Below are 72,089 nucleotides of genomic sequence, written 5' to 3' on the forward strand. Positions count from 1 at the left end.
AGGCCCTTTACTAATTTCCAAGCTAGCCGAAAAGAAAACACATTAAAATTTATCAGTAAATTAAATAGAATAGTAATAGAAATTAAGTTAGAAAGATATTTTTTTTTGAAGATTAAATAGAATTTATTATGGATGTATGTTACCCTAGGCTACGCTACAATGCATGCAAAAGGAGCCACAATGACCAAACCAACAAAATTATCAGGTTTGCGACTGTAAATGAAAACACTAATACATATGTTTAACTGGCTTAAATAAGTTGAAAACCTTAATTTATTTTAAAAGCTTTATAAGAATCCGATATAAATAAAAATATTATTCCTTTAAAATCATGTTTTCAATCAAGCATACACTAATCAAATTATGAAACTGTCATCAATGGAGGCTCAACTTGCTAGATTTCTGAGACTATATTGATGGATATACACACACGACCAACTGCCCCTTTTATTCAAAGCTGCAATTCGTTATTCTCGTTAAGGCACCTCGTTTCTACTTCTTTTCCCTTTGAAGTAATTTGCTCCTGCTGAAGCGGCAACGAACTGCAACAACAACAACAACAAAGTATAGTTTTGATAATCTTAAAGTTTCATGTCCTTTTGCCCTAATTCCTGCTATGTCTAAATTAATTAAAACAAAGGCATATGCATGTTTGCCAAATTTTGCTATCTATCATCATGATTTACGCATGTAAAATGTAATAAGAGTAAGGAAAAATGAAGTACTCACCTTGCTGTTCCACTTTCAAACTGATTAGTAGAATCTTCACAAATCTGAGTGCATTTAGCTATGTCCTGGGCATAAAGTTTTCATAAGAAATATATAAAGCCATATCAGATAACTGATACAATATACAGCATTCCACTGCTATGTTCACATGATTAATTATTTAATGGAAAACCTTTGACTCCAAATGTCTGTTAATCTGCTCCAGGTTGCGCACCTATCAATATGTAGAAAATTGAAATTAATGGCTGATTATGAATATGAAAATAAAATAAATGTCAAATCAAAGAAAAAAAAAGTGCACTTATTTATATCTTTTAACATTTTACTATCGTTTTTTTTTGTTTTTTTATATATATTTTACCAATCATTAAATGTGGCAAAGGATTGATATGCCAATTTTTTATTTAAAGAAAACTAAAGGACATTATTTTATTTATATTTTTTTTTCGTGAAACAAGATCAATTTGATACCGTTGTAATTTTTAAATATTTTTTGTAAGATGTCAACACATTATTAGATATTTAATAAATTGATAAAAGTATGTTAAAAAATATTAATAAAATAGGTGCAAATTTTGATTAATAAAATTTAGAAAATAACAATAGTGGAAAGATAAAATGTACTATTATTTGTGTGTGTGTGTATATATATATATATATATATATATATATATTCAAGATATTAAACAATACAAAATATTTCTCTATAAAATAAAAACATATATAATTAAAAATGAGTTTTATAAAGTTAACATGAAATTTTTTTTATAAATTTTTTTATGATAAATTAACTTTATGATTATGAACAAAAATCTTTTAAATTTTTTCTCGTAAATTATTTTAATAAAATTTTCTCAAATATTACTACTCTATGATTAAACATCTTTCTCCTTTGATTTTCTGTGTAAACATAAATTTTCAAACACCTAACATAACGTAATTTTGCTTCACAGGATGATTCTTTCTATTTTCTTATTCTTTATGACTTTATTTAGATTCATTTTAGGGAAAATATAATTTGATATAATAGTTGCTTTGCTTTCCTGGCCACAGTTTAAAAAGTGGAAACAGTTAAGAAGCATGCATGCAACCTTTTTTGGAACTGGTGAAAGTTAGTCCTAGATTATATGTATGTGTGTTTACAGGCATATATATCAGTGAATTTTCTATAGCATATATATATATATATATATATATATATATATATATATATATATATATATAAAGTAATTTATGCATAAGTTAAAGTTGACTTCATACAAAAAATAAATTATTTTTTATTAGACGATAGTTTTAGTTTTTATTTTGTTTCTATTTTTTAAGTATACTTGCTTGTAAGAAGAAAAAAAAAAAAACTCATCCGAAAAATACTATAATATATAGCAAAAATAAGTGACTATTGGTGATAAGGGAACATGAGAAACTAAGTCAATGAATGGTTCAGATGGAGCAAACTAAATTCAATGGAAGCAACCTTCAATATTTGATGAAATAATATACCTTTCCGTGTAGTTCGTCAATTTTTGACACCAGCTTCTGTGACTGCAATTGAAAGAGAGAGCTTAAGTATTTTTATTTTCAATAGAACAAATTATATCTTTTATTTTGTGTATCATGTTTGAAATCGAAATCTGAAAATCTGCTTTGCAAATTCCTATAAATATCCCCTAATTTTTTTATCCAATATCGATATATAAGATTTTAAGTTGAGCCACCGATATAATTCTTTTCTTGCGAGAATTGAATGCTTAGAAATGAAGAATTCAAACTAAATTGAACACAAGAAAAGAAAACCACAGGTATTGTATTGGTAAATAAAGTAAAAGAGTTAGTGTATAACTTATTTATATCCAAAGCTTATTAGATAATCATTAACTACTGCGTTTATAGTCTTGAACCATTTCTATATAACATGTATGATTTTTTTTTTTCAATTTAAGAGAACTAATAGAATATTCAATTACGAGTTTACTAAGACTACTATCATCATGGATCATGTAACAATTACTTTTTATATCCTCATTTGAATAAAAGTAGTTGAAGGAAAAAATCAATAAGTTGTGATTAATACTAGGTGCTTCCGAGCTTGTGCAAGCGTTTTATCCAGTTGTTTCTCCAAGCTATGCAATTCTTTCATGTTAAGTGGCTCAAGTTCTTCTCCCATAAGATTCCTTTAAACACAAACAGAAACAGAATAAGTTAGTGCATGTCCTCTACAACTCTGACATATGACAAGATCTCTTTTTCTCCATAATTGTGTGTTCGTCAGAATTTTTACCTTTGAGTTCGTTGGAGCGATTCATGCTTGACTCTTAATACCAAAAGCTCCTGATATAAGCACTGTAAGGGGCAACGTTATTGTTGTTTTTTTTTGGAACAGCAATAACAAATATAAAAGGAGCATGTGCACATTATCAATGGCTATCTTGAGAACATGGAAATTAGCTTCAACGATTTTTTAATTATTTTGGAATTACAGGGAGGAGAAAAGAAGAAAAAAACCTGCTGCGATTGAAGTTCAGCTTCGTCGCCGATCTGAGACATGTCGAAGCAGCATTGACGATACTTTTCAATGATTCTGTTAATGCTGATAAGAATGAACATAACATTATTACTCTAAATTCTCTTATATATTTCAAATACTTAAGACACTTGGATTCATTTCTCTTATATTTCAACTATTTTTGAACTTAATCATCAATGTGAAACGTTATTTTTTTCAATACTTTCCTATGAAGTTTAACTAGACTGCTACTACAAGTCAGCTGAAGATTGATTCATGTTCATATTTTAATTTAAAGATATCCAAATAATCTTTTAAACCTAGCAAGATAGAGATCTCTCCAAAGAACATAATCCACATAATTTTAGGCACATACAGCAAAACAAATACAATAGTGGACTCATCTGTTAGAAACTCTGGTCTTCATTAGTCTCGACCACAGTAACAAGTCTATGTGTGAAAGTGGAAGGAAAAAGATATAAAAGAAAGAAAGAAAAAAAGAAAGTTGAAAAACAAATTAAAAGAAAATTTAGTGTTTGGTTATTATTTCTGAGTTTTTAACCACAAAGGAGAGTCAAAACCGTACATCTATTAGAGAGAAAGACGTGGGGATTTAATATTCTCTTTTTGGTGTTTGAATCTTATGGCATGCACACAGCAACTTGACATTGGAGTTTCCCTTCAGTCCCATTTAAAAAAAATATTTGTTTTGCTGATATAGAGATAAAAAACTATTTAAAGCTAAAGAGTAAAAGGTCTATTAGAATTCCTTAAGCCAAATTTTATTGACAATAGTTGTGTGTGAAAGAAAATAAACATCATTCAATTCTTATAAATAGATGTTTGAGTTATGTAAACATCAAATCAACATTTTCACATTTAAATAGCAACTTTGTGAGTCGACTACTGGGGGAGAAAGAATAAAGAAAAAAAAAACTGTTAAAGAGAAAAGAAAAAGAAAAAAATGTGTGAATAAATAAAAATACATTATTTAGATTGATAAAAAAGAAAAGAAAGATAATGATAATTTGATTCACATAATAAAAAATAAATAAGAAAATCAATTATATAATTGATTATGACTCAAGAAAAAAAAGCAAAACATATATACTTCTATATACTATATGTAATGGTTTAAGTTCATTGTATAATCAATAAACGTGGATCCACCTTTTTCATTCATATTTTTCTGCCTTTTCCTTTTGTTTCAAACTTTTTTTTTCTTTTTCTATTAGAATGTCTATTAGAATTAATATAACCTAAAGACTAAAATGACTATTAGAATTCCTAAAGCCAAATATTATAGAGAATTGGTCGTGTGTGAAAGAAAAAAGATAATTTGATTCTTATAAATGAATGTTTAAGAATTATATAAATTCACCATTAAATGTGAGTTAATAGGTGGGCTAAAACAAAGAAAAAGAAACAGTAAATGAGAAAAAAAAAGTGAGAATGAATAGAAAAATTATTTAAAAAGAAAAAAAAAGAAAGATAAGAAATAAAATAATTTGATTCAACATGACAAAAAAAGATGAAAGTGATACTTGTATTTATTTTCTACTATTGTTATTGTTATAATGACTTTAGGGAAAACAAAAAGTAAAACATATATGTTTTACCCAATATAATGGTTTAAGTTCATTGCACAATCAATAAACGTAGATCCACTTTTTTCACTTATTTATATATATATATATATATATATATATATATATTTATATATATATATATATATATATATATATATATATATTCCGCTGTTTCAAACAAGGTTTTTTTTCTCTATTTTTTTCCCTATTTTTCCCTGCCCGCTTTTAGCTGTAACAAACGAAAAGTAATGTTATGTTTGATTAAAAGTTCAAACGCTATTTAAAAAGTTGTTGCCTAATAAATAACTTTCTAATTTCATAAATAGTGAATAAAAAAAAGTACCTCAAATAGGGAAAGCTGGAGGCAAAATCAGAACTATAAATTACAGTTCCTGGGGCAGCATTTTAAGAAAATATGCATGTCTCGGGACAGTATATTATCACAAATCTCTGAAAAATATGTTATGTAATGTATGCATGAGTCATGTCAACTTTAACTTAGTTCAAAAGCTGTTCTGTTTAGAACAACACTGTGACTAACCATTCATTAATAACAATATAGAAATACAAGTTTTGAAGACGGTGCGATCGGTGATTTTTAACAAACTCTTCATAGTAGCCCAAGTTAAGCCCGATAAAGGAAAAAGAATTTAGCGATGAACTTCAATAATATTCTATTTCCCACATCCAAATGCATTAGTTTAGGGCTTTTCAATTTGATAAACAAAATCATTTTCAGATTTCTTTTTTTTTTTAGTTTTCATAATTATTGTCACTTTCCTTTCAATTTATGTCTTATTTTTACATGTTTACTGTAAAATAATAAAAACAATGTTCTATTGTTTTCATAATTGATTATATAAATACTTGTTAATGAAAATAAAATAAAAGTAAAATATGTTTTTTCTTTTGTAATTATTAGTAGAATAAAACTTCTCAATCATTGACGGAGGAGCCTTACTTTTTTGCAGTTTTAAGAGAAATCAACTTTTGGTGTGGCCAGTTGGGTGCAGAATAGCAATTTTCCTAAAGTAATTAAGTGACGAAAATTAGGGGTTTTCAATTGTTTCTGGCTGTCTGGCTATATCTTGAAACAACAACATAAACATAATATGTCCAAATCATTATTACTTTATGATTATGAGCGGGCCAGTCACAAAACAAGCCTTAAGGAAAAGGAAAAAGAAGGGGTAAAAAAATATAGGAGTTGTAACTATAGTAACTCCACTCCAAACAAAAGAGCCTTTACCCTTCATATGTGTGACCTATAGTATCTGTTATCCAAAAGGGTTTTAGGGAAAATTTGTCCACTGAATAAATGGCTTCAGTGCTGCTCTATAAACGAAACAATCCAACCTATCAAAACCAACACAGTTATCTCGAACAGACAATTCTCCCAAGCTAAGAATTAACTATTAATGGTATTAGCTTTTAATTTTTTTTTCACAGATTCATTCATTAACAAACAAACAAATCAGACTGTGGGGAACAATGGCATTTAAATACTAATAATGGGTTTATGAGTAAAATATATGTCTTAAAGAAAGGGAAACACTAGGTCTTAACAATTGCTTTTATGTTAATTGAAAGGAACAAGCAGACCTGCACAGCTACCAAGATTTATATATATGAGTAAAAAGTTTATTTTAATAGGGGAAAAAACTATTTCTAGCTTTCTTTTGCATGATAATTACACATGGGGATCCATCTAAAGTTGATATTTTCTACAAATGACCAATTACATGCTACTCTTGAAATACTAATTAAAGGATGGTTTTGTTCAGCTGAATAAGTATCACTCTGCAATTCTTAATATGGCAAACATGATTCATCAGATATGACAAATACTTCAGCAACATCATGCCTAAGAATTGAGAAGTAAGGATTATTTTGAACTATTTCAAAAGTATTCTTCAAATTATCGTGAATTTAAATCAATAAAAAAATATTATAATTAAGACAACAAATGTTTAATTGTGTAGTACAAAAGATGTTTGTTAAGAACATATTTCAGAGAAATTTGCAGGAACTAATATTCGTTTGATGAGAAAAGAAACTGAATCTTGAACATTTTGAAAAACAATTACCCTTCAACAAATTACCCTACCCCGACCTCTTTAATTCATATAATTAGCGTTCGTATGATTATATAATGAGAGTTTGCTATTTTTTTTTTCTTTCAATGATAAAAAAAAAAGAGAGAAAGGGGGTGGATGGAGAATTGGAAAAACCCTAGCAAGGGTCCCTGCACCCCAATTAATAGAAGAAAACAACCGAACCCTTCACAGGGTTCAGAATTTCAGGGATTCAGTACGTAAGTTTGTAGAATACTAAAAAAAAACCTGGACACAAGTAGCAACATGATGGAAAAGAAAAATCTAGGAATGGAATATGAGAATGAAAAATGGATAATTAATATGAAAGAGAGATGAGAGAGAAAGAGGGAAATTACTCAGTGCTACTGTACTGAAAAAGCTTGCCACGACTGGAGAAGATGATAAGAGCGATTTCAGCATCGCACAGCACAGATAACTCGAAGGCTTTCTTGAGCAAACCGTTTCTGCGCTTGGAGAAGGTTACTTGGCGATTGATCTTGTTCTGTATTCTCTCCAGAACCACCTTCCCTCTTCCCATGCTTCGTTCTTGATCTTTCTCTGCACCTCGCTCTCACCCTTTTCACACCTCTTTCTCTCTCTATGTCGCATACAATAAATTAATTAATAAGGGATGTAAAGAAAGGCACATGCATAACATATAGAGTACTATAATATATGCTCCCTCTATCTAACAACTATTTATATTTTTACCGCACCAAATCCAAAATAGAGTGGTATATGGTTGTTGCGAGGGCAACATCAAGCAATTATAGTGCCTATGAAGATAATATTGGTGAAAAGAAAACAGCGATACACGTGTCGATCAGCATCCATAGAATTTTACCATAAGCTTCATTTTCATGAGGACATAATATCATAGCCATCGAAATTTTTGAGGCCATGCTTCCCATTAACTGAGCTTGTAGAGTGAGTCTACGTTCGTCGTGTGGATTCCCATTTTGCGGACACAGAGTCAATTCAATCAAATCAAGTTTTCAACTTTCTTCTTTATAGATAAATTGTTATTATTATCGTTATTGGGATTATAATATATTAGACACTAGATAGGCGTAGGATATATAGCAGGGTTTTTAAGTTGTAGGTCCAGTCACAGTTAGATGGCCACGTTTCAGAACCCTAGTGGCTATTCCACCTTGTAACTTAATTATCCGTTCGTTTGTGTCGTGTGAAAGAGACCACCACCCTTTCCAGGGTCGACACGTTGCACGCCCATGGTCTAGTGCTGTTGCAGAGATGGAACACCTTCATGCGAGGCCAAAATTTAAAATACTAACATTATTTTTCTCATTTTTGTCCTCCCTAATCCCACAACCATCTTTTACTTTATCAAAATCAAATCATTTTTTTTTTAATTTTAATTAACCACATAATGCTAAAATCATATGCCTTAGTTGCTTCACTCCATCTCCGTCTTAATTCTTCAAAACAAAAAATTGTCTGCCTTAATCATTTGGATTTCGACAACTGTTTTGCACCCGTGGCTCACGACGAAAAAGTTATAATTTAATTTGACAGGCAAGACTTTTATAAAATATTCTCATAAAATGTTATTTTACATTAAATTGATGTTAGCGTAACACGTTATTTATTTTGTTTCAGGTTTTATTGCGACAGTGAGTTGTTGCAATGAGAACTTGCATGAATAATTTTAAAGATTTTATATTGGTTACTTGATATATTTGTAAATGTATAATATATAAAGTAGGGGATTTTAATATTCATAATTAATCGATCAAAACCTTAAATTCTAAAAAGTTATTTTACATCGAAAATTTGGATTCCCTGCTAGATTCTAGATTCGTTGTAGAATATAATTAATATAGAATAAATAGCTCGAAAATTATGATTGAAGTAAAGTACGAAGTTTTAAATTAAGTATAAATAAAGAATGTTGTGTCTTTTTTTTTTAGAAAAATAAGGTTCTGATTTAAGTATTTTTTGTTATAAATAATTTTTTCAGAAACTAGATAATGTGGAATAATCTCATTTGAATTTTCCTAAATTTCCATCAAAACTAATGGTTCATCTCAGTTAAATTAATACTAAAAGTTCAACCACACACATCTTAGCTTAATAAATCTCAAAAGTAAAACATCATAACTAACATTTTCCAATATACAAAATATAAACTCGTAACAAATTTTTTCAGTGTGCCATGTGGTTAATGGCTTATATCGTATGTAAAAAGGTTATATATATATATATATATATATATATATATATATATATATATATATATATATATATATATATATATCAATCTTTTATTGTAGAAAAATTAAAATTGTAATGACATAATTAATTAAGAAAACTTAAAAGTATTTATCTTTTCTTAAGAATCCTTGATACTATATAAGTTATGGTCTACATTTAATGCATGTTATGATATTCAATTTTCTTGTTACTTGCACTTACAGAGATCAATCTTAACTAACTTAACTCTTTTAAAAACTAATAAAAGCTATTGTAATATTTAATGAAAAGATAAATATCATAGGATAAATTCAATGAAACTTAATTATGTGATGATGACATTGATTTATTGGCTAAGATATTGCATATGTTCATGTAATTGATAAAAGTAAAAATAATTGATAATTATTATGAGTGAAAAAAAAAACATTATTTTTTAATTAAACCATTTTTTTACTACAATTTTTAAGTGTTGAACTTTTTATGCAATGGATAAAATCATATATCAATATTATCTTAGACAAAATAACCATTAATTGGTAATGTGACATGAATGAGACATGTTGATCAATGACAACACCAAGTGAGTTGTACTTGCACAGAGTAAAGTAGTTATTAAATATTTTGTTGGGATTCATTAATTGAATTTATGTCTCGTATTTTATTTTATTCTATTTTTTTTACAAATCAAAATTTAAATAATTCATACAAACTAACATTAGTGCGTTGAAGGAATTTGACATCAATTTTTTTTTATCATTATAGTTGGGTTCTATAATTGAAGTATATATAGATGAGGTAAAAAAGGGAAAGTTTAAAATTCGATTCTCAATTGAAACCTCCGGTTCATAAATAGATTTCGATTGGCACACAACTGAAAAATAAAATAATTAATAAATATATAAATAAAAACAATAGGTTTTTGCCAAACAGAAACAAGAACAAGGATGAGAGTAAGAACGAGAGAGACCAAGACCAACCACTCAAACATGAACAACCAATCAGGACAATAATAATGATATGGCAAATCAAAAACATGAACCTACAATGTTACAATCCCCTAATGCTAAAAGATGACAATGATTACCAATACAACGACGACACCAAAACAAGAAGAAAAACAACATCGGGAGAAGGAAGAGAAAAATAAGAACGAAAGAAAAAGATAAACAATAAATGAGAAGGGAGATAAATAATAATAATAATAATAAAGACGAAAATGAACCTCGACAAATATTATAATGCAAAAAAACATGAAATTGCAACGATGATAAGAAGAATGCAGCAACATTGTGCAACAGGACATTTCGCGGCTTGTACAATCTCACAAACTTATCATGTGCCAATGATTATAGGCTTCAATTATTGGTTAAACCAAAACCTATACCTAATTCACAAGTATAGTCTTTCAACACACGTGACAATTTTGAAAATATTTGCACAACTATAAACTTTAATTTTAAAGTAAATGAAGCGTAATTGATATAGTATTCGGTTCTTCAAAGAACTGAAGCATATAATTGTACAAATAAATTAAAAAATGTCACCAAGTTTGAAATGCTTCATTGACAAAAATTGAACCTTATTAAATGAAGTTAAATAATTTTTTGCACTGATATAATATTTCTTATGTCTAGGTTAACTAATTTATATGCCTACATTGTTTACATAAATATCAGTTAGAGTGTATACATCATTCACAGCTGTATAATGAAAATGAACATATAATTATAATATACTTACATAATCTGTAATTGTATTGCAATGTTTAACACATGATTGATTACCTTATTATTTTAAAGGTATCTTATATGTGTATATACCATGATATATAACATTGTCCACACCTCCAAAAGATAGTATAACTGTTTTATTTTTTATTTTTGTCTCCTTGTCACACCTAACACAAATAAACACCGGAATTATGAAGTACTATAAATAAGAAAAAAAAGTCATATATACATGTTTTTTTCTTGAAATATCTTTAGCTATATGCGTAAGACATGCAATAAATATCTAACGTTTATATCTCTAGTTTTTTGTCATTCTTTTCAAATTAGACTACATGATTATAGTATGTATGGCTGACTTTCCCAACTGTACTTTCTCAATAATCACTAAATACGAATAAAATTTTATAAGAAATGACAAACACCATAGGAGATATTTATGTGTCTCTTCCTCTGATACGTCAACAATAACATAACTACTATTTTTAAAATCTCAATTAAATAGAATTTTTGTCTTTTAAGCAATTTGTTTTACTTAATTTAGTAAGATTATTATTTAATATTTTAAAATCTTTCTGAATACTCACACTACCTTTTAATACTTTTTTATATTGTAATTGAATATACTTAATTATTGGTTTCACTTTAAATGATTTAATTTTGCCTTTGAAGTTCTCATAGTTTAAAAACTCATTTATATCCAATTTCTTTGTTTAAAAACTTGTTTATTGTAAGTTAACAAACTATCCAAAATTGTTTTTTTTTTTTAAATTCCGCATATCTATTCACTCTGAAAAAATTATATTCTTTAAATCAACTCCCCTTTAATTATCGGATTTTTTTTTTTTAGATTCTGAGATAAATAATGTATTCCTCGCCCATAACAAACCACCTTAGTTTTCACTATCCATCTTATATGACTAAACTCGACTAGTTTAATTGAACTACATCTTTTAACACATGTATTTTCATGTTGTCATCAAAATTTAAAAACAACACTACTCATTATTTTTTTATTTTAATTTAAAAGTAACATCCTAGGAGTGACAACGGATTGAGTTGGACAGAGATAATGTCCACTCACAACAACAAAAATTCACTTGTTACCCGCCTCGCTATCCGCACGGATACCTGTTTAAAAAATACCCACAGGTATTTTAAAATCTGCAGGTACCTGTGGATACCCGCAAATATTAAAAAAAATATTTTATAAATATTTAAAATTAAATTTAAATAAAATTACAAAAAATGTAAAATTAAATATAAATTTAATTTAGTTTAATAAAATGTAATTTTAATTTTAATTTTAATTAAATTTAACTTAATAAAACATAAATTTAATTGTTTACAGGTAACGGGTACCCGCAGCTATGGATAGTATGATACCCGCATCCGACTTGTTATAAGAGATATTAAAATACCAGCTACCCACGAATACTAACTACACATCACAAATTTTATCCGCTGATACCCACGTGTACATGATATTTTTGCCATCTCCTTCTTTCCTCTCAATAGTAAGATATATTTTCAAATTTTCAAATTAATATTTGATATTTTGGAAATTTGCATCTATCTTTTTATAAGGTCACTTAATTAAAATCACACTTACACTCAATTATAAAATAAATACGCATTTTTATTATATTTTTAGTAAACTAATGTTTATATATATTTTAAATTTAAAATTTATCTTTAGATTTTTTAAATACTAACATTTTTTATATTTTCACTAAAACGAAATTTATCTTCTTTATTTTTTGTAAATAAAAATAGAATGATTTAACTACCAGAAATTATTTTCTTATTCTAGTAATTTTAGAAAGGAACGTCTCACACATTTATAAGATGAACTATGGAGTGGGGAATCATATATTTTATAATTATTTATTCGTTTAATATTTACATAAATTTCTAAAAAAACAAATTTTTATATTTTATAAAGAAGTTAATATTCAGGGAAAAATGATTGTTTTATTATTTTTCATAATGCATTCTTTTGGAAGTCTCTGTTCCGAAATCTAAGGTCGAAAAATATGAAACCAAACAAAACGAAACGAGCAGTAGTTCATGCTTTCTCGACATACTTCATGCTCAACAATTTCAAATCACTACCATCACCATCATCAAAATTCGATGAAATATTTCTACTTTGATTCTTGACGGAGAAAAACCACAGGGAAAGAAAACTATCAAAGAAGGAAAGACAAGTTTTCAAAGAAAAATGCCGAGGAAAATGGGTCAACCTTATAGGGGGTGCAGGAAGCATAATCTTTTGATATTCTTCCATCTGTTTTTGGTCAAGGTCATTTCTTCCCGTACTTTTATAATTTCAACTTGCACCTCCATAATCTTTTTTATTCAATATGTAAAATTATATTTTAAATTATGCATTTTAAAATATAAAATTTATATCACTTTTTATTGTATAATTCATAATACAATTTTTATATTTTGAATTATATTTATCAAAATGCAATTTTATATTTCAAATTATACATTCTAAAATATAAAATAAAATATATTTTAAATTATATAATATATTTCAAATGTAAAATTTATGGTGTAAATGACAAAAATAAAAAAATTTATGAGAGTTTCAGAAATAAGTTTCCCGTAACGAGCTAGGAAAGGCAGAAGTCTCTTAGCCCAAATGAAGCCCATATACTGGCCCAAAGCAAGCCAATTTTTGTAATTATTTCAATGTCGGTGGTTAAGTTTCATTTTTGTTCTCCCACCACCGCTATCCACGGCGACGACCACTTTGCGGATCGCCGGCAGGGTCCTTAGGCACACCCTCAGCCGAAGTCACCCTTCCAATTCCTAGTTCATCACTGAAGCTGAAGCGTACACTTGATGCGTTGAATCCGCAGGATATCAAGAGCAGAGTTGTTGAATCTTAACCATGAGGAGGTACGGTTCGATAACGCTTCTATGTTGAGTTTCTTTTTGAATTAAACCGTCGATTTTTTTGCTTTTTGTAGAGCTGGCTTCCACAGGCAGCATGGGAGGCACGCTGGAGGCTCAGGAATGAAAGGAATGATTGTGAAGTTATCTCTTGCTGCTGTAGTGCTCTTGATCTGCACGCTCTCCTTGTTTTTCTCCTCAACAGGAACTTCGAATGTTCAATCCAGCTATCGCTCCGAGGTTCTTGCAAATTATTGAGTTCATATTATTTACTCGCTGAACGTATTAATCGAAGAAAATTCGTTCAGCATCTTTATACATTTTCTTTTTGTGAAATGAAATTTGTACTTATATGATGTTATTAGACGATTTGTTATTCATATTTCGTTCGGTGTTAATCAGATCCATGTAGAAGAGCTATGGAGCAACGCTGATTCTGGCGGTTGGCGGCCATCGTCTGCTCCGCGAACTCATTGGCCTCGTATCTATCTAATCTTGTAGTTACAGACTATTTCTGATACAATAGTGTTTTTTTTTTTCTGGATGTAACGTTCTTGAAGTTTCTGACGCTGTGTTTTATGTTTTGTCTTAGCTCCTCCGAATGAGAGCAATGGCTACTTGCGCGTTCGATGTAACGGTGGACTGAATCAACAGCGTAGTGCGGTTTGTACCTTTTTGCTCTTACTGTAAACTGTAGTGTACTTTTATGAATTGTGGGGATCATCTGTTGCTTTTTCTTTTGGTTTAGTGCTTTCACTCAAGCTGCAAATTATTTGCATTGCGTCTCTTATTAAGCTTGGTGAATTTAATGCTTCTGATATGATGAGGCTTCCTATGTGTATGGTGGTGGAATTCTGTATATATACTCGTTGATTTTGGTATACTGATACATTATTATTCCAATGTGTAGATCTCTAATGCTGTTCTTGCTGCACGGATCATGAATGCTACGCTAGTGCTACCCGAGTTGGATGCAAACTCTTTTTGGCATGACGACAGGTAACTGTCTTGACGCTTAATTCTTATCTGGTCTCTGAACTTCTACATTCCTTTACTTTTGGATTTGGAATTTTTTTTTTGGGACGAATAAAAAAGATACATTCTTTTTACTCCTTGAACATGAAGCCTTTTAGCTAATTTGTAGTGTCAAATTTGTCCTCCCTTTTTGTTTTAGTGCATCTTTGGTTTTACTTATTTTGAAGAAGAGTGCTAGCAACACTATTTTTAATACATTCCTCCTCAGGAAATCTTCATTATTGGTTAAATTTATTGGAAACTACAAAATCACAAGTACAACTCTTTAAATAAGAAGTAAGACCCAAATTTTTGTGATTTTCAATGTTTTCAATTGATAAAAAATAGATTTTGTTACTAGCATTTTTCTTTTGAAGTAATAATCACTTATTTGTCGCATCTTCGTAAGAGATTTTCGGAAAAACAAGTGATTATTTTCTTGGAAGTGTGTTGGAACTTAAACACAAGAGGAGAACATAACCGAAAAAACTAGTCCACGAGGTGGAAAAGCCTCAAGGCTTAAGTATCACATCAAGTAGCTCATCCTATTCAATATAAGACTCCTAACATTGCCACCCCTTAAGGACCGAAACTACGATGACTTTCACTTTATTGACACTAACTCAATGGTAGTTCTTATCTCTTTGACATGTTTTTTTATCTTTCAGTATTTCGTTTGCACTTTAATCCAACCAATAGGTAGGTCGTCCTTTCGGTACCATCAATTGTTAGGACTTAAGCACCATTGGTAGGACTTAAGCACAAGAGGAGAGTCTGATCCAAAAGTCTAATTCATTAAGTGGAAGAGACTCAAGGGTTAGTACCACTTATAATAGCTCATCATACTCAATATGCTAATCCTAACAGAAAAACTTCCCCAATTATGCGTTTAGTTGAAATAAATGTGCCTTTAGTGGAAGATACGAAAAAGGGGAACTACTTCTCACTATATCATTGAGAATGGTTTAATTGATTCTTAACTTTTTGTGGGTCATGGTCACACTGCACTTAATGGGTTCCTTTCTTTTTTTATTACATGCAGTGGTTTCTATGGTATTTATGATGTTGAGCATTTCATCAAAACACTGAGGTATGATGTTAAAATTGTGGAAAGCATTCCAGAAAATCAGAAAAATGGCAAAAAAAAGAAAATAAAGGCTTTTCAGGTAGGGTAATAATTTAGTCATCAATAAGTAGTTTGAAATTATTTCAATTTTCTGGATGATGTATGTTCAAATGTTATTTTGGCACAGATTCGTCCTCCTAGAGATGCTCCTATAAGTTGGTATACTAATGATGCTTTGAAGAAGATGAAGGAACATGGGGCAATCTATCTTACTCCCTTTTCACATCGCTTGGCTGAAGAAATTGACAATCCTGAGTACCAAAGGTTGAGGTGTAGAGTCAACTATCATGCTTTAAGATTCAAGCCACATATCATGAAGCTAAGTCAATCAATTGTTGACAAGCTTCGAACTCAAGGTCCCTTTATGTCTATACATCTTCGGTTTGAGATGGACATGTTAGCATTTGCTGGGTAAGTTATTTGGGTTGGACTGGACAATTATGTTTACATACTTTATATGGCTATATGTTTTTATTGACTTTAAATGCGACATAAATATTGTGTAAATGTTGTTTTTGTTTTGTACAATATCAAATGTTAAATGCATGTTTTTGTTTGATTTTAAGCAATGGATGTTTATGCCAAAGCTTTATAAAAAAACCATATATAATATCTGTGAGACTTTCCTCGTTATCTTTCTCAGAAACGAGGTACCCAGGACAGGACATAACAGTAATAACAATGATATGATGTGATGCAATGCACACGACAGAGCAGTAATAATCCATATTTATAATACTACTAGTCTGATATGTACTGCAATTGATGATCCAAAAATCTGTTTTTTGGTTCACAGTGAACTCAATCCCTCCTCTCTCAAAAGCTACATATAGAAAGCTTCTTCTAAATTACTTATGTTGAATATGGATGTGATTGCAGATGCTTTGATATATTTACACCCCAGGAGCAAAAGATTTTGAAAAAGTATCGACAAGAAAATTTTGCACCTAAAAGACTTGTCTATAATGAAAGAAGGGCTATTGGGAAATGCCCGTTGACTCCTGAGGAGGTAAACATTAGTTTTGCTTTGGTTGTTCTTTAATTTTTTCCCAGGGTCATTGTTAATAAACTAACCTTTACATGTATGCTGGTGATTACAAATTTCAAATTTGTTTAGAATTATGATATGATTTGAATGTTTCAATTCGCACACTTGAGTGTTTCTCATTGTAGGTTGGTCTTATTCTGCGCGCATTGGGTTTTGACAATTCGACTAGGATATATCTTGCAGCGGGTGAATTGTTTGGAGGGGAACGATTTATGAAACCATTTCGAAGTTTGTTCCCTCGACTTGAGAATCATTCTTCTGTGGAACACTCTGAAGAGCTGGCTGAAAACACTAGGGGATTGGCAGGTTCTGCTGTGGATTACATGGTCTGTCTTCTTTCTGACATTTTCATGCCAACTTATGATGGCCCTAGCAATTTTGCCAACAATCTGCTCGGACATCGTCTATATTATGGCTTCCGTACGACAATCCGACCTGATAGAAAATCTCTTGCCCCAATCTTCACCGATAGGGAGAATGGGCGGACAGCTGGTTTTGATGAAGCTGTTAGGAAAGTCATGCTCAGAACAAACTTTGGAGAACCTCATAAGCGTGTTTCTCCAGAGTCTTTCTATACTAATTCTTGGCCTGAATGCTTCTGCCAAACATCTGCAAAGAACCCTGCAGACAAATGTCCCCCAAATGACATTTTAAATATTATGAATGACGAATTAGAGAAAACAGAGACACACGCTAATTCTACCATATCTTGAACCTAGGTTGTGGCAGTAGACTAATGGTTCTTCAACTCCGAAGTAATGAACTTCTGTGGGCCTAGGGGAACATGAACGAATTCCTATTACTGGAACTCCAGATTTGCAGATGATCATTTTTGTCTTGTACTATTTATTCTACCGAGGGAATGTAGTTAAACAAGAGAGTTCGATATGCTGATTCGAATATTTACATTCTTTAGCTTCTTGTAGACTATAGGAAGAAGATCCCACTGATGGGTAAAGAGATGACTATGTTACCGGGCTTTACTTCTTAGGGAAAAGAAATCAAATTATAAATGTATTTGTTCACTTCTCTGCCTGAGAAAGGTACTCCAAAGTTAACTAGGGAATGATGAAAACTCTGGCAGATTTATTTAGATATTTGGAGTGCTGAAAAAATCAAAATGTGTTAAATTTATGGATTTATTTATCGGACAATGATATTTTAATCTATTTTTTTAACTTATTTCAATTATCACTAGATTTAATAAGTTTGAAATTTTGTCTTATTTCATTCTCGTGGAGTAATAAATATAATAATACTCATTCATGTACTAGTTCCTTTACGGATTCAAATGTTAAATAATTTGTGTGCAAAAGAATAGAAATCACATTAAAATTATTTAATGTTAAAAGAATTGAGAATTTTTTGTATGAAATTAAACATTTAAAATTGAGATATTTTTACGTGAAAAAAATAAAAAAAAATATTAAAGCAAAATTATTCAAATATTTATCTTAATGAAATTAAGGTTTATATTAATACATTATTCTTATTATTTAAAAAAATTAAGAAAAATATGTGATCATATTATTACAAATATGGAAAAAACTGCATCGTATATTTGAGTCAACTTTGTAAATGTTTAACAAATTGAACAATAGTTGAAAAAGATAGAAATATGTGAAAAAAAAAAAACTAATTCAAATGAAATGAAAATATAAAATAAGAGAAAATAATAAATATAAGTTTGTTAGATTATCTAATGAATTATAAGTGATTTTAGTAATTTAAGACAAAAATAGATATAAGAATCCTCATGAGCATAGAAATGAGTATTTAGATGAAGATGAGTAGGGATGGCAATGCGGGTCGGCCTATCCCGCATAAGGCCTGCATATCACGGGTTGGTCCGTTCCGTCTCGTATAATTTATGCGGGCTGCAATTACTGGTCCGTCCTGCACATCACTTGGCCCGTGGGTATGTGGACTGGCCCGTTTTTTTTTTAATTCTTATGATAAAATTTTCAATATTTAAAAATTGGAAAATTTTAAGAAGTTCACAAAATTAAGTCAAGACTTTAGGGGGTTGGATGATAAATTGATAATTCAACATTTTCATCATATTCATATTACGACATACACAATGTATTCTTTAAATTTTAACACGTTAAAAGATACATAATACTTATTTTTTTCAACTATACAAGATTTTGAAACGTTAATGCAAGAGTCCATAAAAAATGTAATTAATATACACAAGTATAGTTTTTTTTTATGCAGGCTTGTGGGCCGACCTGCAGACTTATGTAGGCTTGTGAACTCACTATCTTAATTTGTCCTGCGTTTTTTTCACAAGATGAGACCGATATAAATATTCTTATTCACGACTCCATCTCAATAGTTAGTTTTAAAAATTAGATACTATCCATATATATAGCCATTTTATATCCTGTCAATTTTTGGAGATTTTTTTTTTGTCAAAATTAAAATGAATTGAAACAATATTTACAAAGATAAATTTATTTTTCATTTCTAATTTTACTAGTCCAAATATCTTCCATTATCTTCTAGTTTTACCACGTCAATCTTATATTCTTATATGTGAATTCTTTTTAAGGTAAATTGTTTTTTAAGCCAAAATATCTTTGTAAACTTGGTCAACATTTCACAATTGCAACTAATACTTTAACTTCAGTGTTGCCTTATCTTGTTCATTTTATATAAGAAAAAAAATCATAACAAACAAGTGTTAACATGCCAATGATATATATTATAACTAAACTTATAATGAATAATATACTTAATTATCATTATGTTTTAAATTTTTACTATATATTTTTAATTATAATACAATGAGTACTTTTAACCATTAACAATTTCTTTTTAAAATTCTGAAATTTTAACTTATAAATAAAAATAAAATAAAAATGTTAACATATTAATACCATGCAAGAAAATCAAACAAGAATAAGAAATCTAATTCAAAATGATTGAATTATTATTTTTAGTTAATCACAGCCGTAGTGAGTAAAATATACATCCAAAGTATAGAAGAAGAAAAGTATGTAAAATGTCTAATCAGAATATAAAGTCTTGATATCTAAGCTGTGTATTTTAATTAGTAATTATAAGCTTATTGAATTACAGTATTAGGTGATTTTAAACTAAAATTTAACTAAAATAGTTGAAGGGAAAGACGCAGGCAGGGAAATCGGTCAATTAATTTTCCACGTGGCGAAAATCAAGATGGGGTCCGATGAATAATTCTTGGCCGTTCTTTCTGCAATCGAAATACTATGTTCAGTAACCTTCTTGGCAAAAATCATGGGAAGGGTCAAAAAAGCACTTCACAGTTAGATTCACATGTTGAATCTCAAGATAAGTGTTCCTTCGTACATGTGGCATCTATGTGTCCTATCTCAATTAAGAGACTCTCTCTCATAAATCATCACTTCACTAATCACTCACACATAGCACAGCATCGGTGTCTCTCTTGCTCTCAGAAAACAACTCAGAACAATATTTCCTTCACACCCATCAATGGCTTTCTCTTCTAAACTTGACAACTTCATCCTCTCTGCCTACAAATCGCAAAACTCCACTGCCCCACTTTCAAAAATTCAACCTTCCTCATTTCTCCCATGTCCTTCTTCCTTGAAGCCTCAAAAGCTTCCCTTCAGAGTTCGCTACGATTCAACCATCCGAGCCACGTCAGCACCCTCATCCCCTTCCACAGCCATTGCCGAACCTGAAGGCATTAAGGTTTTTTCTTTATGCATTGTCCCTTGTGTTCATATTAATGCTCTAAAGTTCTAAAATCTAACATTTTCTTTTATATTTTTGTTGTTGCAAGATTAACTCGATTCCAACCAAACCCTTTGAGGGGCAAAAGACTGGTACTAGTGGGCTTCGGAAGAAGGTACCTGGCTTGTGGGGTTTTAGTTTCCTTGTTTAGTTGAGCAATGGAACACCACCAGTAATCTAAAGCGGTGAAATTGAAGCATCTCATCGCTCATTTTCTGCATACAGTAACTTTGTTTGGGCTGCATGGATCAAAGTGATCAATTAGACCCTTCTTTGATTTTCTTTATTCCTGGTTTGCTTATGCTCCATCAGAAAGCTTGTAGCATATGAAACAAAGTCTTAATGTTGGATGTCCCCTTTTTTTTGTTAATTATATTTTCAGGATGCTATGTTGCTGTTTCTCTTTACTCCATTAACACATAATTAGTTACTCGTTATTTTTCTCTTTAGTAAACACTGGTTTGATAGCCTTTTCCGTGTATTGATTATTTTTCTTTTCATCGTTGTTTGAAAATTGGTTATTAACTGGCTGTAGCAAATTGGAAAGCTATTAATAAAGGAACACAGTTATAAGGAAGCATTGAGTGTGGGAGTAATGTTTTTCTTACAACTACATGCATATTTGTTTTGTAGGTGAAAGTGTTTATGCAAGAAAATTACCTTGCAAATTGGATCCAGGTTTGTAGAATTTTATTTAATGTATGATTGTTTGTGATTTATGGATTTTGCTTTGAATTTAAATGAACATCCTGTCCATCTGTAGGCCCTGTTTAACTCATTGCCTCCGGAGGATTACAAGAGTGGTTTGTTAGTGTTGGGAGGTGATGGTCGATACTTTAACCGGGAAGCTGCACAGGTAAACCTTTTTGAATGTCACAATAGTAATCATATCTAAACTTTGTATTTAAAGAATCATTTTGTTTCTTATTTTTACCCCCGTTTTTGGTGCATTACAGATCATAATCAAAATTGCTGCTGGAAATGGTGTTGGAAAAATTCTGGTTGGAAAGTAAGAATCTTAATCAGTTGATTTTTCCAATTAATTTTCTTCCAAATCAAGAGCTCTATTAGTGAATGGAATCATTAGGCTAAAACAGCTTTTTTGGGTCAGTGTATGAGTTATTGTTCAATGCACAATTACTTCTGTGGCGGTGTTAATAGAAATTGAGTATTTCTTTTTCTTCCAAATGCAGGGAAGGTGTTTTGTCAACACCAGCTGTTTCTGCAGTAATAAGAAAGCAAAAGGCAAGCCAGTTAAACTTTTTTCTCCTGGAATATTTTGGCGTATAATGAGCATAACCTTTCTAGCTCATTTGCTCATTTCTTCTGATTTCCTTAAATTTTATCAGGCAAATGGTGGATTTATTATGAGTGCAAGCCATAATCCCGGTGGTCCTGAATATGATTGGGGTATTAAGGTGACTTTCTTTTATAGTTACTCTAATGCATGAAGTTGTCATTGATCAAATTGTGCATTGACAAGTGCTGATGGCTACTCCTGAAGTTACTATATTTTAAACTTTGGTGAGGACATTGGTTGATACTCTGAAAAACCTTTGATTCAGAGGGGTCACTCTGGTTTTCTTTATTGTGGGGGTGTGTATGGATATTATGCTTGGGGATTGGTAATTTGGTATTCCATATGCATTCTTGCAGGTTTGTGGAAGAGTAATTTTTTCAGAAGATGTTTGTGGCCAATTTCTAAGACTGTGTGTGAATCTATCAGTCTGTGTGTCTAATAAATGGATTTGCTATTCCAGTTTAATTACAGCAGTGGACAACCTGCACCAGAATCCATCACTGACAAGATTTATGGAAACACGCTGTCGGTAAGTGTCCCATTATTATTCAAGTAAGACTTACTATTCTGATCCTACATTCTGTTCTTTAAAATTTTTGACTTGTACCTAGGTTGTATTTTTGTATGATGAATTAATCTTGATCTTATAATATTGTATCATTACTAATTTAGTGATGTCTTATATAAAGAATTAATTTGTCTAAAGCTTTTACATACCATATCAATTCCTGATTAATTGTCGTTTACACCTCGTGTCTAGAACGCTGTTACATTACATGTCAGTCTTGTTGTACGTTTTCTGTAAAATCTCTTTAAGTCCTAATAGTCTTCATTGCAGCATGATATTACTACATGATTAACAACTGGCACATAGCATATCATCTGTATTGTGTGTATCTCTATATGTAAATGCTCCTAATAGTTATAAAATGATTTGGAAGTGACATTAGTAAGAATACTATCTCCCAGAGGAAGAGTCCTTTCCTATTATCAATGATAAAGTGTTTTAGATACTGGGTTAAATGTTTTATGTTGACGCAGATCTCTGAGATAAAGATCGCTGATGTTCCTGATGTTGACTTATCCAAAGTTGGGGTTACGAAGTTTGGAAGCTTCAGTGTGGAAGTAATAGACCCAGTCTCTGACTATCTGGAGCTACTGGAGGTGAAAATAATTTGTTTGCATCATTATAACCTTTCAGTTACATTCCATTATAATCTATAGAATATTTCACTTGAACTAGATCCCAGTCTTGTGTTTTTTTATTTAATTTATTTATTCGTTTGTTATATTCCTTGCAGACAGTATTTGATTTTCAGCTAATCAAAGGACTTCTTTCACGTCCAGATTTTAGGTAGTCATTTTGTCCCCTAAATATTGCAAATATTGGGTTATTTGGGGTTCCATGTTGCTTTGAATTTTGTTTCTTTCAGTGTACTTGTTTATCTTGGTCTTAGATGGTGAAGTCATTCTACAAATAATAGGTTTGTACATAGTTTGCTTTGTCCCACAAGTTAGATTTTCCCAATTATGGATGTTATTTTTCTTATTTTCTTAATATAGAGTAGGGAAATCCAACTCAAGAGTCATGGCTGGTTATAATGTTTAGGCTTTATGAGAATCCCGCAGTATTTAAATTTATTGTGTTTTATTTTAGGTTTATATTTGATGCCATGCATGCAGTTACTGGTGCTTATGCTAAACCCATCTTCGTTGATAAACTTGGTGCAACTCTGGTATGGTCCTCCACTCCTCCTCCTTTAAATTCTTATAAGCAGACTGAAAAATATATTTCTCTATATTATTTCATATGAGAAGAAATACATTATAGAGAAAGAAGGATGAAAATGGAAAATAGAACGATAAATAACATATTTCTGAATCAACTAGGAATCTACAAATTACAGGAATAAAATGACAATAGAAATAAGTTGACTGTAATCATTCCAATTAATGAGATATCGTGATTCCCATAAAATTTTCGGATGAATTTGTAACTCTCCCTTTGCTATTGGGGAATAGGTATTAGTCATTCCTAACATTGTCAACATTAGACTCAAAATTTGATTTTAACAAAGCCTTTATGAGCACGTTACTGCCTGTAATTTTGTTTGAATGTAGTGTACGGTAAATGTCTGATTTTAACTAAAGTTTTTTGGGAAGTGTGAGAGGCTGATCAACCTTTTTGTAGTGGTGCATCTGTTAAGCAAGGGGGCTGCACCTGGTTTTCACCTGTGAAGTACAAACATTGATCCCATATGAACAGAGTATAGAGAAAATTATTTCATCTTTGTATTACTTAGTTTCAGTAAAGATACATTATAAAGAAAGAAAACGAAAAACGAAATGATAAATAGGATATTCCCATAGTTAACTTGGATTCTTAAAATTACAGGAATGAAATAAAAGTAGGACTTTGTCCTCCTTCCAACGAGTGAGATTCCTTGATTGTTGATTTCCACCATCTATTAGGGTCTGTACAGATTTATATGAAGTTATTGATATTGGGTGTTAATTATGTAATGTAGGATTCAATTTCAAATGGAATTCCTTTGGAAGATTTTGGACACGGCCATCCTGATCCTAATCTAACGTGAGTTTAGTGCTTTATTTCTTTGCATTTTGTTTTCATACATAAGAACATTAGTTCTGATGGTAATGTTTCCTGAGCAGATATGCAAAGGACCTTGTAAACATTCTGTACGCTGAAAATGGACCTGATTTTGGAGCTGCCAGTGATGGTATGTGAGATCAATGCAGTAGCCAGCTTATTATTAAGTGGCTAAACATTTTTTAGTATATGTGTCTCAATTGTGAAATAGCCTTGGAAACAAGTATTGTTACTGCCTTCTGACCCTAGCCGGTTGTTTTTGGTACTTGATTTTATAAGACTGATTGTTGATTAACACCTTAGAGGAAATAATTAAATCTCTTAATTGTCATTATTATTTTTTTAAATAAATTGTTTGTTTGCAGATATTCAGTAAAAGAATTCTTGCCTGTTGTTGATTTGGTTTATTAATGACCACTGTTTGTGGAGGTTGCCTTAGTTGCTTTGCTTTATTTTGGAATTTTTTTTCTGTGTCCTGTTATACTTGAATTGAAAATAAAAAATTGATGCCATCCTTTTATAGTTGCATTGTGTCCTTTTTGTCTCTATTTTAAGATGCTTCCTGCTTTGCATGTTTGCTCTGTTTTGGATTCATGATAGTTTTGCAACAAATTCTTGTCGATCAGTGTTTGTGTCAATGTGGTGGGAGCAACAGGACATAGGACAGGGGAATGCTTAGATTTATTAACGTTTTGGTTCAGTTTATTATAAAAAAAAATACCCACTTTGTTTAGGATCTAATAGGTTTATTTTATGGTTGTGTTGGATCAGTTTTAAGGGGGCGTTGTGAACAGTACATGTGAATTTGTAATTTTAGGCTAGATGGATTTATGAGAAAACCCATGAGAAGGTGAGAGTTACAAAAAAAGAATATCTTAATTCTGTTTACCAAATCTGTTAAGAATACATAATTTCTAATTCATCTGAAGAAAATATTCTCTTGGATGACATGATCCAGTTTGATGTTATGTATAGTCAAGTTATTTAGGCCATTTTAGAAGTAAAACTACTTTGCCCTTATAGAAAGGGGATTGAAATGATTGAACAAGGGCATTCATTTGTACTATGTTAAATCATTCTAGGGATACTAGCTTATGCAATTATTGTAGATTACATTGTTGGGGAAGTCCAATCTTCTCTTTATAACCTTGACTCAAGTCCTCTATGCAATTGAAATATTTTCAATTGTATTTCTTACACATTCTGATAAATCAGTACTGATACATACTACCCCAATTCTAGCCTTTGAGTATATTGGGAAAAGTTTTTTCATAAACACTTCTCAGAAAGAAAAATAAGAAAAAAAATTGAAATTAGTTTTTTCATAACCAAATTTGTAAAAGTTTTTCATTTAGCTTCTCTAATTTTTTATTTTAACTTCTCCATAGGCTAATTTTAAACTGATGGAGAAACTCATTTCATTTTCTTATTTTTCTTCCCGAGTGCTTGTGAAAAAGCTCATTCAAACAAGCTCTTTGTCTGGAAAATACAAATGGAAATTAGCAATATTTGGGTAAACATATCACCACATTATTTCAACTTTTACTCTCTCTTTCCATCTTTTGTTGAATATAACCAAAAATTTTAAGCTAAACGTTGTATTTGTGGTTCAAGTGTTGGCATGGTTTATAACATGCCACTTTTTAGACATATTGCAGATGTGGTTGACGTATGCTTGAGCAACAATGTTTTGCTAGTCTTTGTGTGTGTTTATTCAATGGGATTCATATATTTCAATCTTTGTTCAGGGGATGGTGATAGAAATATGATTCTGGGAAGAAGTTTCTTTGTAACTCCTTCAGACTCCGTAGCAGTTATTGCAGCCAATACAGAAGCAATTCCATACTTCAAGAATGGCGTGAAGGTTGAAATTTTATGCACAAATTATTATGAATTTGACATTGTAGAGCACAAGTATGGACATTCTGTGTTTTAATTGCAGGGTCTTGCTCGATCAATGCCGACAAGTGGTGCTCTTGATCGTGTTGCTGAAAAACTGAACCTCCCTTTCTTCGAGGCAAGTTTTATTTCTTTTTTAAATTTCTTCCTATGAAATAAGTTTCACATATATTTAAACATTGTTCTCAAATAACAAAAGATGGACCCTGGATTCAGGTCCCCACTGGTTGGAAATTTTTTGGGAATCTTATGGATGCTGGGAATTTGTCAGTTTGCGGGGAAGAGAGTTTTGGAACAGGGTCTGACCACATTCGTGAGAAAGATGGCATCTGGTAGATATTCCACAATTCTATTTTTTAGACTAGCTTCTTCGATGTATCTTGAAATTATTAGAATTCTGAAAGACACCTGCATCTGAGACCAACAACGTCATTGTTTTCCTCGAATTTTTGTCAAGAATAGAACTTAATCAAATTGCTTAGATGTTTCTAATGTTGTGGCCCTATAAAACCTAAAACATGTAATACATTTTATGCTTCAACTGGGACAACCTCAAAAGGTTAAGATCATACGACAAAAAATAATACACGTTATATTTTTTATTGAGAAACAGCACCACAAGAACGTAACAAACTTGATCTAAGGTATGTCTTATGCATAATCGTCTGTCTTATCTAAATGCTTTCCAATTACAGGGCTGTCTTAGCTTGGCTTTCTATTATTGCACATCGTAACAAAGACAAGAAGCCAGGGGAGAAATTGGTCTCTGTATCCGACGTCGTGAAGGAGCACTGGGCAACTTATGGAAGGAATTTCTTCTCTAGATATGACTACGAGGTTGGAGTTCAATTTTGTAACACATTCTGAGGTTGTTTAAGTGTAATGTTTCTTTGTTTTAACAAATCTAGGTCCTTGTATAGGAATGTGAATCTGAAGGTGCCAATAAGATGATAGAATACCTACGAGATATTATAGCCAAGAGCAAGGCCGGTGATAAGTATGGTAAGTTTCAGGAATCACTTTCTTTAAATTTTTCCAATACTCTCCTGGCTATTTTTTAAGTGTTGAAAGTATTCATCTTCAGGAAGTTATGTCCTTCAGTTTGCAGATGATTTTACATACACCGATCCTGTAAGTTTTACATCGTGTACATTTGTATCAGATTCATTTTTTTCGTTTTTAGTTCATGGACAAGCTACCACGATTCACAATTTCCTTGCAATTGTTCGGTTCTGATCTTCTTTACATGTGCAGGTAGACGGAAGTGTGGTATCAAAACAAGGCGTTCGGTTTGTTTTTACAGATGGCTCAAGGATTATATATCGTTTATCGGTACGTGTCATCTGTTTCTTTGTCCACATTGTCTCTTTCAAAGTAGTTGAATCCATATTGGAAATTTATGCGTAAAATTAAATTAATCACAATGTTTTCTTTTACAGGGAACTGGTTCTGCAGGAGCAACTGTTAGAGTATACATCGAACAGTTTGAACCAGATGTTTCTAAACATGATGCTGATGCTCAAATTGCCTTAAAACCATTAATAGGTTATTTTCATTTACCAAGATAAAATATAGTAATATCAATTACTCGCTCTATTTTCCATGCAATTAATTTCTCTTATTATTGTACAGATTTGGCAATATCCGTGTCAAAGCTCAAAGACTACACAGGGAGGGAGCAACCTACTGTGATCACATAATGGACAATTTCACCACCACTTAATCAAGTTGTGATGTGTACCAAGATGTGCTCTAAGTTGAGTTCATACGCAGGTTGTTTGTTACACGCGTATCCATATCAGAGCTCGCTCGAGTTCAGAAGCATATGGTTGTTCAAAAATTTTGGAGCGATAGGTCCCTTGTAAAATATAGTACGTCTTCTGTTTATGTGCAAAAAATGATGCACCGTTGTGCGACAAATCAATAATAATGATAATGGTTTTCTGCTCTAAGTAGCTAATCTTTTCAAAGTTATGTCCCATTTCTAAGTTGAGAAACTGGAGTTTGTTACTTCTCAAGCAGAATAACAATACCAGATATGTTCCAAGCTTCTTTTTCTGTTACAATTGGTGACCTCGTTGATTCCTTAGGTCTATAGGATGCCCAAAAGTATGCATGTTATTGTCAAGAATATATTTTTTAGCACTTAAGATGAAAGCAGAGACAAGACCCCCTAAGATGTGAAGGTTGTCCATAGCGATATAGATGTCCATTACTGTTTTCTTGGTCATGAATTTGCTTTGTGTTCTGAGTGGCATCTGACAGTGACAAATCACTGCTTTTCACCCTGTTAATCCCAGCAAAAAGGAAATAAAAGAAAACTATGCATTTTTGGACCATATGTTCATGAGCAGATGGACTTTGGTGAGATTTGAAGTACGTTTCAAGTGAAAGTCAAATGCAGAGGTGATTCCTCAAGATCGTTTTCTGGAGCATTTTGAATTCTATTGGCATATAATAAAGATAAAACTTACACAAAAATTTAGAAGTGTTTTTGGTAATCAGAATTGACGTTCAATTTTGAAATGTTATGGATACTTTATTATACAGTTATTAAAATAAAAGTTGAAATCTTATTATTAGACAATAACATGAAGATACTGATAGAACTGTGTTTAAACTTTGTCCTATTAATAAAGACAACGTTGGACAGCAACCTAGCATCATCCTAGTGAAGTTATATTTGGTTTAAGGCTATTGCATTGACCGCATAATGTGGTTATAACTTTGAAAGACATGATGAGGTGGTGCCATGTGATGAGACAAGGTTGTCACGTGTATCTAGCAATCCCATTGGTGATGGTTGATTTGATGAGAGGTTATGTGGGAACCCAGTGTACTCCTAAGACTAAGAGATTCACATCAGCATGCTTGCAAAGCCAGAGGCAGTAACTGTAAGTTATACAACAAATTCAATGTATCCGCTCTAAATTTACCTTTTTGGCTATCACACTCAAACTGTTTTTAGATCAAACCAATCACCTGTAAAACAGATATGAACTGTTGAATCCAGAGAATACAGATTTGGTCTATGAAAGTTTGTTAACAGAAGTAGCAAGAAATAGGCCACATAGTTGGGTTGAGTAACTCTTGATCATGATTTGGGAGTACATGACTGTTAAATCCGTCTGGAATAAAGACAAATTGAAGTTGTTGATATCGTAAATGATAAAATTTTGAAGTTTGAAGGAATATGGAGTGTTGGAAGTTGCATGATGCATAGGAAAATTGTTGAGACATATTAGATAAAGAGAGTGGCATATTGTTGATGGAACAGGTAATGGGCATGGAGATGATTATCTGTTAAGATGGGATAATAGGGACAAATAGTTTCTTCTCTCCATTTGCAAATGGGACGAGACAGGGATCATGTTCTTGCTCTCCACCCCATTTACCTTTTTTTTTCTTTTTAATTATTTCATATACTTTTTTCAAATGTTTTCAGATTATTAGATGCTCCTTCAGTTTCCATTTTCTGCTGCCAATTTTTTCTTTCGTAATATCATTAGTTTTAAGAAATACTCAGTCTATCAGTGAACAAAACCTCGAACATGTAGATGTTATTCTACTTTCATTTTCATGTGGTTATCTTCTCGAGGTTGCCTCAAGGGTATCTGAGTAAAAATTATATTACACTCTTTTAATAATGACAATATACTATAAATAATTTATTACTATTTATTCTTCTCCTATAAAATCTATTACTTTCCTATTATTGTATCAATTTGTGATTTAATTGAACAATTTTCAAAACATTTTAACTATTAATAAATATTTAAGTAAAAGAGTATTTTAAAAAATAAATTATTAATATTTTTTTTGTTGGGAATGAAGTATGAGTCTATGTTAAACATTAAAAAAAATGAGAAAGTAAATGATTATATAATGTTAAAGATTCATAAATTTATTACTGTAAGATATAAGGTATTGAATTGGAGTTGATGTCAATTCCTCGTGTGTAAATTAAACTCATATTTTATTAATGTTATATATTTCTCGCGATTCTCTTCTGCAAAATTTATTAATATCATATGAATTAAATATTCTTCTTGATACCCAATTATCCTAATGTTTTTTACTGTGTTTCAAATTCAAATTCATTAAAAATTATCAAACTGATTCGTAATTTCTTTTAATAATATTTCTTTTCTAATTATCTTTAAAGTGATTTTTAATATTTTCTTTAATAATAGTTAAAATATCTTTATATCACAATTTAAATTTTTATTGTAAATCTAAATATACTTTATATAATCAAATACATTTATTTATTATGCGTTTTAACTCTAGTATAAGTTATATTAAAAACATTTGTGATGTCAAAAAATATTTTATAAATTATATCCCCATGCATTTTAAAAGAAAATGACCTTTTAAATCTTATTGGTCTATCTTGAGTGAGGCTGATCTTGCTGTTGACATTTTAAACCAAAAAAGAAAAATTGAAATTACATATATTCATGAATTGATGACTAAAGTAATTGCACTGAATTTAACTGATCCAACAACAGTTATGCTTTGCATTGCTGCATTCCATTACCTTGCTACAGTTTTGGGGCGGCAGGTTTCACGATAATCTCATAAACTTATGCTCAAAACTTTAGTTGTTAAATTTATTGAAACAAGTTAAAAATTTGCAAAAGGAAAGGTACAAGTTACAACCAAACACTTTTGATTGTATCTGAAATGCTGATGCAATAAGGTAAAATAAGTTCAAATAGCATGATGGACTAGGAGTCTAAATCTCAAATTAATTAAAGATCCATTCAAGGGATATCAAAATGTGTAAATTAAAATATTGTTGGTTTTGTCATAAATGTTAGAATTGAACTTTAAGTTTAATTCAATCTCACAGAATTAATTTGTAAGATAAAATTTATATCCATTTATATATTATAAAATTATTTTATCTTTAGTTGATACGAGAGTTCTAACAATAATGAAAATAAAGATCATCGTAATTTGATAAGAGATATATCATATGAAAATGAGTAAAAGATTATCACAAGAGTTGTGTAGAAATAATAACATGTAAGAATTTGGTTTGTTAAGTGTTATAGGGAATGAAGATTGAGCATGGAGGTTGAAAAGCAAGTTGGTCACGATCAGATTTGCCAGTATTAGTGAACATAGTTTGGATATGATCAGAAATGAAGCAAGGGTTTTTCTTCGAAACTCCAAAACCAAAATCAGAATGGGATTGTCTCTGCCCCCCAATTTGTGATGGGTGAATGAGACCCACCAAGAAATAATGGCGCAGACATGAAAGAAGCAATTGTGAGCAATGTTATAATGGAGATAAATAAGAGGGTGTAACTGTGTTTGTCGTAATTGTGACACACCCTGTGGCTATAGAAAATGAAGTAGTAGTTGTTGCTGCTGCTAAAATCCAACCTTGTTGGGTAGGTCAATTTGATGTCATTTTATTTTATTTTTTGCATCGGTTACTCTTCTTACTTGCTTTCTGCATTAGGCTCTCATAATTACAGCATCATGTTAGTTGCCTCTGCAAATGGACCAGATTGCTGTCTTTCCTCTGTTCCCTTGTCCTGTTCTCACAAATGGTCACACATTATATGGACACATCCACAGTCTACGTTACAATACTAAACTATTTTTTTCTTATCTCGCCTTTTTGATGATAAAAAGTTAAAAAATTAATAGTATTTAAATGATCAGAAGATAAATTTTAAATCTAATTTAATTTCACAAAATCATAAAATAAATTTTGTATCAACTTATTATACATTATGAAATCATTTTATCTTTAGTTACTATGCCACTTCCAACATAAATTATATCAGTTTGCTATGGAGAAATTTGTTTAGCTCCGGTGAAATTGTTATGAATAAATAAAACTTCTTCTCTTAATATTTACTCAAATTATATAGTTGAGAGCTGAATTTGGAATATACTGTGGTAGACATCAATCGCTCTAAATTCATGGACATAAAGGTTAAGTGAACTAAATTTGAAGATGTGGTAGTGGGGAAGCACTATAAATTTAATGGGGGTGATTGAGTCTGATTTGGTGTGCATAATGGGTTTTGTTTTTCATCAATTGCAGTTTTTTGCTTTAACTATGAATTGAGACAGGAACATATTGAGATTCCAGTAATGGCATTGACCGAGTAATTTTTCTCCAAATAAAGTACTACTAATGAGTTTATATTAGAAAAATAAAATAAAAGGTGAAGGGAGAAGTGGTGTAACCACGTGGGAAAGGTGCAAGATAATTCTGGGGCCAGCAAATAAAGTTGGTATTTTGTAAAGTGTTATTATTGGATTAAAGTTTGATTTTTTTTATAATTTCAATGTCCAAAGATACTTTTAATTATTACTTTCATAAGAAAATGCTATTTTGCTAGTTTTAATTCAAATATACGTTATTTTTTAAAATATTTATTTAAATGTTTAGCTGTTTTTAATATATATTTATATATAAATTAAATTATATCGTGTAACTTTTATTACATGTCCAATATCTTTGCATCATATTTTTTGTTTTCGTTTTATAAATATTTGGTTAAAAAATCCATGACTTATTCTTTGATTACATTAAAATATGTGTACGATATTCAACATCATCCTCTCAGAGGTGCCTCAAGTAATATATTTCAATGAAGTCATGTCATATATTAATTCACAAATGCATGTAAGGTTTAACACACCATCCATATATGTTTCTATCAATCATTATTAAACAAATAACATATTTAAATTCTTTTTATATTTTGACAATTTAAAAACATGTCAATTTTATCCTATTAAAATCACTTTAGCAATATAATATTGCTTTAGTAATATTCAACAACAAAAGAGAAAATTGGTTTGTATTAAGATTTTTGGCTTGAGGAACTAGTTGTTTATTAAAAAAGTTACCTTGAGACAAAAGCTTTGTGTTGGTCTAGTTTTTATTTAATGAAAAACAGGTAGATTGAGTGAAAAAAAAATATTATACAACAAATGGTCTTGTTAATGTATGTTTAAAGTGTAATTAATAAATATTAAATTTTATAAAAATTCATAAATAATTATAATATTAAATAAAATTGTTTATGGTATTATAATGTAATTGATAATTTATTTGTTACACACAAAAAAGTTAAAAAACAATTACATAATAAAATAATTATATTTTAATATTATTAAAAATTAAAATATAATTAAACATAAAAATAATTAAATTATTAGAAAATAAAATATTTATTTTTCTAATAAAAATAATAATAATTAACATAATATTATCCATATTAAAAAAACAAAATTTTATTTTATGTTAATGGTTTTTTTATTTATATTTAATTTTTACTAACATTGAAATATAATTATTTTATTTTTTAATTATTTTTTACATCAAATAAATTATCATATGTGTAATATTTATAAATATTTTTAAAGTAAAATTATACTAATAATTTCTAAAATTATAATTTATTTAATATTATAATTATTTATTAATTATATAAAATTTAATGTTCATTAACTGCCTAAAGGTGTTAACATTCTCCTACAACAAATTCAAAAATATTCAAAACATGCCAAAATCTTTTTTGGCAATTATAACATTTTAAACGAGTCTAAAAGAACATTCAACACTATATTAATTTTTTTAAACTCATGTAATACTAATCCAACTCAAAATCACTGTCTCAAATTAAAAAAAATCACATAATCTGGCCATAACTTGAGTAATTTAAACATATAATCATTGATCACATTCATACAAATTCAAATAAAAGTAACTACAATATCAATTATAACTGCAGTCATAATCATACACTTTATCAAACTATCATTCTAAAATCAATAGTTAAAATTATAATCCTCCCAACTCTAATAACTATATTTTCTCAATCTTAATTTGAAATCATCTTAACCTCTTGGTATAACTTTGACATTATTATAAAAAATAAAACCAAATCAAAATATTTCATTAATTTTCAACATAAATCAAATAAAACATCAATAAAATATATCATATCCCACAATATATCATCAATCATTCACAACTTATTATCGATAGTTTACCTATAAATTGATTATCATAATTTCAATATTAATATAATCACTTTAAAATCAAAATAAAAATACTTAAATACATAAATCGATTCAACTCTGTAGTTAGTAAAACGTACTTTTTGTTTCACTCAACTATCAATATTCACAAGATTATCATATTCTCAATTCTCAATTTATACACCCACAATATCAAATCAATTGAAAATAAAGAACATGAATTAACTCCCCTACTTTAACATCTATGTTTTTTACTAAATTACTACAAGAATAAATTTAAAAAAGGTCTAAATTGCTTCCAAGATATTTAATTTACAAACTAATCATTGTGTTTTTTAAGAAATTACTCCAACAATTTAAAACAGTAAAAGCAAAAATGTCTAACTTGTTTCTAAGATATCTTATTCACAAATTGACCATATTATTATAAATCTAGTTTAATATAGATTTATTTAATCTACTGTAATCTCACATGCGACAACAAAATCCTTCAAATACAACCAACAAAGAAAAAAAAACTTGAAATTTAAAGAAAAAGGAAGAATTACTTTAGTTGAAATTCTAATCGATCAAAATTGATTATCATCTCACCATATCTCAATATACACTATGTGGTTATAAAAAAGATGAAAATCAACTAAACAAATTAAAAAAACTAAAAAATAAATAACTAAATAGTTAGATTTGTAGTCTTATTTCCTTGTTTTTTAGAAAATCATTTCTACTACCACATTAAATAAAACAATAGTCAAAGATCAATTTGTTTTTAAAATAATATATTTCTTGATTATGAGTTCTGACTTTATATAAAGCAATGATAAACAGTGTTGAACTATTTAAACTGGAGTTTGTAAAAAGCAGGAGTAGCATTACTTGGTTGAAATTGAAGTGTTTACAAGTTGAAGAAGTCAATGATTGTTCTCATTGTCGTTAACAATGGAATGGAATATTATTGGAAGAAAGCAGTGTTAATTATAATCCATTGCATCAACACTACTACTTATCAACACAGTAAATAATCTTGCCCAAGATCTTGTCGGCAATGTGTTATGCCCAAAATCAACAATTCAAAAGAGTTTGAATCAATATCTTTATTAAGCTGGATACCAAAATCATCTTTCAATAGATTACCAATTAATTATGTTTATTCTTCACCCAAAAGCTAAAATGAAAATAAATAAAGTCTATTATTCATATTTCTAAAATTGATCTTTAAATTCAGTATATTTTTATTATTTTTTATATCTCATATTTAATCAACTTGGGTTTGTCATTAATTTTGTAACATTTCAAATAATCATGTCAGTATAATATATTTTATTTTTAATATAATCAAAAAGAACAATGTTAGTACAAAGAGTTAGTTTTATTTAAATTTTACTCATAATTGAAATAAGTAAACACCTTTTCATCTTTAATAATCGTAATGTGTGTTTGTTAAAAAAAACCAATTTAAGGTGTAATCAGTTTTGAATATTCACTTTGTGCTATGTCAATTTTGAATATTTGATGATTCTCTTTAATATGTTAATTTTTCTTTAAAAATCACACAAGTCAATTATAAAAAATTAAATACATGTTTAATTATTTTAATTATTGATGAAGTTTAAAAAATATTATATTTCCACTAAAATTGTTTATTTTTTATTGGATTAAAAATTAAATATATATTATAGTGACTATTTATCTTAATGATACTGATATGATAATATGTTTGTGTATGAAAACTTGTATATTTCACTTAAATAAAATCTTTGAATAAAAATCGATATTCGAGTTCAAAATATTTAGTTAGATTTGTTTTATAAGTCAAAAATATTGATAATTAAAATAATTTTTATTATAAATAAAAAATTATAATTAATTTATAAATTAGAGTTTAAATTGAATTTTAATATTCTTTTTATCAATATTTTAATTATTTATTATTATTATTATTATTGATTTTAATTAATCTCTAATTTTAAATTTTTTGAGAGGTTAATATTGAAGATTAAATTAAATATAAATTCATCAAGTCGATTGTAATTCAATCCATTTAATATATATCACACATAATTGATATGACTTACAACAATTATAAATATAATTAACATATTCAATTTAAGACGCTGAAATTGATAAATGAAAAGTGGCGCTGTGTTCTCTAACGTATTTTTCTTTTATATTTTTTTTTTTCAATAAATTAACAAAACACAATTGAGAAGCAATTTTGATATTTTTCAATTGAAAATGTAATTGATCGAAAATGTCAATTACTGGAGTTGAACTAATTGACACAATAGGCACTTGGGACGATCATGAAAAGTATATTTGTGTAATTATATTATATGATATAATTGAAAAGCCAAAAGTATCGTTGCCAACTTGGGACATTGATGGAGGAAGGAACTCAAAAGGGAGAAAGACCGTCACAGACACAGGTTTGTTTTTTCAGTTTTCAATTTAATTTTTAAAATTATTATATAGTTTTTTAATCCTTGACCTCGTCTTATTTTTTGAATGACGTGAATTCTCTTTCAGCGATTATCTTAAAAAAAAATTCCTTTTATTATATATAAATATTCAAATCACAGTGTTAATTTCCAATCATCTATACTAATTGATTTCTATGTTTGAAAGTATAACTCTCAAATTAGAGGAACAACCCTATAAAGATGTTAACGTTCCATGGAACATTAGACAGATACGAGATAGAAAGTGTAGAAACATTATTTTTATTATAATTTGTGGGGAAAATAGTAAAACATTAAAGTTAGTGAATATTATAATATATCAATTATATTTTTCATTGGGGTAAAAAAACCTTAGGATTTTCTTAAGCCATGCTGAAACTTGAAATAGTAGCATCTCTTTGCGAACATCAATTATGAAATTGATTAACAGGAATTGTGTCATCACTAGTGGGCCAGTTTGATGCCCATCTATAGATTGTCATGTCAGTGCTCAACTAATCTTTTTCGTAGTCACCATTGAAACCTCTCTTTTCGGAATAAAAAACGTCCATAAGTACTTTTCTTCGTTTCTACTAAAAATAGTAATTTAATTTGTGTTCTGGTACAAAATAGTAAGCTAAAGATACCCAAATCCACCATTATATCTATCTTTACGAAGTTGTTTCTCACTATCATCCATTTTCACATTTTCAACCTCATTATAATAGAGATCACCGTCACCACCATCATCACCCACTTTACTACCCTCCCCATCCTATTTAACCTTATCATGGTAGAATTAGTTGACGAATTAATTCTATCATATGATACTTTTAAAATATTATGATAGACTCAAATATGATTTAATAAAATATAAGGATTTGTTGATTATTATAAGAAGTGCTAATAAAGATAAAATAAAGCTCATCCCAAGTTGATGAATGTTGGCTTATAAAAGGGATTATGATTTTGTCTCTTGTAAATGAAATTCTTTCATAATAAGTCATCAAGAAAGAGAGTGTGAGAGACGAAAGAAAGATAAAGAAATATACTGGGAAAAGGAGATTGAAGAACAGAAATTGAGAATAATGCATTCTCATTGGATCTCTAATGGATCAATGTTAGTGTATCCTATTATGATAAATGTCTGAAGACGCATGAATCTTAAGATCCTATAATAGTTTTCTATAATGAATTATTATCGCATGAAAACTACAATTTATTTACATGTGATATCAGAGCATGTGTTTTAAATTTATGATTCTCCTATTATGATTTTTTTTTCAAATCATGTTTTGTTTTTCCCAAATTATGATAAACATTAATTATGAATTTAGAGATTTTTATGAAATTAGTATGAACCCTAATTTATGTTTTTGTCCAATTATCAATAACCCTAATTGTTGGATTTTGAGATTTTAACTTTCTTCCGCCGTTAATTGATTTCAAATTGAAATCATGTTACGTGTATGATGAAATTATAATTGAATCGCTACACCTTGTTAATTGATTGAATTGTAATTGGCATTGGGTGAAATTATTTGTCAATGTTACGTGAGTCAATTGCAATTCTAGTTTAAGCGGATTGTAAATTGGATGGTTTGATTGGAAAATGTAACCCATAGAATCGTGAATAATTTGAATTTGAGTGCAATGTTATTGGTTTATGTTATCAATAAAGAATTAATGTTGATTTATTTTTATATGAATAATATATTTTAATTTGTAATAATGTATATGTTTTGTTATTGTTAAATTAAAATTAATGAAAATGTTATGTATGGTTTATAGCAATTAATGTATTTATTTATTTGAAATCAACATGATAAATTTTGTTAGTCACCAAAGTGACCAAAATTTTAAAGTTATTTGATTTTAAAATATTATTATTTTTTATTTTAATTACCCATAATATGAATATTAAATTATGAATAATTGATTTATGGGTTAAATGAAATTCATTATTACAAGACCTTTCAGGATCGTCCAAAGGTTGGTTGATTAATTGTTCTTATAATTAGTGAGTATGATTTTATATGTGTCATTAGTTTTATTTATATAACTGAAGGGTAGCAGGTGATTCTAGGTGATTAGCATCATTATGTTTGTGTATTAATATTAGTGAATGGAAGGAACCATGTTGACTGAATGATGTGTGATGCCATGAATCTTATTATTTATGTATCTTTAATTATGAATAATGATTAAATCAATTTATGTAAGATCATTTAATGCGCATTATGCTTATGTATTAAATCACATAATATTTATGTTAATGACATCATATGGCTCAATGGGTAGAATGTTAGAATTAATTGACGAATTAATTATATCATATGACTCACTTAAAATATTATGATGAACTTAAATGTGATTTAATAAAATATAAAGACCTACTTATTATTATTATTATTATGAGAAGTTGTAATAAAATAAAATAAAGATAAAATAAAGTTCAGCACAACTTAATGGACATTGGCTTATAAAAGGGGATTAGGATTCTTTATTTGACCATGAGGTTCTTTCACAGTAAACAATCAAGAAAGAGAATGTGAAAAGAAAGACAAAGAGATAGATTGAAAAAAAGAGGTTGAAGAACAGAGATGAAACAATGCATTCTCATTAGATCTCTCATGGATCAAGGTTAATATCCTATTATGATTTAATTATGTAGATTAACGACTCATGAATGAATTATTATCACATAAAAACTATAATTTATTTATACATCAACCTCATTACACTCATTACCGGAACCACCATCACCATCTTCACTATCCTGACCATCTTCATTATTCTCTTCACTATCCTCGATATTAATATTCTCACAGTGAGACATGAACTCTTTTGGGATATAAGTCAAATGCTTATATTCTATTTAATATTCATTTAACATTACACGTGATTTTTTATTTTAAAATATGCATTACATGTGTAAAACATATTGTGACTACATCATTGGTGATATACACCTCATCAAAATATTAAAGTTGTTCAAAATGGGAGATGTATTTTACGCATTTCAAAAATATAAAAATGACTTGTATATGAATTTTAAGAGAAGGACAAATTTTAATTTTGCATACTATATAATTTTAAAAAGTATATACATGAAAAGGAATAAGATTTGTATCAACTACTGCAAAAGCCATATTTAGAAGGATTTAAAAGAGATGGAGGATATAAAGTATTGAAAATAACATGCATAGAAAGTAAATTATTTAATTTAATTAAAATTTCCTTGCAAACATATAATTATAATTATTAATAAAATAAAGATGGAGGAGTAAACGGTATTTGGGATATGATGGCACTATTCCAAGTTGTTTGTTGTTGTTTTATAAAATCGAAAAACATGATATGACCCACCACCAAGTGATTGTAATAAAGGAAGGCATGTTTTAGTGGAAAATGTAAGAATATGAAGGCTATGGTGTTGTGTTAAAATTAAATGGAACCCACTTTCTACTTGTAATAGTTAGGCCCAACATGATCGGTTCTGCTTGTTGGCCAACTTGCTTCCTCCCCTTACAAACAACTAATTAATTAACCAAAACTTCTGTTCCTCTATAATTGCAACCAAAAGTGTCACTTCCATCATCACCATCCAACTCTCATTATCTCTCACTTTTTATAGCTTTTCTTCTGCATCATACCCTAACCCTAACAAATTACTCCACTCAATGCATCACTTTCAAACTCACATTTCCACGTTTTTTAATCTATTATTTTTTCAAATACATCAATATATACAAACAAAAATAGGATTTTTTTATTTGGAGAGATTCAGTATCAATCATCTTTCATCTTTCATTTAAAAAAAAAAAAAAAAACTTTTCTTTGAGGGGGTAGACATTGATCCCAGTTTTTTTAGACCCAAGTTCAACACAGTTTGTTTATCAGCAAAACTTAGGCGTGGCTCTTAGTGTTGTCAGCGTTATTTTAAATTAATATTCATGTTTAATCTCAGTAATATAAATAAATCTGCGATACTTATTTATTGCGTAATTTATTAGGTATTAAACTAATTAAAAAAAAACTACAGAATTGTATCCAGATAAGTTTTATCCTTTGCTTCCCTCGATTCTTCAAAGCAATAATACTCTATGAAACTTCAGTTTTTCTTCAGATGCTCACAGAAGTAATTAACTGTCTTGTGTTAAAAAAATGAATCCCATTGCAGAGTTAAAAGTATTTGTGTTCGTTTTTAATTATGTGTATTTTTTATATCATGCAGCAACAACTTGGGTGTTGATCCACGAGGTTACCTCAACATTTAGAAGATATAGAGGACTTAGACAATGTTGTCCTCTCCCATATTCAACTGATCCTGCGATAGGTCTGTCTGTGGGTGAAAGTTGGCGACGAGGAGCAACCATTGGTGACATTGTCGATCAGTTCTTGTTATATGGATAAGGCTCAGGCAGACAATGCTGATATAACAAGATCAGTTCTACAGAATTTGATATCACTGCATCATCACATGAGTTTTTGGATCAATACTGTCGGGATTATTATATTACCCAAGTTTTTTTTTTATTTTATAGAATAACATTTTAATCAATATTGATAACAATTTAATATTATTATTTAATATGTTAGAAAAGTGTGTTTTAAGTCTAACTGAGGTTGAAGTACGTGGTCCAATAACGGATGAAACAGAATGTCCAAAAAATAATCTGATTTTTTAAACAATGATTATGATACCATTTGAGAATAGTAGACTTTAAGGCCTAACTCAATCCCACTTTATATACTATAAAATTGTATTATCTTTAGTCAAGTAGACTTTCAACATAATATAGTGGAAGTTATATATAATTGTTATAACTAAAATTTATTATAATTGATAATATAGAAGAAGTAATAATAATATTTAAAAATTAATGATTCTAAAATAATTATATTGTGGTCAAGGGGAGTGTGGAGTTAAAACGTTCTACTTCTTGTTTGCATTATCCTCTTATTTAACCTAATACTAATATTTAGAACTTATTTTCAATTTAATATTTTTTTTGTTTATTGTTTAGATTTATTGTATTTATTAGTATCGACACTGCTTTTATATTATTAGGAGAGTAATTAAAATATTTCAATCAAACACTTCAACTCTTTTAACTCGAGTGGTATATTCTTCAATCAAAAGAAACACTATAGTAGGACTATTAATATAAACACAGTATATAAACTTAGTATAGAATAGTGGACAAAATGTAGCATAAAGCCACTAATTTGTTGGATGGAAGAGTTGTAACTTATTAAAAGTATGTGTTCTTTACTAAAATTTTGCCTAGCTGATAAAAAATATAAAAATTTTACTAGCTATAGGTTGTGTTTTTATCTAACAGGATTCTTGCCGGAAGAAGAAGAATAATGGATTTTGATTATCAGTGTATGCAATGCAATTAATGAGGAATATTTTCCATATGGTAGAGGATGAAGCGCGAGGAGAATGACTATGTGTAAACACGCATGCATAAACGATAAACGGAAACAGAGATACAATAACATCTTTCCTTATTTTTTGAAAGAAATGAGAGAACAATATAAAGGCAAGAGAAAAACATAAAAAACAGTGTGATATAAGTTACTCAAAAACACATTAAGCACTCTTTTAGACTTCCAATGAAAAAATACTTCAATTTTTTATTATTATTAATATTCTCTATTAAATTAATTTTAAAATTATGTTTAAGAAAAAAAAATATTTTTTTTGTACTAATATACCTCTGTTAACAATTTGATATAAGTTACGAAAAAATACAAGAGTTGGTTTAGAGTAACACAAGTAAAGCATTCCCTTTATACCTTCGATTAAAGAAGATATTTAAAACTTTTGTTTTTTATTATTAATATTTTTTTACTAAATTAATTATAAAATTATGTATAAGAAAAAATGTTTAAATTTTTTTTACTAATATATCTTTATTAAATTAATTATAAAATTATGTTTAAGAAAAAAAAGTCTCAAAAATATATTTTATTACTGATATATGTTATTAGATTAATTATAAATTTATGTTTGAAATTTAAATTTAATTAAATTATTATTATATATGTTAATTTTTATAGATATTAAAAATTATAATTAATTAGTTAAAACATTTATTTAATAAATTATAATTTTGTTTATGAAAAAGAGAATGATTAATTATTTTTATTCTATTATAGTATATTTTCTTCTTCTTTTATTTCTTTGTGACTTCTCTCACCTCTCCTTAGTTTATTCTCTTCTAAGAGTCATATCTTTAGGATTTTGGTAGATTACATTCCTTGAATCTCACATAGTCCGTGTGTACCAATTTTTTCATATTTATCTCTAGTTAGTATATTTTTTCTTTTTATTTGTGTTGTTGTTCGTACTATATGTTGGCAGCAAGGACCGACACGAACTTAGTACCCGACTTTAGCCGCTGTACTGTATTATAGTCTTGGTCACAATGGACCACTAATCAAACTATATAGAAAGATAATGCATACATAGCAACTAAGTATACATGCCAATAAAAGCCGCCTACTCCAAACTTGGGAAATAACGACTAAAGTAACAGAATCAAGTCATAAGTCTGATGCTTGGGCCCTAATAAGGCCCACACGAGCCCAAAGGAGACCCAACGAGTCCAATAAAGGCCTCACCCATGAGCCAGGTAATTTGTGATTAATATTATAAATACATGTGGACCCCAACACTTAAAGGTAAGTAATTCATTAATACTAAAACTGAGATTTAACTTCAGAGAGCTATCAGTGACTTGATTCTTGGAGTCTTTTCTCCAGGTAAGACGTGATTTGTGCCTCCTAAAATTTTATTGTTGTTTCTGCAGGAACATTGTTGTTGTTATTCTGTTTTGAATTTGTATTAGAATTAGAAATACATTTCTTCTGTCCAATTTTGTTTTTCGGTACTTCTCAGTTTATGAGTTTTGAGAGTTTCTTTGCATATGTCAAAACGAGGAACTTGGAATTTCTCATAAAACTACTAATTATATTAGGGTTTAGTCTTTTGGTGTATAATAGATTAATGGAGCATAATTCAAAATTGGACTTTATGTAAAAAGATAATTCAAGTTTAGGAAAAAAATTATTAGAACTATTAGTGAAAAATGGCAAGTGCACTAGTCGCACGTAGCAAATAATAAATATCATAATAAATATCGTTCTCTCCACATGGACTTGTGCAATATGTGACGAATCTCGCAATTCTCAACTCAAATAGGCAACAAAGTTCACAAAACACAAAGAAACTTTTTTTGGTATTTTATCAAACAGTTGGTGTGCAAGAAGAAATTTAACATAGAGTATATACAATTGTCGATATTAGATTTCATTTACTTCATTCTCATGCATTTACAAACATCTCAATTTCATAATCAAGTTAAAATCAACTCATTAGTTTACTAAAATCCTATTTCTAGTGACTTTGAGCCTATGATAACACATCAAAGTCCAATCCCGTGGATCATCAACAATATCATGCAATAAGAGTCTTAAGATTACTAATAAATCATGTTCTATCCCTAACGAGATTGAATTCACTCTTTAACATGATATCATAGTCATGGGTTAAAGCCTATCATAACGAAAGTTGTCATTTGTTCAACCAATTGTGTCACCTGCTATCGGGAAGTTTGTTATTCGTTAAACATGTTGTTTCACCCGCTGTCAGACTGCTATTGAATCACTCATTAATTTTAGTGATTTCATAATATGTAAGTGAGTGCAAACCATACTTTACAAGCCAGTTTTAGTTTTGTAAAATTGAATTAAGCTTAAAGTTCACTTCTTAACACAAACACTATCCAGTTTGTCATAAAAAAAGATGAAGATTAAACTTTAGTAGTCGGTGCTTATGGGCAACATATTGATGAAACTCGGAACCACTCTCTACAAATATTCGTGTACTCTTGCACGGAAGGGAGTGGTATTTAATGTTCTCCATTAACCCACGAGCAAAAGTTATAATCGTATTGGAGTCCTTTCTCTGCCAAGTTGTTTTTTTTTTTTTTCTTGCTGAAATGATCACCTTCCAAGGGCACCTTCTTGTTCCACAAACATATGAAGAAGCTACTTTTTGTTCGTATGCACATTGAATTGAAAATCTTGCATACAATTGTTTGTAGGTTTAACCCAAAGAAATACATATAATTGAAATTTGGATTTGAAAGAGTAAAATGTGGTCCAATAAATTGTACCGATTCAAAACTATCTTCGTACTTACCGCATTTTAGTTTCTTTAAGAATATACGAATAAACAAAACATGTTTAATTTATGGAAGCCTTGTGTCCTTAACATAGGATGACGTAATGCCTACTAAGGGGACCACTCAAGAAAGAGTTAATCAATGTACCATAATAAATATAATTAAGTTTCAATACGGTTAAAAAAATAAATTAAAAGTTTAGGATGTCTTAAGAAAAAAAACTAAAATATGTATTTATGAATTACTAACTAAACGAATTAAAAATTCAATCATATGCATAAAATTAAAGTAATTTTGATATTTGATTATCATTATTTCAAAATCTAATTCTAGTGACATAACAATTTATTTTTGTGGATATTGTTTAAATTTGTTTTTATGAATATTATCTGAATTTATCTTGAATTTGTTAAAAGATCTTCGCATTGACTACATAGAATACAAATACAAATATGTAATACTTCTCAACTCTATTCTTATATTCATCGTTATTTGTCCACTTGTCTTCATTTTAAATTACTAAAACATTTATGATTTATTTAGTAACCTATAATACTTATATTTATTATTGTCTTTAGTCTTTAGTTTTGTATTTATTCTTTATTTTTTTGTTACATGATTTATTTAGTAACCTATAATACTTATATTTTTTATTGTCTTTAATCTTTAGTTTTGTATTTATTCTTTATTTTTTTTACATGATTATTTTTATTCATTTTCAATTATTCGATTTGTTCAAAATTCATAAAGTTCACTCCAATCCTCTATCTACTTTCATTATTAGCACAATATTGATTAACTAGGGTTTTTTTATCTGGTTTTATTGAAATATTACATTTTAGAAAACACAAACCTTAATTAAGAATCAAATAATTTATAGAACACTTATTTGATTATTTTTATTCTTTTTTAATTTTTTTTTTCACAACAAAAAAGTTTGATAATTTTAAGTGTTCATTTATTAGTAACATTAAAAATTTATTTTATATATTCTCTTTGACCTAGAGTTCCATTTTATTTGTAGAATCTTTGCTTTGCTAAAATATTTTCATTTTCTATCAATATTTTGATTTGTTTGATATCTATCAAACCTACTTTGATCTCGAATGTATAATTTCTCTTATCATAACCTCTCTCTTTTTTCCTTTGTTTTTGTTAAATACAATTTTCAATTTCATCAGACCAACGCATATGAGATGTTTATTCTTTTATATAATCATTTTACCTTTATCCTGTCAATATAATATTGTAATTTTATATTTACAATTATTACTTGTCAATGTAATATATGTATACTTTAAATATTAATTCTTTAATAATATCATGTTTACTTTCTTACAATTTTTATATTTTGAAAAAAATTATATTTAATGAATATTTAAAACATTAAGGCTATGTTTGTTTCTAGTGACGGAAACATAGCCTTTCCAAAAATAATGGCGGATTTTGACCCATAGTTTTGAAAGAGTCAAAATAATATAATTCTTTAATAATTTGATTGGATCATTAGTATAACGCTTTAAATAATGACTCTTTTATAAAATAATTGGATCCTTAAATTTGATAATTAGTATAATGCTTTAAATGCTTTGAAAGATGTGAAGAAGGATAAGAAAAAATATAATTTATCTTGTTTTCATCTTTACGTATAACTTTTCTTTTATCACTTTTACAAAATGAATTTATTATGTTAATGTTCATCAATATGCTTTTTTTAAATATATTAAAAAATGATTTATCATAATTTAATAAAAGATTGAGAGACATCATTATTAGAAGAAAAATATATTACAATCAATTTATAATTAAAAATCGGCAGTAAAAAACACATAATACATTGTTTTTTACTTCTATAATCATAAAAATGAGTATACAAAAGGTTATAAAAAATAATTTTAATAACTATTAAACTAATATTTCATCATCAAGTAAGACAAGAGAGAGTTACATATTTTTTTTTTCGAGAAACGAAGGAAACAAATGAGAAATGAGAACAAAAATAACGAGTATGTGTCTAACTTATTTTTTGTCTTCAAAAAAAATAATATATGAGAATGAGGGATGAGTACAAATTTGTGAAAAATAAAAAAGGTAATGACATAAGAAAATAAAAAATATCTTAATAAATGTTTAGTTTAATTACTCTTTTAGTTACTGTTTTCAAAGATGAGTTTCAATTTAGTTCCAATTTTTTAATCACAAATTGATATTTTTATACGCAAAAAGAGATCAAAAGAGTAATTAAACCTAAATATTTTTATTTTTTATTATCTTTGATTTTATGTTTTTATTACTTATTAACATTAAATGTTGTATTTTATAAAAAAATAAAAAAATATAATTTTATTTCTTTCAATTTTTAAAATATACAATCTATAATTTTAAAAATTTAAAAATTTTAAAACTTTCAAATATATGTATATAATTTAAAAAAAAAGATAAAAAATATTTGGGGACTATGATCTCTCCGCTACCATGATGCTCCGCCGCTACACAGAAATGTGATGATTTTGCATAAAACAATGCAAAATTTCACAAAAATCGAGAGAAAAAGATATGCTAAACTTTCCTTGCAGAGAAGCTAAGAAATGCAAAAAAAGTGAATGATATACATTTTATATTAAATTTTATTTATAAAACAATTTTATATTATGTTATACATAATAATCAATTAAAATTAAATAAAATATTATTATTTTTTTATTCAAACATAATAAGTAACATTTAAATATTTATAAATATATTTTATTATTATTATTATTATTATTTTATTATAATTAAAAGAATAATCAAAATAATATTTTATTTTATTTTACTGTGTATTGTATATTAAAGAAAAGTATTCACATTAATCCATCAATCACACTTTTATAAACTTTCTCTTTATTTCTTATCATCTTTCTTTTTATTTAAACAACCTTATAATTTATTTCTATTTCTTCTCAAATATATTTATTTTCACTCGTCCAAATCCATCTCTCAGTCCAAACATACCTAAATGGATAGATATGGATATATTAATTACTTATGAGAATGAATACTAAAAAAATGTAATACTTGAGCCTGAGAATGACAATGGAGTTAATTTTTTTTATTTTAGAATGAAAATAAACTTTTATTTCAATATGACAATGAATTTTTATTTAAAAAATATAAATTTTTACTTTGAGATGAGATAAAAAGAGTAAAATTCATACTTATCTAACTTTGATTGTCATTCCTAATTTTAGTCTTTTTTTTTTCTCATCTTTCTCCAATAGAAAAAATAAATAAAAACTCTCATAAAAAAAGGTAACTTTTGCTAGGATATTATCACTTGAGATAGTAGCTTTGGATTTGGCAAAATTTGGACCTTACATTACTAAGAGAGGGGAAAATCACTAATGCTCCACCTTCTTTCTCTCCCCTATTACACAGTATTTAAAAGAACCTTTAGGAATCCCAACCTTGTGCAGTTATTACGACTATATCCTAGTCAAATTATAGTGATGATATTGCTTACAAAAGAATTCATGGATTTTTATGCAGTTGTTTTTTGTGTATTATTAAATATCATTAATTAGTTAAACATTAATTTTAAGTTTTATACCGAGGGAAAATTGATAAATAATGTTTATAGTAAGTAAGTGATTTGGTGATATTATTAGCAAGTGGTGCTTGTGAAATTAACTCTCTCTCTCTCTCTCTATCTATCTCTCTATGTAGCAATTGTATTATGAACAGAAACTTGTCTGTATCCATCGTTTAGTTACTTACCAGTTATCATAGAGATGCTTTTTTAGAGGACTGGTCACACTAGTTTATATGTACTTCTCTGTGTCCTTATTCATACACTTTTTCCTTCTTTCCTTTTATTTTTTCTTCACCTTTTTCATCGTTTCCATGAATCACTTTAAAGATGATCTTGAATTCATCCAATTTTCTAGATTTTTTGCCAACGACATGCCATAGTGGAATACTCACTTGGAGTAGTTACAATTCTGCTTTTGCCTTTCACAATTTTCCATCAACTTCCTACGATTGTCTCCCCTAAAAAGCTCTTTTGCAGGACCTCCCCAAAACCTAGTTCAGCCTGTCAAAAATGACATAATGCCCTACCAATTTTTTGTTTTCATTTTTTTAATTTTTTCTTTAAAAAAAATGCTTTAACACATAATTCTAACAAAATATTTTAGATACATTTTTTTTTTCATTGAGACTTATAAATTGACTATTTTCACCTAATATTTAAGTAATCTATCATGTCTTTACGGTTTTCAATATTTTCAATTAATAACAAATATGTCCTTAATAGAAAAAAAATTGGCTTAATAACTCTTTTTAACGAACTTGTATCATTGTATTACACTAGCTTAAACACAGGCGCTATCGCACCTGTGTGTACGCATTTTTTGAATTATATTAATAATTGATGATATTGTAATGTTATTAAGTTAATGAACAAAATAAAAGTATATTTATAAAAATTAAAGTGAAATGTATGGAGAAAATATGAGAAAAATAACTATTGATGAATAGTAGGAGAAAAAAGAAGAAGGAGATAAGTAAAAGTAACCATTAATTTTAAAAATTTAATAAATAATTAAATTGTAAAGGGTAAAGTTGGAATTATGAAATGTGGATACAAAAGAGGAAATCCCCTTTATATATAGTTATAGATGTCACTGTCAATGTGACGAAAGACATTGCGTTAACTTATTTTCTAAGAAAATGAAATTAAAATAAAAAATGTTCAAAGTAGTAAAATAAATAGAAAATTCTATCATAATAGTAGAACAAAGAAATTATTAACCCAAATAATACTATTAATCTATGACTTTAAAAAAAATAGGTTAAGCAGGATCACCAAATACTACAACAATTTGAAATAATTTATCATCAGTTTTTTTTACAAAATATTTTCCATTCTGAAATTATATCCCTAGGTGACATCATTCTATTTCCAGTTTCTCGATAACCAATATGATATCGAAGAAAGTGTTGGCATTTATCCATGATTTTGAAAGGTTATAAAGAAAAATCCAACAATTTAACGTGTTTTGTGTAATCTAAATTCATTTTCTTAAGAAATTAAGTAAAGTTAAAAGGAAGTAGATCTCTAAAAAGGAAGAGTTAATACGAGTTAGAAGACTAAAGATCTCAATGCAATCCACTAAATAAGACAAATTAAAGAGGTTGAGTACACACAACTAACCTAATTTACCTCCTCTAGAATGGCATTAACAATTTAACATTAATTTGTAAAATTAGAAAATGAAATTATCTTCTCAAACTAAAGTGACACTGGTTTTAAAAGATGAAGTATGATAAATAATTTATGAGCGGGTGTATTAATATGTGAACTATAAGGAAAAAAATAAAAAGGTATAGTAACATATATTATAAATAAGGCAATATATATAATAAAATGATTGATTTTACAAAATGAGTTATGAGAAGAATCTGGAGGAAATAGAAAGAAATTGAAGAGTGAGTAGAGAAATTGTGAAAGTGATGGGAGGAGGTGTTGGTGAATGGATCAAAGTGGGGTGGGAGAGAGAGTGTGCGTGTGTGCGTGTGTCGGAGACTGGGAGCTTATATAAGATTCCAATATTTGTTCCACCATTTCCCCAACAAGCGGCCTTGGCTTTTCTTTCATCTCTTCTACCAACTTATTTCTCTCCCTCTTCTCTTCCTCCCCTCACAACACACAACACAACATAAACCAAACCAACAACAACCTTGTATTACTCATTATTAATAATTAATATTGCAATGGCAATAGACTGCATAACAAGCATGCACCCCATCCCCATCATGCCTCAACCATCCAACCAAGAAATCAAAGAACAAGATCAACACCCTCTTGTCTTTGATGCCTCCGTCCTCAGACACCAACTTCACATACCCTCTCAGTTCATCTGGCCTGATGAGGAGAAAGCATGCTTGGATGAGCCTGAGTTACAGGTTCCGTTCATTGACTTGGGAGGCTTCCTCTCCGGTGACCCTCTTGCTGCGGCGGAAGCCTCCAGACTCGTCGGTGAAGCATGCCAAAAGCACGGCTTCTTTCTGGTTGTCAACCATGGGATTCAGCAGCAGTTGATATCTGACGCTCATCTTTACATGGACCACTTCTTTGCCCTTCCCCTGTCTCACAAACAGAGGGCTCAGAGGATGCCGGGGGAGCACTGCGGCTACGCCAGTAGCTTCACCGGCAGGTTCTCCTCTAAGCTCCCTTGGAAAGAGACCCTTTCCTTTCAGTACTCCGCACGCAATAACTCACCAACCCTTGTCAAGGACTACTTGTGCGATAAAATGGGCAAAGAGTTTCACCAATTTGGGTAATCAAACTATGAGATTTAAAATTTCAGAGATCTTATGCAAAATATATGTATGTTTGGACTCATATATTTTCTGCATATTTATGCAGGAATGTTTACCAGGACTACTGTGAAGCCATGAGCAATCTTTCTTTAGGTATAATGGAGCTTCTAGGAATGAGCCTTGGGGTTGGTAGAGCTTATTTCAGGGAGTTCTTTGAAGAGAATAGCTCCATAATGAGGCTGAATTACTACCCTCCCTGTCAAAAACCAGACCTGACTTTAGGCACTGGACCTCATTGTGATCCAACCTCTTTGACCATTCTTCACCAAGACCAGGTTGGAGGCCTGCAAGTTTGTGTTGACAATGAGTGGCATTCCATTAAACCTGTTTTCAATGCTTTTGTTGTCAATGTTGGCGATACCTTCATGGTAATGTCACTATCTTAATTACTCTTCACTTTCATGCATTTGTCTTACCATGTGTGTGTGTTGATGATGATGATGATGATGATGATGATAGGCTCTTTCAAATGGAAGATACAAGAGCTGTTTGCACAGGGCAGTGGTGAACAGCGAGACAACAAGAAAATCTCTTGCTTTCTTTTTGTGTCCGAGAAGTGACAAGGTGGTGAGTCCACCATGTGAATTAGTGGACCATTTGAGCCCAAGACTCTACCCAGATTTTACATGGCCCATGCTCCTTGAGTTCACTCAAAAGCATTACAGAGCTGACATGAAAACCCTTGAGGCATTTACCAACTGGCTTCAACGGAAATCAACTCACTCAAACTTCGACAGCCACATCAAGTGACACGTCCACACCTGTTCCACGCATGGAAAACAGAAGCTACCAACCCAATGTGGAAGATAAAATAGTTCAAAGGGAATCAATAAACTAAATTCTTCGGGTAATTTTGTGATTTTCCAAATTTCAAATTTTCGTTTCACGTTATAGAAGAAGAGTTCTTCATGTAATGTGCATATGTGATTTGGTAATTGAAGCAACTTTTCTTAAGGGAAATGTCACCTTTAATTAAAAAGAAAAAAAGGAATGAACTTGTGTCCTATAACGACAATAAGGGTCAGATCGAATTACGGATAAATTAATTCCAATGGATTAAATTAAGTGAAATGCTAGCATGCCATTTTCTAATACTTTATTTTTAATATATTTTTTATTAGTAACTATAATTTATTGAGTATTGTAAAATTGTGTACACCTTATTCTTAATTTAATGACCCTCACCTCACTCGTTGTTCGTTGCATCAAAACCAAGAACATAATTTTTATATGGGAAAGAAAATTGTAAGTTTCCAGAAAGCTAGACAAGATTCTAAAATGTAATATTTACATAATCACAATTGACAATTAGTTTAATTGGAGAGAAAACTAGAACAAAGAAAACAGAAAAATGTTGTCAGAAATAATAGATTTTACTTAAATGTTTCTTGCATAGTACTAATTGTTTAATATTTAATTATTTGAGAAAAAATAGTACAATATTTTAAAACTTATTATATAGACAAGAATAGAAAGTATAATAGACGTAGTGAACTTTGATATTCACAAATAATTATTTCAACAACTTTTTTTTGTGTCAAAGTAATCGTACAGAATGTATTAGAATATATATTTTTCTCCTTAATTTGATAATAACAAGTTATATGAAAATGTAAAAAAAATAATATATCAATATCATTATCATATATTGAATACAATAGCAATCTATTTAACTTCATCCAAACTATAAAAAAAAAAAAAAAAAAAAAAAAACATGTGAATGGCGTCAAATATTTGGAATAAATAGGATAGTTAAGTGTACAAGTCAACCATTTTTAAATTACATATTTTCTATGTCCAAATAAAACTTAGCTTTTATTTAATTAAATATTTTTAAAATTGACTTAAATAAAATATGTATAAAATGGAATTGTATATTTATGAAAATTTTATTTATAATAATTAGTCATAAATATATGATAAAACAACACAAAATTGATTCGACTAATCAAAATATTTTATATTTTTTTATATATACTATCAATATAAAAAGTTTTGTACTCACAAAGAATAAATTTTATGTTAAAATTATAATAGTCAACATATTTATTATGCATGATAATGTCTTACTGAATAACAACGTAACAAACATTTACACTGTTATTAGTGTTGGCCTGTTTGAAGCAAATTCTTTAATTTGAATGAAGAGATGGTTAATATGAACCTTTTCCACTCTCTTGTTTATACAATTTTAGTTGATCCTCTTTTACCTTTTGCCTAATTTTTAAACACACCCTTAAAAATTAATATTGAATTTTCAGACCTCAATCTTTTATAACATTCTAACACTTTTTTTAATTTATGATTTTTTAATTTAAATTTTAATTACTTCATAAATTTGAACGCTCTTAATTAATTTATAATTACTATATTCATTTAAGTTGTTTTATTTTTATGTTAACTGGTTTATAAGATTATTAGTTTTATGATTTTTTACAACATATTGATTACTTTTGCTAATTTTTTCTTTAATTAGTACCAATTTATTGATTAATTTGTTTTTTCTTTTTTTAATGAGTTGATTGAAAGGTAAAAAAAATAATAACTAAAATACAAATGAATTGAAAAATTAAAGATAAAAAAACTTGAAATAACAACTTAATTATCTTATCAATAACAAAATTAACCATAAAATATTCACTTTAAAATATAAAAATATTTAATAAATTGAAATACTTTCATAAAAAAATTGATTAAAATTATTTAAAATTTAATTAAGTGTTTTTTTTTTCACTTATGTCATATCTGTCCTCATGATTGATTGAAAGTGTAAAATTATGATTTCCGAAAGAAGTTGGAGGCTGCTCTAATTGAGAGCATTAACGGCCATTTTGATTGAAGTGGTCCTTTTAGATGCTGAAACTTTCTTGTCATCAGTCTGAGAAAGAAATTGAAATGCTATACTTAGATGTTATAGTTGACTTTCATTTAATTAATTATTTTATCTCACTCAAGTTACTGTTTGCTTCTTCCTTATCTTTCTTTTGGTTTGGAAAGAAACATAATAATGTAAGCCACATCATATTTCTGTTACCACTTCTGCCTTACGTGAGCAAAATTCTGGGTGGTGTTCCAGTTACACACATCTTAGTTTTAGTTCATTATCATGGGTGTCTCGATAAAAAAAATAAGGAGCAAATAATATATTTAAATTTTATATATTTAATTATTATTATTATTATTATTATAAAAGTATAAATAATTTAATATTAAAATTTTGTATATTTTTTATTAAAAAAATTATAATTTTAAAATTGTATTTGATATAAAACTTATTTTAAATAACCTTTTCTAATTTTATTTTTTTCCTTAATATTCTCATTTGAGAATATTTTTTTATAATAAGTTTCAAAAAATTAATATAAAATATTCTACCTACAATTCAAAAGAATTAATATAAAACTTCGTGCTTATATTTTTTTAATTTTAAGAAATGGTTATCTAGTTTCATAATTGAATTCTTAGTCTTATATTTAAAAATAAGTGAAGAAGTAAATTTGTATTATTTTCATCTTTTCAGGTATCATTCCTTTAATCACTTAAAAAACATGAATCTATTATTTTATTTTTCATCAATATACCTATTTTAAAAAAAATAAGACTAAAAAATAATTTATCAAAATTTAATCAAAAATTGAGAGACGTGATTACTAAAATATATATATATATATATATATATATATATATATATATATATATATATATGATAATCAAATCTCATTTAAGAAATGGTTATGAAAAAACATAGAACACAACTTTTCTTTTTATATTCATACAAAAATAAATATATAAAAATCTCATAAGATGAAAAAAAAATATCAAGCTAATATTTTTCTATATAAGAGAAATGAGAGAGTTACCTTTGTATCTTAAAAGATGACGGATGAAAATTGAGAACGAAGATAATGAATTTATGTCTAATTTTTTAATTTTTTTTGAAACAAAAACTAAAGAAGAGATGCAAGAATAATAAATAAATACAATACATGAGAAACTTAAAATAAGAGATAAAAACAAAAATATCTCAATAAATTTTATTATTCTTTATTATGTTTAATTTTTTTATTTATTAATATTAAATAATATATTTTATAAAAAATTTAAATCAATCTAAAAATATTTTAAAAATATATTTAAAAAATCTTGGGAGAGCATCTCCCTACGAACTTTCTAAGATCCGTCTGATTTTTGGATTTCATTACATTTACATTTAATTAAATATATATTTAATTGCTTAAATTTTCCAGTATTCTTTACTAATTTTATGTCAACCACATAAGCGGTGGATTTTAGTGTGTGTGTTTAGGGGCCCCAAAATTTTTTAAAATTATATCCCAAATTTTTTAATTTCTTTAAATATATTATTTTAAAATTAAATTAAATAATATATTATATTGATATGAAAATTAAATTGGATAGACTTTTATTACTTTATAAAATATAGTATTTAATGCTAATAAATAAATAAATAATTAAATATAATAAAGAAGAACAAATTTATTGGGATATTTTTTATGTTATTTCTCATTATCTTTTAAGTTTCTCGCATATTCTAGTTATCTTTCACTTTTGTAAGTTTTCTTTTGTTTTTGGTTTTTAAAAAAGAAGTTAGACACAAATTCATTCTTTCTGCTCTCATTTTTTATGTGTTCTCCTTCATTTTTTTAAAATAAAAAGGTAATTTTCTCTTATCTCTTGACAGTGAAATATTAATTTAATAGTTAATATTTTTTTCATCTCATAAGTTTTTTATATATTTGTATTTTTATGAATGTAAAAGGAAAAGTTATATAATATATGTTTATTCATAATCATTTTTTAATTTTTGCTTAATTATCATATAATTTTTTTAGCAATTACGTCTCTCAATTTTTGATTAAATTTTGAAATTATTTTTAGTCTTAATTTTTTTTAAATAAGTATATTGATGAAAAATAAAATTAAATATTTATTTCTTTTAAGTGAGAGAAGGGAAGATATAAGTGAATATGGAAACAAGACAAATTTACTTATTTACCTTCTTTACATATTTTCAAACATGAAGATCCAATGGTTGGATTAGAGGAACAATCTTTTAAGATTCAAAAAATTATAGATGGGAATTTTATATTAATTGTTTGAAACTTAACAAGGAAACATTCTCAAATACGAGAGTATCCAATGAATAAAAAGTGAAAGAGATGAAATTAGAAAAATTTATTTGAAATGGAGTATATATCAAATACAACTTAAAATTTGTCATTTTTTTAAAGAAAAATTCAATACTCAATTATATATATATATATATATATATATATATATATATTAAATTAATAGCAATAATTAAATATATTAATTTTGAGTAAATTATTATAACCCTTTCAAATTTGTGTGTGAAGATCCGTCACTGAATCACTTACACTTAGTAACAAGAGTATAGTATAGTGTAAATAAATGTCTGTATAAGGTGAGAGATATTAATTTGAATCGTATAATAATTTATAAATGTATTTTAGAATTAGCCATTTTATCCTTGAAATGTACAATTTTTTTTAATACACTTTTTTTGCTAGTTCATTTATCTGTTAAAAAATATTCATTCATTAATAGATGAATAAAGAATCATACGAATAAAATAGTTATGTACATATTAGTAGATCAATAAATATTTAGTTTACGGGATAATGTTTAAGATTAATTGTTGAATGGTTATAGGAATCACGAAATATTTTGAAATTAATTTAAGTATGAGTATCTATATTCGTTGAAAATAGTAAAATAAAATCATGCAAATCAGATTTGTTTAATAACTAATAATTACCAATCAACTAGATAGAAAATATTTGTTGAGATAGATATAATTTATTGTGATAATCGTCATTGGTGACGAGCGAACTAGTTAAATTTTAGAAAATATATTTTTTATTGAACTGATTAAAATAAAACGTTTGGAAAAATTTCATATTGTCTAAAATAATTTAAAGATAATATTAATAATTATATAATAGACTTTTTATGAATAATTGACTTTTTTATCTTGGAGAGTCTGAGTGAGTGTTGATGTATTTATAATTAAAGGGTTAAGAGAAAATTTACATGTAATAATTATTTTATGTGATTGTAGGTTTTTTTCTATATTCAAAGTTTCTACATTATATTATTGTATTTTTTATGTTAATTTTATTTTTCTGTTAATAAAGTAATTTTTAGATGTAAAGATGATAATATTTTTTATTGACAATGTGTTTTTTATCAACATTTTGTATAAATATCAATTGCAGGAGTAGTTTAATCATTACAAAAATAACTTTTGCATTTGCAAAGAAAAAATATATTAAAGAACAAAATAATAAATATACAGTTTGTAAAAATTGGTTAGATATCAAAATAATACTACCTTTGAATTTATATATGTAAAACTCTAACAACTATATTTGTTTCAGCGAACCGACACTCACATAGCAAAATGACCAACGTAAGTTTGAAAAAACAGTACAGTTAATATCAATAAAGCACGAAAAATGAAAAAAATTGTTATCTAAAACTTTCTTCTCATGTATAAGAAGATTTGTACAGAGAGTGAACACTATATATAATTATGTATTAGTTGTATTTTACTATATATATATATATATATATATATATATATATATATATATATATATATATATTATTTTTATACTGTAATAAATATGTATAATTAAAATAATAAAATAATTTATATTTTGATATTTATTGAATATATTTTAATTTGTGGTTTTAAATATTATTTTTAATAAAAAATATAATAATTTTTCTTCCAATATATTATAGTTTTAATTTATACTTTTAAAAATTATTTTTATATTAATTTTTGATTTTATAGTAAATAATAATGTATAACATATTTTATCAATTATAATATTTTTTAATCTATCAAATTTATTACATCACTCTTTTATTTTCATAAATTTTTAGGCAGAAGAAAATGCTGCACCGAGACGTAATGGAATCTCGACATTCAAGACATTGATTACTAGTGGAATCATGAAATAATATTGAAACCTAAATTGTTCCTCTCACAATAAAGATAGAAAAAAAAATACGTTATCAGACTGATCTACTCAGTAACAAATTAATAATAATTTTTCCTTTTAAATGAAAATTTTAAATTTCCATTTAAAAGTGAGAAGTTTCAGGAGTGATGTATATAATAAGCTCAGTGTAATAAGTGGTTGCAGTATTGCAATAAGCATATTTTTGTAGTTTTAGATAAAACCAAAGACGGAAATTAAAATATTTTGCCTGCTTCTTATAAATTACATAATGATAATATATAACACCAATCTCTTAATGGAATCTCAAGAAACTTATCTTGATCAAGTCTATCTATTAGCTATAATTCAACAGATACTGCACTTTTATAGGCTGTAGCTGCAGCTATTCATTGAAATATATGTTTTTGTCCTATCTCATAATTTTCATTGTTACAAAAGACAAAAAATCTCAATAATTTTTCTCTTGCAACTAGTAAAATGCACTAGTGAGTATAAAATGGGACTGAACCCCACCTCATTCCCCTTCTTCATTAATTGATTATTGTTCTTTATTTGATTATTTTTTTTTAAATTAACCTAATACAAAGCATTTATCAATTTAGTTAATATTTTTTCATTTTATAAAAGTTCAAATCCGCATTGCTCAAAAAATTTGAACTCAATTTTATTTGGCATGCTTGATATAACTTAATTATTTTGACAAACTTAAAATAGGTTTAAATATATTTTTGTCCTTCAACTTTTAGTGCCAATTAAAATTAGTCCCTCTTGAAAACTTTGAACCATGTTAGTCTCTTATATTTAAAAATGTGTGAATTTAGTTCTTTAAACTAAATTTTGTTAAGTTTATTTAATATTTCAAATGTGTTTTTTAACAAACATTCAAACAAAAATATTTTACAAACTAAAATACTTTAATAAAATGTTCTTAAAACGTCAAATCAACTTAGTAAATTTGGTTTAAATGATTAAATTTATGTATTTACAAGATTAAGGGTCTAAATTAGTTTAAAGTTTTCAAAAAAGACTACTTCTAATTTTCACTAAAAGTTGAAAAATAAAAAACATATTTAGCCTCTTAAAATGAGAATGCATTTTTGGTGAAAAAAGATAATCGCATCTTAGCAACTCTTGAATGGTGACTCTAGCCATAACTAATTAGATGGCCTTTAGAGAAGGATTAGGGGCATGTGAGGACAAAAATGCTTGATGAGATCGCGCTGGTTAACGTCCATACCTCGTGTAAAATAAAATGTTGTTTAATGAAAAATTTATTATGTTTTACTTCAAATTTCATTCCACAAATTACGTGCCATGATCTCCGACACAAACATGGCAGATCGATCGTGAAATGTCTCGTTAATAGAAGCGACAACGTTTTTGACACATATTCAATTATTTATTCCAGTCTAATGGATTTTTGTAGACTCATTAAGTGATAAAGAGCTCTGCTGATTAACGTCTTACCTCATAAGACTCTCATTCAAACTTGAGATTTAGAGTTTTCCACGTAACTAAAAACTAAAGACACTATTAAAATATGTCTAAAAAATTGGGTGAGTTTGCAGAATATATTATCTTCATTTTTGTTCCATACGTTGTATTCGTCTTTACTGTTCAAAAATAATGAAAATCCGTCTCATGATAAACGTGGAACGTGTACATATACACACATACATACATTAATTATATACTCCTCGAAACATGCACGTATTTAGAATTTAAAAGTAGAGGCCCCTTTTCCTGTGTTTGTGGAACAGATTACAATCACAAATTAGAATTACATATCGAAAATAATGTGCAGTATTTCAGTTTGTTTGAAGCATGAAATTTATTTATGTTTAATTTCATTATCAATTACCGTGGAACAAATAATAATGTTTAATTCAATAGAGGCAATCTAATAAGGTAACTCTTGAAGAAAATTAAAGGCTAATTAAATTAATTATTTCAATTGGTACACAATATCTCTCCCGGATTTTATTTGTTATAAATTACGAAGTCTTCAAACAAACTTCACCCGTCACAACCAACGGTTAAAACAAAGAGGTGTTTTTGGGAGGATGGGCCTGGGAAACTCGTTGCTTGTTCATGACTGTTCTCTAATATTGGACCTTTTCATCAATGTAAAGTCCGAACACTAAATCTTTTTCAAGGATTTACTATTGTCACCTCCCAAATTGTAATTAAAGCCTCACCTTTTTCAAGAGTTTGTTTTTTAGAAAAATACTGCCCGCGTTTTTGCACACTACAATCAACAACAACAACAACTAGGTTTTGGATGTTAATCCAGTTTCTAATTTTTCTAAGTAGGAGATAAATTTCTTTGATCTAATTAGTAAGTTTTTTTTTTACCAATTTAACGCTTTTAAATATTTTACTTAAAGTAGTGCCTTTTAAAATATTAACTTCTGATTTTTATATTTATTTTATTTTTAAATTTTTTATTAAATTTATCTTTTACTTTTAATTATATGAATAAGATTTTTTTTTGCTCTTGTAAGGTAACATTTATTATCTGTTTTAATAAAATAGTTTTTTTACCTTTTATTGCGTAAGTAATCTTTTATAATAAAAAATAAAAAAATAGCTTTTCATATTTAAACAATTATATTATTTGTTTCCTTTTAAATTTCGTTACGCTATTTGTAATATTTGTCTTATATATTATCTTGATATTAAGTTTGAAGGTGTTGATATTAGAATGAAGGGATTGGTTCAGAAAGGGAATTTCTTCTTACTTCTCCGATATTTCTTTTACATTTTCAAAAGTTTTTTAAAACCTAAACCTACTTTTTGACCATTTAAAAAAATTACATAGATCACACCCTTAAATTAATGATGTCGACTTTCGATAAAGATATTTAAGAAAGTTAAAATTCGGTGAAGAATTTAGACTTTTAAAAGTAAAAAAAATATATATTGAAAGTCAACTTTCGAATATATATATATATATATATATATATATATATATTTTGATATTTGGAAGTCTAAAATTTTAATTGGATGTTAATTTTTGGAATTTTTTTTATTGAAAGTCGACATCTGAAAATAAAATTTTGAGAATATGATTTATATGGTTTCGTTTAAATGATTAAAAGATATTTTTGAAATTTTAAATTTTTTTTAGAGGTGTAGAAAAAATTCTTGGAAGTGGAGAAAGAAAATCCCGTTCAGAAATCCCTTCCGTTAAGATTGGTTTGGCCCTTTCGCCTGTGTTCAAGTATTGTGATTCAAAAAACCCATTGCTTTCACAAATCCTAAAACTTATTTGAAAAATATATATTAAGTGTTACTTGATACACAAAAGTTTATTAAATTATATCTTTAATCGTTCATAATAATATTTAAATTTATTCAACCATTAAATTTCATATTCTTATCAATCATATAATGTCTACAAATTTTCATATAATTTTAAAAAAATTAAATTTATTACATAATATAATTTAACATATAAATCATATGTAAAAATGTATAAATATTTATTATTAGATAAAATATTAGCTCTGATACTAACGGTAGGATTTATATAAATGCAACAGACATACATCTAATATTAAATATGAGAACCTTAACATCTTAACATAATGTTAATAAGAAATCGTATGCAGTAAAATTTCAATGACGTAAAATTTCCGTGTGACATGGTTACATATAAAAGTTAAAAATACATGATACCCTGAAAGAAAGATAGTGAAAAATAAACATTTTGGCAAGAGTAAAAACATAATGAAGGATCTTAAGAAAAAGAAAAGGGGTTGTTAAGCAGAGTTTTGAGGTGATAAATTGTGGATGGAGGGAGGAGGAGCAATGAAATTTTGAACGAGGTGATGGAGTCGATTTTGGTGGAGTGGATCACGAACTTCAGCCCCATGAGATCCCGTTGGGCTAAAGCTGGTGAGAACGGGAACGCCCTTCTCCGCCACCAGTGTGGCCAGACCAATCTGATGGTCGACCAGAGGGTCCTCATGGCACCCACTCACCAACACGCGCCACCCCAGCTCCCTCACCCTCTCCAAAATCACGCCGCCATCGCCACCACGAGGATTGCAATACTCGTGCTCGCGGTCAACCCCAACGGGCAACGACAACTCCCACAGCACGTCACACACGTGCGGCGCCAAAACCGGATCCTCAGCAAGCCTCACCTCAGATGGAACCCTCTGTGTGGCCCCGAAAAACGGTTGACTCAATATCAGCCCTCGGATCTTAAGTGGCTCCAGGTAATTAATCCCGTGAGAGTTAGTTTGGGCAGCCACGCGTAGAGCCGCGTGGTACGCGATGTTGGCTCCGGCGCTACTTCCCACGAGGTAACAGTTGGAATAGTCGGCGTGGTTTCTCAACCAATCGTGCGGGTTGGATTTGAGCCAGTGAAGGGCTTCGACGGCGTCGTCGTAGGCGGCGGGGAGTCGGTGTTCGGGGGCGAGGCGGTAGTCGACGGAAACGACGATGGAATTGGTGTCTTTTGCGAGGTTTAGGCAGGCGTCGTGGAAGAAATGTGTGGCAGCGCTGAAGAGGACGAAGCCGCCGCCGTGGAAGTAAACGATGAGAGGGAGGTTTTTGGAGGAATTGTGGAGTGCGCGGCGTGGGAGGAATATGCGGGCGAAGGTTTTGCTTGATTGGTTGATGGTGGCGTCTTGGGTGAGAACGGGGATGGGGACGGTGGCATCGGAAGTTGGATGGGTGAGTGGGTCTGCACGGAGGCGAGTGATGGTGCCATCCGAGTTGGGGAGGATTTTGAGATGGTGGAAGGGATCCACTTGGCCAGACACAAACATTCTGCTTCTCCCCTATTTGATCGTTGACTTTAATGTTTAGTGTTCTTTCAATCCATACGTTACTTAAACTGCTGCTCCCACAACTTTGCATTCAGCCAAAACCCAATAATTCACTCCATTCCACTGCGCAACAATCTTTTAAAACTCTCCACTTTTTTTTTTTTTTCAAAGTCTTTAAATATTTGTTTTTCCTCAACTTCCTGAGTCTTCTTTTGTAACCACCGTTCACTTCAATACATTATCTCTAACGTCTCATTTTTATTTATTCGACGGACATCTCATAAAATATATGAAATATATGTTTTGACTTTGGACGAGTCTCATTTCCCTCCTTCCTTTTTTCACTTTTCTGAGTCTCCTTAAACTTCTTCCTCATTCGCCTCTCCGATTTTACTATCTTCACATTCAATCCCCTTTCTTATTTGATTGAAAAGCCATATTTGAACACAGTCGAGCACCAATATAAAGTGTTGAAGGCTATTTGGCAGTTGGTTCGTTAGTTGTTGTTTGTGGTAGCTCAGTGTTAGTTGCTGTTTGTGGTTATGATGAATTATTTGGTAAGGAATCAAAAGCCTCCTATTTTTATTCATAGCATGCGCTGGCCAACTAGCCAACGCTACCTCTATAATTTTTATATTTATTTATTTATTTACGTCAGCCGGCCTATGTTATATTCGACTAAAACTAGCGTCACAGTTGATCCACTCCACTAAGGCCAGCTTCTAGGTTTTTCTTGTGCTATTCCTTTTCAACGTTAGACTTGGCTAATAATATTCCCTTCAATTCTTGTTAGATTCTAGGGTAAACATTCCGTTCCGCCACTTTATATGCGTCAAGGTGGTTATAATGTATTTTAAAGGCACAAAACAGGAATAATACAAAATAAAAATTTAACGGAGAATTAAGATTTCACTTTATATTGCGTATTTATTTCATTTTGTTATGCTAAATATCGATTATGTTTTTATATAGTCCGTTGTGGAATTTTGTTACAATTTTATTCTTGAAAAACGTTTAGGACATGAAAGAAAAAAATATATTTAAATTATAGTTGGTCTCAATTTCTATATAACGTAGAATTGATTACTAAAACAAACTTAAATATTTGTATAAAAAATTATACAAAACATTACTTCTCTAATAATGAAAGACTCGTTCTAAATTAATGACTGTATTGTTTAATCTTGAGTAATGAAAAATTTCACAATAATTTTCATAAAGTAATGAAAATTGTATGAATTTTTACAAATTTCCATTTTAACAAATAGATTTAAGTAATAAAATATTTGGATAATAATTACTTATTTTTTGAAACAATCTTTTGAAGTGTTTCAAGGGTTGATGAATATTTTTTCTCAATTCTTTTATCATTGACTTAATTTTTTCATTTAATGAATCAACTCTATTTTTAGCTTACATTCAATCCCACATTTTTATCATTGACTTTATTGAAAACAATAATTTCATTAAACATAGCTTCTTAATAATTACGAAAGACACGTTAAATTAAAACAATTCGTTAAAATTAATAATTAATAATTTGAATAATATTAATAAATCGTTGATAAAATTTTAGCAAAGAAGAAACAAGAGTGGTATTTCTGTAGTAGCATAAAAATTAAAGTTGTTAAAACATGTTATCTGATTTGATTTGGTCCAATTTATCACAGGTTATCACTTATTGAATCAATTCAACCTAATTTATTTATTAGAAAGCCAAAAATATTTAAACATGATCTATTCTACTACGGGTCAATAAATTAAATAGATTAGTTCACTAGCTCATTTAACTATACATAATATGATTATCATTTATAGTAATTTGAAAAAACACACGAGTGACTTAAGATTTGTTAAACTCAATATGAATTTTAATTTTGTACACCATATCTAGATGCTTTTATGAACTAATCACCTCGTCTTAGATAAGCTTTGTCTCAAATTAATTTAATATAATATAATATTTTATTTTATTTTATTTTATTTAACGATATTCTGTAAAAAAAGGACAATTGTAAATAGAATATTATTACTTTACATTTAACAAATTTTGGTACTTATTATTTTATTCTTTTCTTTTTACAGATATAAATATTTATTTATTTATTTTAATAATTAAATTACATCTAAAAATATTGTCGAGCGGTGTTTTTTTGTGTAAAAGATTCATTTTTCTTGCAAATATGACGTGGAACGGTGATATTTCACGGACTGTTTTCCTTTTCGTTTTTATTTTTGAAAAAAAAAATTTATCTATTAAATTTTAACAACTTTTTTTTATTTTTAAATGATATTTTTTAAGTGATTTTTTATTTTTTTATTTTAAATATTTTAAAATTAATATAAAATGACATCTCATATTAAAAAAAATTATCAAAATTTATTAATCAAAATATTATTATTATTTAATTTTTTCATGGCTGTTGCCCACAACAGTGAGATAAATAATTTGGGTGTCAAAAAGAAACATTTCTGTTTGGTTTACTGAACATTGGGTGCATAAAACACGAAAAACATTGGTTTATTAATGTAGCTGGGTAACTGATCAGTCATGTGATCAATGAAGAGTTTTAAGTAAACGAAAGACTTGGACAGACATGGAAGGGTCACCGACAAAGATGCCATGTCGACCCCCTTCATAAAACTTTCCGACCACGTGCACACCCTTCTGCTCAAGCAATTTCACCAGCTCTCTCTCGCGGTCCACCAGTGGGTCCCCTTCACACCCAAACACCGCAACCCTCCACCCATATACCTTAAACTCATCCAAAATCTTATCTCCACCGTTAACAAATGGATTTGAATACGGGTGATCACGGTCAGCGCCAACGGGCAGCGACAGGTTCCACATCAGATCTGTGATGGGCAAGGGTATAGTGGTGTCCTCGGCAAGCCTTATCTCTGATGGACTCCTCTTCCTCCCACCAAAAAACGGTTGAATCAATATCAACCCTTTAATCTTCAGCGGTTTCAACTTATCCACCTCCGCCGCCGCACGTAGACCCGCCGTGTAGGCAATGTTCCCCCCGGCGCTCTCCCCCATCAGATAGCAGCGGGAGTAATCGGCGTGGCGCAACCAGGCGTCGTTGGAGGCTTTGATCCAGTGCAGCGCCTCCACGGAGTCTTCGTAGGCGGCGGGGAGGCGGTGCTCCGGGGCGAGGCGGTAGTCGACCGAAACGACGACGGACTGCGTGGCGTTGGTCATTCTGACGCAGAAGTCGTGGAAGTAAGTGGAGGCTGCACTGTCGAAAACGAAGCCTCCGCCGTGGTAGAAGACGATGAGGGGTAGTTTGGCGTTGGGGGAATGATGGAGTGCTTTGTGGGGTAGGTAGATCCGCGCCCAGGTGTGGTTGAATTTGTTGATGGGGAGGTCTTTGGAGAGAACCGGTGTAGGGAGCGAGGGATCTGGCGAGGGAGGGCTTTGCGGCGGAATGCTTAAGCGTGTGAGGGTGCCGTTTGGGTTGAGGATGATGTTGAGGGCTTTGTAGGGATCCATGGCTGAGTTAGCAACCGTTGATGCATGGATGAGAATCAGATATATGGAGAACGCAGTAACCACTGTGAGTAGTGTCATGGCTGATATAAATTCCTGTGATTGCCTGCTTCAAAGTTGAAACGGAGTGTTATATATATAATAGGAAAACGTTATAGTTTCGCAAAATGAGATGTTTATGTATATACATACAAAAATACGTACACATCTATTATCATTTATTTAATATTAGTAGAATCTGAAGATAGATAAGTGAAGGAAAGTGGTGTCTACTTGGAGCTTCTGCAACGTGGTCCTGGGTGAGTCTGTGGTTGTCGCCTGAAGATAATTGAGAACAGCTAGCAAATAGGTACAGGACAAAAGAAAAAGTCACAAATAATGTTTTAGCGTGCATCCACAAAAGTAGACAAATTAAGACTGATTTCTTTTCTCTGTAGAATAAGGATGGTAAGATTTGGACTCTAACACCAGTTACACAAATCCAACCATTAGATCGCCCCTATTGATTTCAATTGTGTAGAATTGAACATAGATTAATAAGTAGGTTTAATTAATCGCATAGTACCTGGTTTGGGACTAGTGTGTTAAATAGGTATTCGGTTTTAAAAGAGTGTTAATTGCATTCCAACTTTTGAAAATTGCTTCAATTAGGTCACTTTCAGATAGAGTTGACTAACGTTGTTAGTCAACGTGCCACATGTCAATCTGTGGTTTTTTTTATTTTTTTTAAATTTTTTATAAAAAAATATATAAATGCCACGTGTAAAGGTCCTGTGTGTGACACGTGGCATTGTCAGTGCCACATGTCAGTGTCACTATCAGATGCCATTGTGATGATTTCGATCTAGTCCCCATTTATGTTTTTTCGTTTCAATTTAGTACCTACTTATGTGTATTTGATTCAATTTTGACCTAATAATTAAAATATTTTTTAATAAAATTAAAAGTAATTAAGTATAAAAGTTTTAAAAAAATTAAGTATTTGATATTTATATTAAAATTTAGTGGTAAAAGTCATTTTATTAAGTCATTTTTAATAAAAAAAAAAATAGCATAACATTCATACAAATAATAAATTTGGTCTGAAATTGAGAGAAACATTATAAATATTAGTACTTAATTTTGTAAAAATATTTATACTTAATTATTTTTAATCTTATAAAAAATGGATTACAAAAATATTTTAATTATTAAAAAAAAATTGGGACAAAATTAAATCAGATACACATACTTAGGTACTAAATTGAAACAAAAAGACATATGTGGGGACTAAATCGAAATCAACACAATGACATCTAATATTGACACTGACACGTGGCATTACAATGCCACGTGGCACTGACAATGCCACGTGTCACACATAGGGACTTGACACGTGGCATTTTTAATTTTTTTTTAAAAAAAAATTAAAAAAATTTAAATTAAAAAAAATTAAAAATTTAAAAAAATATCAAAAAAATCACAGATTGACACGTGGCACGTTGACTAACGGCGTTAGTCAACTCTGTCTGAAAGGGACCTAATTGAAGCAATTTTCAAAAGTTGAGATGCAATTGACACTTTTTTAAAAGCAGGTACCAATTTGACACACTAGTACCAAACTGGGTACCTTACGATTAATTAAACCTAATAAGTATATTAATTAATTAATAAAACAATATGAAAATATAAGAATAACATATTATTTTATAGGTTTTAAGATTCAAAATAAACAAATATTTGGATCAAAATATCACAACGTTCACCAGAATCACGAAGATTGCAAGATTGCTAGAGCAAAAAATGATATCCGGTCACATTTTATTTTTAAAAACACATAAATAGGCAGGCGTCGTGGAAAAAATGTGTGGCAGCGCTGAAGAGGACGAAGCCGCCGCCGTGGAAGTAAACGATGAGAGGGTGATGAGGCCATCGGTGCCGTTGATTGGCGGAAATGCACTCTGTTCAACAGAGACGGCCTCCGATAGTCGTTTATTCGGTGGAAACGATTGGAATTGCAGCGGAAGACTCTTAAAGGTTGGATTAGCTCTCGTTCTGACACTGAACTCACACACACACTGTATTTGGAATCCTAGGAGCAGAAATCCTTATCTAAAGGGAAAGGGGAGCTAAGACGAACGGTGGGAGTGATCTCAACCGAACTAACATTCATCAAAGCTAAGTGTTTACAAACAATGGTTTGCCCCTTTATAGAAGAGAGGCAACCGGAGAAAGGAAGGAAAGAAATGGACGCCGTCTAACAATGGTTCCTAACGGCAAACAAAACTAACGGTAACCCTAAGATGAAAAACGTGATGGTGGAAGAAAGGAACCCTAACTCAAGGTTGATGGTTCGCGTGAGGGTTGGGTTGTTACTGAAACCCTAACAAAGGAGGCGCTTTTCAGATGGAGGGAAAGAGAGAGCTTTCTCTCGTGAACACTAGCTGGCAAGTGGAAATGTGAAGTGAGGTTGCGCGAGAAACCCTAGCGGCGCTCCACGAGCATGTGTTGGGTTCATTCTGTAGAAACGTGAAGGAATTGGTGATGCCATGCGGAAAGCAATCTGGGTTGCACGCGAGGACCATGTTGGAAGATGCTGCACGCGTGAAACAGATTGCAAGAGGGAGCTTCTCCCTGCACCTCCAAAGGATTCTTCAGTACCTCCAAAAACTTTTTTTTAATTCCTACTTTGCCCTCTACAGTAAAAGATAAAGATTAAAGAGTAAAATTTATCTCTCCTCCTACAACTTCCACCTTCTACACCCCTCAATATTGAATCCCATTTGACCTAGCCTTTGTGTGGCAACAACAATTCTCCACCTCTTGTCTCTTTTATTCGCGTAACAGCAACAAAAAATTCTTTTTCTAACTATCATTGGAATGAAAACTATTACGGGAAGATGATGCAGGGGATAAGAAATATCACATGTTTTCATTTTGGTAAAAAACGAACGGCTTACGAACAGCTTGAAGCTCTATGGAAACCATTTCGCGCCACTGCAATTTCACTACGAAACCAGGTACTTCCAACGGCGCCTCGACCACTTCAGTTTCTCAAAGCTACCAAACCCTCTGATACCTCAGCTCCTCTACCAAATCCTCCCTCTCTCTCACCTTCCGCACCTCAATCATTCTTTTCTCCGACGTGTCATGGTGGTTCGAAAATGGAGGAGACGACAGTGTGAAGTGCAGGGACAATGGTTACGTGAAGATGCGTTCTGCACCTCCTTCTTCTTCTCCAGCAAGGTTCGTGAATGGCAGGTGCACAGAGGATGGTGGTGACTGGCGAACTGATAGTGGTGGGTTGCGCGCCTGCGAAAATCTGATCGCGGTGATGCGAAGTTGGTGGTCCGGTGACGTGGTTGCTCGGTGTCAGGGCCAAAAAATCCGTTTTTTATATGAAACAAATTACAAAATTCGTTTCATGATTTTTAGAAACAAATTTTGAAAGTCGTTTCGTGAAAATTGTGTTTTTTTTATATGAAACGGATTACGCATTCCGTTTCACAACTTCCAGAAACGGATTTTGAGATCCATTTTTTATTTAATTTATTTCTTAATTAAGTATATAAAAGAAAAATTGTAAAACAAATTAAACTAAAATATACTTAATCTGTAAATTAAAAAATTATTCAATGTATTATAACTATTTTTAATTTATTTAAAGTATATGTTTTTTTAATTTTAAATGTTTTTTTTATTTATTAATTTTTGTTTTATTTTATTGTTTTCACATTTTTTAATATATATCTAAAAATAAAATTATATATATATATATGTATTTAATTTAATTTTTAAATAACTTTTTGAAAAATAAATGTAATTATAAAAATAAATTAAACTAAATGATAAAAAACATGAAAATTTATGAAACGGATTTTGGAATTCATTTTTTTCTGGAACGGATTACGAATTCCGTTTCTGGGAAAAAGTTAAAAATTTTTGAAACGGAATTCATTATCTGTTTCAGAAAAGTATGAAACGGATCCGAAAAGCCGTTTCATAACAAAAAACATGGAAACTTCTGAAACGAATTTTGAGATCTAGTTCATATTTTTCTAAAACGGATCATGAATTCCGTTTCTGAAAAAAAAAATTATAAAATTCCAAACGGATTTGAAATTCATTTCGCTTTTTCTTGAAACGGATCACGAAATCTGTTTGACTGAATAAAAAAAAAAATACAATGAGAGAATGAAGGGACCTCCGTGACTTAACACGAATCTTGGACTAGGACCACCTTCAAAGAGAATGAAGCACAAAGAAGAGAATTAAAATAAAGGAATCACTGACACACTCGGAAAGCACTTTGAAATCTAAAAAATATCAAATTACGCAAAAATACATATATATTTTTTTATTGTTTGTTTTTGTATAAGGTTTGAATGAAAGAGGTGCAGAGTGTGGCGTGCCTTATTTTCATTTGTTCAATTTTTATTGTTTAAAAAAAATAAAAGTGAAACCAATTTAAAAATAAGTTTTGGGTGAAAATAAAAGTAAGAAAAGAAAAGGATAGGAAAGAAGAGAGGATAGATAGGCCTGAGAAGAAGAGACAGAGAGAGAGAGGTCTCTCAAAAATGGCCATTGCCACTGTTTCCACTCTGTGCGCTGCATTCGGGACCCAAATGAAAAGAAAAAATAAAAATAAAACAAGGACAACTGCCGGAGCTTGAACCAGAGACGGGACCAGAGCTTGAAACACATACAGGCAGGAATCACAAACCAGAGGGACCAGAGTTCAAAAGCACAGCACAAAAATTGGTGGAAGAACGGAAAGAAGAAACAGAACTTATGAAAATATTTGGGGGTGCAGTTTTGCAGAAATATAAAGAAAGCATCGATGGTTACAGCAAATTTTGCTTTCACCTACCCACCTTAACACCACCTTGACAGGTAAAAGTTGATTAGGATCAAAAGAGTAATTATAAAAGATACAGAAGAAGGTTTGGGTGCAGGAAGAAGCCCCTTGCAAGATCTGAAGAAAATTGCTGAAGAAATTGGATGTGTGTTGAAGAATTGGGCTCAGCCCAATAAAGATGATGCTACGAAGAAAGATCAAGTGTTGGCTTGCAGGAGGTGTGCGTATGGACATCAGATCATGCGTAAGTAGAATGGGCCAACTAGGCATGATGTGGACTGTAGCAAAAATTGGTGTGCTGGAAGCATAGATACGAATTGGGCCGCAGGCCCAATATCAAATATTTCAATAATTGACTGTATTTAGAAAAACAAACCACTTAAAACAAATTTATTTAATTAAAATTAAAAAAATAAAAGAAATTAAAGAAAATG

General features: G+C 29.3%; 5 protein-coding genes across 6 annotated transcripts; 2 read left to right on the forward strand and 3 right to left on the reverse strand.

Annotated features, from left to right (window-relative positions):
* Nucleotides 1-255: 255 nt before the first annotated feature.
* LOC114190343 (MADS-box transcription factor 17-like) lies at nt 256-7,617 on the reverse strand. 2 transcript variants are annotated; one of them, XM_028079186.1, is made up of 8 exons: nt 7,274-7,617; nt 3,232-3,316; nt 3,008-3,057; nt 2,801-2,900; nt 2,230-2,271; nt 902-943; nt 730-794; nt 256-542 (listed from the first exon to the last, which is right to left on the reverse strand). In XM_028079186.1, the coding sequence occupies exons 1-8, from the start codon at nt 7,453-7,455 to the stop codon at nt 452-454; spliced, it is 657 nt and encodes a 218-aa protein (XP_027934987.1). In that variant the 5' UTR covers nt 7,456-7,617; the 3' UTR covers nt 256-451. The 2 variants fall into 2 exon arrangements, with proteins under 2 accessions (XP_027934987.1, XP_027934986.1); XM_028079185.1 differs by having other exon boundaries at nt 3,008-3,069; nt 7,274-7,607.
* A 5,897-nt stretch (nt 7,618-13,514) lies between these two features.
* On the forward strand, nt 13,515-28,566 carry LOC114191412 (phosphoglucomutase, chloroplastic). The gene is made up of 31 exons (XM_028080584.1): nt 13,515-13,774; nt 13,846-14,008; nt 14,171-14,249; nt 14,361-14,431; nt 14,679-14,767; nt 15,825-15,948; nt 16,036-16,319; nt 16,788-16,917; nt 17,082-17,663; nt 20,371-20,658; nt 20,750-20,815; nt 21,334-21,378; nt 21,464-21,556; nt 21,657-21,709; nt 21,894-21,945; nt 22,050-22,118; nt 22,461-22,529; nt 23,042-23,164; nt 23,302-23,354; nt 23,658-23,736; nt 24,529-24,593; nt 24,674-24,741; nt 26,360-26,475; nt 26,554-26,628; nt 26,727-26,842; nt 27,206-27,347; nt 27,431-27,512; nt 27,595-27,641; nt 27,765-27,842; nt 27,950-28,055; nt 28,143-28,566. Exons 1-31 carry the CDS (start codon nt 13,767-13,769, stop codon nt 28,208-28,210), a joined length of 3,483 nt encoding a protein of 1,160 aa, XP_027936385.1. The 5' UTR covers nt 13,515-13,766; the 3' UTR covers nt 28,211-28,566.
* A 22,226-nt stretch (nt 28,567-50,792) lies between these two features.
* LOC114192332 (gibberellin 20 oxidase 2-like) lies at nt 50,793-52,335 on the forward strand. The gene is made up of 3 exons (XM_028082023.1): nt 50,793-51,485; nt 51,575-51,896; nt 51,988-52,335. The coding sequence occupies exons 1-3, from the start codon at nt 50,920-50,922 to the stop codon at nt 52,276-52,278; spliced, it is 1,179 nt and encodes a 392-aa protein (XP_027937824.1). The 5' UTR covers nt 50,793-50,919; the 3' UTR covers nt 52,279-52,335.
* A 9,797-nt stretch (nt 52,336-62,132) lies between these two features.
* LOC114191487 (carboxylesterase 1-like) lies at nt 62,133-63,571 on the reverse strand. The gene has a single exon (XM_028080674.1). The coding sequence runs from the start codon at nt 63,323-63,325 to the stop codon at nt 62,309-62,311; it is 1,017 nt and encodes a 338-aa protein (XP_027936475.1). The 5' UTR covers nt 63,326-63,571; the 3' UTR covers nt 62,133-62,308.
* Nucleotides 63,572-65,779: 2,208 nt separating this feature from the next.
* Nucleotides 65,780-66,940, reverse strand: LOC114191488 (carboxylesterase 1-like). The gene has a single exon (XM_028080675.1). The coding sequence runs from the start codon at nt 66,897-66,899 to the stop codon at nt 65,883-65,885; it is 1,017 nt and encodes a 338-aa protein (XP_027936476.1). The 5' UTR covers nt 66,900-66,940; the 3' UTR covers nt 65,780-65,882.
* Nucleotides 66,941-72,089: the final 5,149 nt, after the last annotated feature.

Source organism: Vigna unguiculata, chromosome 7, assembly GCF_004118075.2.
Source record: "Vigna unguiculata cultivar IT97K-499-35 chromosome 7, ASM411807v1, whole genome shotgun sequence".
Lineage (NCBI taxonomy): Eukaryota > Viridiplantae > Streptophyta > Magnoliopsida > Fabales > Fabaceae > Vigna > Vigna unguiculata.

Coding starts and splice junctions, on each gene's coding strand:
- LOC114191412 (XM_028080584.1), top strand. Junction 14,250..14,360: donor TCCGCGAACTCATTGGCCTC/GTATCTATCTAA, acceptor GTTTTGTCTTAG/CTCCTCCGAATGAGAGCAAT. Junction 23,737..24,528: donor ATAAACTTGGTGCAACTCTG/GTATGGTCCTCC, acceptor TATGTAATGTAG/GATTCAATTTCAAATGGAAT.
- LOC114192332 (XM_028082023.1), top strand. CDS start 50,920: ATGGCAATAGACTGCATAACAAGCATGCACCCCATCCCCATCATGCCT. Junction 51,486..51,574: donor AAAGAGTTTCACCAATTTGG/GTAATCAAACTA, acceptor ATATTTATGCAG/GAATGTTTACCAGGACTACT. Junction 51,897..51,987: donor ATGTTGGCGATACCTTCATG/GTAATGTCACTA, acceptor TGATGATGATAG/GCTCTTTCAAATGGAAGATA.
- LOC114191488 (XM_028080675.1), bottom strand. CDS start 66,899: ATGACACTACTCACAGTGGTTACTGCGTTCTCCATATATCTGATTCTC.
- LOC114191487 (XM_028080674.1), bottom strand. CDS start 63,325: ATGTTTGTGTCTGGCCAAGTGGATCCCTTCCACCATCTCAAAATCCTC.
- LOC114190343 (XM_028079185.1), bottom strand. CDS start 7,455: ATGGGAAGAGGGAAGGTGGTTCTGGAGAGAATACAGAACAAGATCAAT. Junction 2,901..3,007: donor TCGCTCCAACGAACTCAAAG/GTAAAAATTCTG, acceptor TTGTGTTTAAAG/GAATCTTATGGGAGAAGAAC. Junction 543..729: donor TTTGAAAGTGGAACAGCAAG/GTGAGTACTTCA, acceptor TTGTTGTTGCAG/TTCGTTGCCGCTTCAGCAGG.